This window comes from Euphorbia lathyris, chromosome 2, assembly GCF_963576675.1.
Source record: "Euphorbia lathyris chromosome 2, ddEupLath1.1, whole genome shotgun sequence".
Lineage (NCBI taxonomy): Eukaryota > Viridiplantae > Streptophyta > Magnoliopsida > Malpighiales > Euphorbiaceae > Euphorbia > Euphorbia lathyris.
In genome coordinates, this window is record NC_088911.1 from 4,335,441 (window position 1) to 4,407,529 (window position 72,089).

The 72,089-nt window shown below is 35.6% G+C and overlaps 2 protein-coding genes across 2 annotated transcripts; one reads left to right on the forward strand and one right to left on the reverse strand.

Annotated features, from left to right (window-relative positions):
* Positions 1-21,431: 21,431 nt before the first annotated feature.
* On the forward strand, positions 21,432-34,753 carry LOC136220858 (probable methyltransferase PMT16). Its single transcript, XM_066008685.1, has 6 exons — positions 21,432-22,148; positions 25,949-26,159; positions 27,050-27,350; positions 31,241-31,633; positions 32,733-32,810; positions 34,103-34,753. The coding sequence occupies exons 1-6, from the start codon at positions 21,489-21,491 to the stop codon at positions 34,323-34,325; spliced, it is 1,866 nt and encodes a 621-aa protein (XP_065864757.1). The 5' UTR covers positions 21,432-21,488; the 3' UTR covers positions 34,326-34,753.
* Positions 34,754-36,741: 1,988 nt separating this feature from the next.
* Positions 36,742-43,211, reverse strand: LOC136220859 (plant UBX domain-containing protein 8-like). The gene is made up of 11 exons (XM_066008686.1): positions 43,001-43,211; positions 42,242-42,303; positions 41,685-42,099; positions 41,487-41,564; positions 41,284-41,397; positions 40,866-40,919; positions 40,540-40,737; positions 40,339-40,458; positions 39,723-39,866; positions 39,578-39,634; positions 36,742-37,291 (listed from the first exon to the last, which is right to left on the reverse strand). Exons 1-11 carry the CDS (start codon positions 43,082-43,084, stop codon positions 37,184-37,186), a joined length of 1,434 nt encoding a protein of 477 aa, XP_065864758.1. The 5' UTR covers positions 43,085-43,211; the 3' UTR covers positions 36,742-37,183.
* Between the last annotated feature and the right edge of the window lie 28,878 nt (positions 43,212-72,089).

Sequence of the window (72,089 nt, forward strand, 5' to 3'; positions counted from 1 at the left end):
CAACACACTTTCTGTATGTCGATCTTGGTTGTTTTACTTTTTCGATGTGAGTGCAACACACTTTCTGTATGTAACTTATTTTTTTTCGTAACTGAGTGATTAATTATGGCATAAAACTTATTTTGACCGCCAAACTAAAACTTCAAAGTCAATTATGACCTTAAACTATCAAAATCATCAATTATGTCACTGAACTAAGTAAAAATCATCAATTGAGTCCTTATGTTGTCCTAAAATCAGAAACTGTGACTATTTGACATGAACTATGTAATGATCTTTATGTTGGCTCATTGAAGAGAGTCTGAAACTGTTCAACCGAATAATTTTTTTATTAAGACTCAATTGATGATTTTTGCTTAGGATCAGGACTCAATTGATGATTTTTATTTAGTTCAGGGATCTGATTGATGATTTTGATAGTTTAAGGTCCTAATTGACTTTAAAACTTTAGTTTGGAGACTCAAATGATTATTATGCCATGATTATATTTTACGCAAATTGAGGGAATTATCCAGACATTTCATATAAATTTAGAAAACTATCGGAACATTTTAAAAGTTCAAGGCGGCAATCAAACTTTTCGAACAAATTCAGGGAGTAAATGATGTATTAAGTCTTGGAAACTCGGATCAATTTCGTTTAGGAGTAAAAGTATAAGGTTTGGGCTGGGCTGGGCTTCTGTTTCAGTTGTGTTGAGCTAATAGTTGGGCCTTTGTGGGCCATCACAATGGATTTCTTGCACTTTGCTTATAAAGGAAAATTTATATAGAAATTCACTTTTGAAAAACTATTTATAACTATGTCAAGTTATAACTTTGAATTATATCAAACTAATAAAATTATTATTTTTAAAGAAAAAGTTTAGGGAGCAAATAATGTATTAAATCTATTTAAGGTTTTTGGTTGAATGTGGTGTCGAATCTCGTAATGTATTTATTGACAAGGCTCACAGTTTATCTCTAATAGAAAAAGTTTCATCTCCTAAACTAGTGATTAGATGGTTCGGTTTGAGATGAGTATGATGTAGCAAGTGATGCTCTCACAGTTAAATCTTTTATTTGGAAAGAATAGTTATATGGCGACTCAAAGATAAGCTCGTTATCTATATGTTCTTGTCTAGATGTGGATTCCGATCTTGTGAAGTTAATGATTAAAAACTCTTGGTGATGATGTAATGTTAAAAATAAGAAATTGCGGTTTAAGGACGAGAAAGATCTGAACCCAATATGAAAGAATCTCACATTTGAGGGGAAGGTTATGGTTGAAAGTGTGAGTATTGATATTAGAATCCCGCATTAGAAGAATATGAGATTAGCGAAGAGTATATAAATAGAAAGAACTCATTAACATTAGAGATGGCAAAATGACACACGACCCGATTACACGACACGAACACGACACAGATTTTTAGTGTTAGTGTTGAGCTTAATAGGTAATAGGTCATTTTTGGGTTGACACGAAACTGACACGCAAATTTTTGGGTTGGGTTAGTGTTGATATGTGAACCCGAAAACGACACGAAATGACACGAATATTGAAAATTATTGTTATATTCTCTTGTGTTTTTTATGTCACTTTATTAATAAAGATAATAAAATTATAATTATTAATTGCAAATATTAATTTGAATTTCCTAAATTGTTATAAACACATTACATGACCCTATAACATGATATTATCGAACTTTTCGATAATTAGTGTTAACATACTAATCTAAAATGATATAAAATGTTTAAAAACGGTACCATATCTTCTTATATTTTTAAGAGTTATTATTAATATATATGCATAACAAAATTACATGTAACCCGAAAACACGACACGAAATCGACACTAACCCGAACAGGTTAACACGACTTTGACACGAAAGTTTTTGGGTTGGGTTTGAGTTTACTCTTTTTGACACGAACCCGAAATGACACGACACGAACACTACTCGAACACGATAATTGCCAGGTCTAGTCAAACTCATTAATATATGTAATCCTTCACAATGCTTCTACCTTGCAACACATAATTATGAAATGTTTCATCCAATAGAGTGAATATTAAACTCTTTTAAAATGTAAGGTTTAAAGTTAATAATTCTCGAGAGGAAAGTTGTGTGTGAAAATTAATACTAATGGAACTTTTAAAGGGAACCCGGAGTTTACTAGAACTGGCGATCTTTTGAGAAATTCTAACGATATTTGGTGTGTGATTGTTTTGTTTCTGTAACAATGATATTTTACAATACACTGATGGTTAAGACATGGGGTTTGTACTTTGGTCTACTTTATCCCAACATAACACATATAGACATATTATATAGAAATGAATTTGAGGGTTGTGCTTCATTTTACGGAAGATAATTTTTTAATATAAAATAAATATTTCCTTTGCAATTTAAAAAAAATCAATAATTCGTTATCATAAAAATTTACTAATGAATTAATTAAGTTGTTAGTATACATAATTAAAGGAAATAGGAATAAGGTGTAAAATACTCTCTACATGATTTTACTCCTAACTTTAGTAGACAGAAGCAATTGTATCTCTAACATTTAGCAGCCAAGATAAATTTTACCTCTAACATTAGTAAGTTGGTTCAATTTCAAATATCATTATAAAACACAAATATTTTGTTTTTGATTCTGCACCGGTTACATATTAGTTGTTAAAAAAATCACATTTTTAATAATTTAATAATAGCATTAGAGATTAATATTTTTAAATTCGATAAAATATTTAGATTCTTTTCATCCAATTCGTACAAAATATAGTATAATTTATTTTTTATTTTTTTCACGTATATTAATATATTTGTGATTTGTTACTAGTGAGTGATAAAATGATATAGATATGAAATGTGAATGACAAGATCCATAACCGAGAAAACAATTTGATGAATTATTTATCAAATTTGCCTAACTTGTTAATGTTAGGAGTAAAATTGTTCTTGGCGTCCAACAATGGGGTAAAATTGCACCATTTTAGACGTTAAAGGTAAATTTTCTCCAAGTTATGAACGTTTGGATATTTTTACACCTTGTTTCAAAGAAATAAAAATTCTAAAACTTAGGTGTTACATTTAAGTCAACTATTTGGTCAAATTATGTATTTTCAAAGGTTATCTAATACTTATTTTTTTTTTTTTTTGTAAAAAATAAAGTAAACATAGTCTCTACCAATATTATATCCTCGAATCAACTTAATTGCATATACTCTCCTCTCAAAAATAAACTCTAAATACCAAAGTTTCAAAGAAGGTAAAATTATAATTTACCTTCTTTTAAGATTTAATTTTAGAGAAATTAGTATTATTTAATTGAAATTAGAATTATAGAATTATTTTTAGCACGATTTGACTTGAGGAGTCGAATCAAGTTCGTTTTAAGAGTAAAATTCTTGGGTCAAATACATGAATATCATAACTAAGTACAAAATTACAACTAAGTTATATCACCAAACTTAATTCTTAATATGTCATTATTCTCTATATATTATGATTTTGCAAAATAATTTAAGAAATCTAGACTTCAATTCATAAATCATAAACCCTAGAAAATATATTCTAGACTTCTAATTTATAAATTTTAATCCTTAAAATATATTAAAAGTACTGATTTTATTAGTTTGGCATAATCCAAAATTATGACTTGACATAGTTGTAAATAGTTTTTAAAATATGAATTTCTGTGTAATTTTCCCAATATTTATTCTAAGGTTTGGGCCGGGCTTCTGTTTCTATCACCTTTTGTCTGTTGAGCTAATAGTTGGGCCTTCGTGGGCCATCAGAATGGATTTTCTGCATTCTGCTTATATTGCAATGGGTCAAATACATTAATATCATAATTAAACAAAATTACAACTAAGTCATATCATCAAACTTAATTCTTAATATGTCATTATTCTCTATATATTATGATTTTATACCACAGTTTAAAAGTTCTACACTCCAATTCATAAATCATAAACCCTAAAAAAAAATATTCTAGACTTCTAATTTATAAATTCTAATCCTTAAAATATATTAAAAGTACTGATTTTACTAGCTTGACATAATCTAAAATTATGACTTGACATAGTTGTAAATAGTTGTTAAAAGATGAATTTCTGTGTAATTTTCTCTATTACAATACCATAAAGTGATAAGGCCTAATACACAAATAGCCCATTGAACTTGTCCAAATATTGCAACTGCCCCCTCAAACTTTCAATTGTAACAACTTACCCCTTAAACTTGTCCAAGTGTAAAACATAACCCCAAATTGAGAATTTTTTTTACCTCATACTTGAAGCAACCGTAAAAACGTTTCCCCAGATTCGTATCACGCCAAAGATCTGATTATCACACTCCACGAGCGTTGCAACTTTTGTATTTCACGTGTTTCTTCAATTGCAGTCCATGTCAGCAATTTGGGGTTATGTCTTACAATTAGACAAGTTTGAAGGGTTATGTTTTACAATTGGACAAGTTTGAGGGGTAAGTTGTTACAGTTGAAAGTTCGGGGGGGGGGGGGGGGGGCAGTTGCAACATTTGGACAAGTTCAGGGGGTTATTTGTGTATTAGGCTAAGGGATAATGATCAAATATCACTCTAATGTTATTGAAGAAGTATAGATTTAATCCTAATATTTATAAATAAGATTAATTTTAATCACGTGTTACTAAAAATTTAAGAAAAACGGTTTGACTTTTATTTAACTGTCACATTATAACTTCCAAACAAGTTTATCAGTTTCATACAATTTTGGTGGCTTAACGCACTGAACATTTTATAAACATTGACAAAAAAAATTGTGATTAATATGTATGTTAGTAGTTAACATGTTAACAAGTTTTTTTTGTAACTGTGTCAGTGACACATTAAATATCTTAGACGTAATTGATATTTGAAAAATCTGATGTAATAGTTAAATAAAAATCAAACCATTCATTTCAAATTTTGGTAATGTAGGGTTAAAATTGATCTTGCTTGAAAGTGTTAGAATTAAATTTCGATTATTTCATAAGTTAGGGTTATATTTACACTTCACTCAAAACGTAAGGGTCAAATTTGGCCCTTATGTCTACAATAAAATAAAAATTGGACCAAAAGGATATATTTTACTTTTGTAATACTCAAAATTCGAAATCCAAAATATAAATTTAAGTATTGAACAATTATTTGTATAAAGTTACCCTAATTAAATATTATTTAAGGTTTTTGGTTCGATGTGGTGTCAAATCCTTAATGTATTTATCGATGAGGCTTAGAGTTTATCTCTAATAGAAAAAGTTCCCATCTCCTAAACTAGTGATATTAGAGCAGATGGTTCGGTTTCAGATGAGTATGATGTAGCAGGTGACACTCTCACGGTTGAATGCTTTATATGGAAAGAAGAGTTATATGATGACTCAAAGATTCGTTGTCTATATGTTATTGCATAGATATGGATGTCCGATCTTGTGAAGTTAATGATTAAAAACTCTTGGTGACGTTGCAGTGTTCAAAACAAGAAATTTCGGTTTAAGGAGGAGCGAGATCTGAACCTAACGTGGATGAATCTCACATTTGAGGGGAAAATTGATAGTTGCAAGTGTGAGTATTGATATTAGAATCTCGCATTAGAAGAATATGAGATTAGCGAAGAGTATATAAATAGAAAGAACTCATTGACATACTACCTTGAGATCTTATGTTGAATGTAGTGTCAAACTCATTAATATACGTACTCCTTCATAATGCTTCTATCTCGTAACATATAATCATGAAATGTTATTAGTTATGCATCCAATAGAGCCGGTATTAAACTCTTTTAAAATGCAAGGTTTAAAGTTAGTAATCCTCGAGAGGAAAGTTGGGTCAAATTTAATAATAATGGAACTTCTAAAGGGAACCATAAGTTTACTGAAGATGGTGATCTTTTGAGAAATTCTAACGATATTTGGTGTGATGATTTTGTTGCTATAACCATAATATTTTATAATGCGTTGATGGTCGAGATGTGGAGTTTGTACTTTGGTCTCCATTTATCCTAGAAGAAGGGGAATAAACGGTTATTGTGGAAATGAATTTGAGGGTTGTGCTTAATTTCATAGAAGACAATTTTATAACTCCTTACCCTTTTACTTTGCTTATTTATTATTGTTGTCCTCTTTGGGGTCAAGTTTGGGAGTTAAAGTTTATTCACCCGTTCAGTGAAGGCAATAAAGCAGCTAACTAGATGGTAAACGTAAATCACACATGTGCTTTTTTCGTGGGTTATCATGAGTGTACTGTACCTCCAGATTTGCAAATAGGTGGGGTGGGGATGGAGACTACTCCCTCATCCCCATTCTGGTCCATATTGATGAAATTGAGAAAATGAAAAATTTGTCCCGAGCCCACAGGGATGTGGATGCCTATGAAAACTCTCATTCTCCATTACTCAACTTCTAAATAATATTTTTTTAATGTAATATAAATTTTTTCGTACAATATAATTAGGTTAATATAATCTATAAAACATTAATATATTATACAAAAATTCATCAGTTATAATTAATAATAAGTAATACATTGATCTATCAAACAATCATTTAATAATCCATATAAAATACAAATTTTGTAATGCATGATCTATTAAATATAGACATTATTAGCTCTTGACATATCCAAAGTTGTATCATTTGGTCTCGTGATCTATTGTTTAGTCGCATCACATGTGGCTCCTAAACTATCTAATTAATTATTTTTATATAAAAAAATTTATGTGTCAAATAAACTTTAAAAAGTGTAACTGACGAGTCTAAGTGTCAAAATTTCACCACATATCAGAAGGGTAACAGTTTTGTCAAATCTGTATTTAAATTGTGTAAAATTTCACCAATTGAGATAGTTCAGAGGCCAAATGTGACCAAATAATATTTCAAGAACCAAATGATAAAATTTTGATAGTTCAGAGGCTAAATAACATTTTAAACCTTAAATATAATACAGATTCATATAATTGTTAAAAAAATCCATGTGGAGAAATGGTGGAAGTGAGAATAGGGATCCGGTAGGATGGAAGAAAGAAAGGTTCATGTTCCCGCCTCATTCCCGTCTTTGGAGATTTTTTTATCCTCATCCCCACCGCATGGGAAAGTAAATGAGGATTTTCCATCTTCGGTTGGGTGAATCCCTTACAGGGACGAGAAATCTCTACCTCAGTTATAACTTTGTGTCTCCAGTCAGTGGTGAATACAAGAATGGTCGGTTGAGGGGGGGGGGGGTGATTTTACACGTGCGTACGTAATTTTTTTTTTTTTTTTTGCTTAATCGAACTTACTCAAATTTTTTCCATATATATACGTGTTATGATCTAAGTGGTTAAGAACCAATTTTTAAGTATCAATGTAAAACTTCTCAAAATTAAGCTAGATTGTGATTAAAATTCTTAATATGTAAAAAAAAATTATTTTCAATAAAAAATTTGGATTTAGGGATGACCTAACAGACAAAAAAAAATTAGAAATTTGGATTTAGGAAGGGCATGACACTTCTCGGGTCATTTTGGGGGTGCTAAACCAGAACACATTAATATTTTTAGGAGACAGGGGACCGGAATTGCCCCTGGTCAGGCCAATTTATCAAATACTCAATCACAATTCTAGATCAAATGTCCAATTTATCAAATACATAATCAAATCACAATTTAACACTCTAATCCTTAATTTTTTTATAGAAACAAAAAGACTGAAACTACCACTGGTCATGATGGTTCCGGGCGGTCGGGACCTCTCTCCCTGTATACGCCCCTGCCTCGAGCAGACCTATTTGATATCCGGTTTGAAGATAATAGTGCTCGAGTCTTAATAGAATTATCCGAATCTACCTTATTTTTACACCATGTATAATATTGTAATTTTGTTTTTAATTTTCTCCAAATTTTCATAAGATTCTACAAGATATCTAAACATGTGTTTGAATGAATTTCATGTGAAAGCATAAAGTGAGCAATACCTAACCATCTCCTAGCGAGATTCTTAGTTACCTAAGAGAGAAAAGTATAATTATTTCTTTGACTTTTTTCATGTCTTTTTTTTAAATATATTTGAAAGTATTGATTAATAGTATAATTTTTTTTTTTGGGATAAGATGAAAAAAAAATACTCATATGACAGTTAGAAGTAATTTTCTCTAACGTCTAAAATGATGTAATTTTAACTCTAGTTTAAAAAAATTTAACTCATAATATTGGCAAGTTGAGTCAATTTGAAAAATAATTCATCAAACTCAATCACGAATCTTGTTATCTACAGTTTATGTGTGCGTCATTTTATCACTCACTAGTAACAGATCACAAACACATGTATAGACGTGAAAAAAATTAAAATTAAAAAATTATAATGCATTTTTACGAGTCGGATAAAAAATCTAAATATTTTGTGAAATTTAAAAATATTAGTCTTCAATTCTATTATTAAATTACAAAAAATATGTGAATTTGTTTTATAGTATCTGATATTCAATTGGTGCAGAATAAGAAATAAAATATTTGTGTTTTATAATAATGTCTGAATTGATCCAATATTTTCGATGTTAGAGATAAAATTGATCATAGTTGTTAATGTTAGGAGTATTTTTATACATTATTCCATTTTTTTAACGCCCGATGGATTCATCGTATAAGTTCTAGCTAGCTAATAAAAATAAGGAAAAGACATAAAACCTTATATGAGAAATAGTTTAGAAAATGTGAAAATACCTCTAATGTTGACAGTAAGAAGCAATTTTACCTAATTTTACCCCTAACGTTTAAAATGATATAATTTTACCTTTAATATTTGCAGCCAAAAGTAATTTTACCTCTAAAGTTAGTAAGTTGAGTCAAATTTTAAATATTATTATAAAATATAAATATTTTGCTACTTATTCTGCACCAGTTACATATCGTTTAGTTCTAAAAAAAGTTTTCACAATTTTTGTTGTGATTTAGTAATAGCATTAGATATTAATATTTTTAAATTCGATGAAATATTTAAATTTTTTTGTTTAATTCATACAAAATACAATGTAATTTTTAATTTTACTTTTTTCACGTCTATTCATGTGTTTATAATCTGTTACTAATAAGTAATAAAATGACGTACATGTAACGCGTAGATACTAAAATTTATGATTGTGAAGACAGTTTTATCAATTATTTCTCAAATTGACCCAATTTAGCTATGTTAAGGATAAAATTATACAATTTTAAACGATATGTGTAAAATTACTCCTAACTGTCAACGTTACAGATATTTTTACACCTCATCCTTTTAGTAATTAAAGTCAATTTTGACTATGGGATGTTAGACCAACTACTCCTTTGGATCATATGATAAAAATGGTAAAATGAGTTGTCTATCATGATCCTCCTATATAAACCTAACTAGCTAAATCAACATTTAACCTATCCTAGCTAATCCCAAACTACCCTATATTATATTTAATTTTTTTACTAACCAAGCCAACCATATTCTATTTCTAATCTCACTCACAATAATAACTCAACAATATATGTGTTTGCCCATTTCAATATTTCATATATATTTATATTAATAATAGTAGTAACCTATAATTTATAATTTTCCATAGTGATAACATGTGAATTAATATAAGTAAATGTGTAATCATATCCTAGGTAAATAGGAACATATGGAGTAATAGGAGCCGTCAGATTTAATTAAATACGGATATAATTTTTCCTCTGACACGTGGACTAATAGAGAATTTCCAAGTCTAACTCGGATTATATTCCGCCAGGTTCGTTAGAATCAAGATAATCCAAAACGAGCAGGATATAACTTACCTAAATTATATCCAACTATCTTCTGAACAATCTAAGGACATCGATACCCTATAAATATATCTAAGAATCCCATAATCAATGTACATACGTATATTCTTTGCCATCGCACTTAATTGCTTAGTACTCCATTTATAGTCAACAAATCTAGGCGTCAGAGTGGATTGCATGTCAATGGCCTCGCCCTGATCATATTTATATCTTATCTCATGCACCAGAAATATCACCTCAGTCATCGAAATACTACCTCACAGAATCTCCCGTATCAAATTGGTGTAATGTGCATGAATCAAACTAAAAACAACCACGACTCAACCAAAACATAAATTCAAACCCTAAAACTTCACATCAAAATCACGCAACATTTTTTCAAATCATGTTGGAGATCAACCGACGCATACGAGCGCAACCTTGGATTCCCTAGAGCATGCGAATAGAGAATTTATGGATCGCATTACCAAGCATCTCTTTTATACCATGAGCAATGTCCAACTGGCTATGAACGAGCAAGCCGCATATTGTTCTAACTGCATGATAAACTAGTTGCAGCTAAAAAAGCCATCAAACTGGCACAAAACCAAAATTAAATTGCTTTCTCCACTAGGCGACCCATGAATCACAATCATTCAATAAGGAAAAATATCTATCGGGAATACTTCAAATAGGGTGTATGAGGAAGAGCCCACATTAAAATGTATGTTGTTTAACAAAACATGGTCAACTAATCCCTATCATTCTCATCATCATACTCAGAAAGCAGTTGGAAGGATTTCTTTGGGGAAGATTATCCCCCCCCAACCATCTGCGCTGGAGGAAAGAAGAGCAAAAAAAAAAACTTTCCATCTGTAGGAAGAAACGCGAGGAACGCCCTGGACTTCTCTCCAGCACCACTAGAGCGCAAACGTAGTGCCTAGAGGTCACTTAGCGAATCTGAATCCCTAGATCATCAAAAGAAGACAACTAAAATGTCTGACTCTATCGAGTGGTTCCACTAGGGCATCCTCTGGCAGTGTAAGTAGGTAGGAGCCTAAAGAAAAGGAATCAATGGTGGAGCTCATATGAAGGGAGTTACGAAACACATTGGGAGGTTCAACCTTAAACTCTTTGATTCCGAAGGTAACCGATACAACCTCCCCATTATGCATGTACGTTTAGATGGAGATACTAGGGTAAATTACATACGTGGTGTACAACCTTTACCCATTTTCACACTTTGGTGTACAATCTTTAATTTTTCACACTAAAGTGTACAACCTTCTTGTGACCTCTCACTAAAGTGTATAGCAGGTAAAAATGACTGGTCAACCCTGTTAACCACTTGGTCAACGTCACACCTCATCAATTTTCACTCCTTAAAAATTAAAAGTGTTCCCCACATATTATTAAATTACTTTTATATCCTTAATAAAAAAATTCCAATTCTCTCTCCTAAAATTTATTTTGTCCAACATTATTTCTCTAAAACCTCTTTCCTCTCTGTCTTCTCCATTTTTTTCATTTTTCTGCAACTTCTCTCGCCCTCTCCCTCTCTAAAATCTGGGTTTCTTCAACTCTCTCTTAAATTTGGATTTCTTCAACTCTCTCTTAAATCTGGATTTCTTCAACTCTCTCTCTAAAATCTGTTTTATTTTCTTCATCTCTCTCTATTCCTCCCCATCAGCCCCATCGTATAAATCGTTGACATCCTCCCCGGCGCTTCATCATGATATCCAGTCGGTGCATCCACCATTATGAAATCCCACTGCATATCCAGTCGGCGCATCCACCATTATTAAATTTTATATTCATCATGAGATGAGATGCTCTAAGCGTTGCTGTTGTTGATTCGTCCAATTGCAATTTTGGCACCTTTCAATATTGGTACCATCTCCACCAAATTTACCCATAATTGGAAACCTTCACCAGATAAGTTCACTTCCTCACAAATCTTAGACAATGCTTTCCAAAAAGTACGGGCCTCTTACGGCACGTATAAAATGTTGGCCTGAAACAAATTAACTGTTTAATTAAAATATTGAAGATGGAGATATAAGATGGGAGGTATAGATAGTAGTTACTTACAATGGAGACAAATACACCAAGAAGGACACCACATTACCAGAAAACGAATGAATGAATGTTGAAAAATGAATGAGAAATATCAATGGGAAAGAGAAAGAGAAGATAGATAGAAAATACATACCCAGAAAACCAAAGACAAGAACTGGGAGATGATGTGGTGCCATTTCTGTTTGTGTTTGAGGAGAATGAATGAATGAATGAGGCGAAGGTGATGGTGAAGACGATGGAAGAGGTGAAGGTGAAGACGATAGAAGAGAGGATTAGGAGAGAGAATGAATATTCATATGAAAAATAATGAAAAAATAAAAGAAAATACAATTAAAGGTAAATTAGTCATTCAATATTAGGTGGGACCCACTTTTATTTTTTAGGAGATGAAAAAATGCTGAGGTGGCGCGTTAGCCAGACGTTGACCGGTCATAATTTCCGGCTGTACACTTTAGTGAGAGGTTATCAAAAAGTTTTTGTGTGCAAAATTGAAGGTTGTACACCAAAGTGTGAAATGGTGTCAAGGTTGTACACCACGTATGTAATTTACCCGGAGATACTACTGATAGGGGCGTTTCGTCCCTATCTTTTAGCGTGATTTACGGTTTAATTTTAGAAGAAATAAATAAGTTTAATTACAAAAATAGAGTGTTTTAATAAAATAACAAAATAAAAATAAATTCCTTACTTTCGGTTAATTTTCCTTATTTTTGATTAAATATTAGAAAATAAAACGTCAAGCTAACTCGGCTCTCAAGATTTGTATTTCAGGTACGAGGAAGGAGTGAAAATCTACTCAAATACGCGGGGCGTATCATTATTTACGCGGGGCGTATCGTCATTTACGCGGGGCGTAAAACATGGTGTCAGAAATAATTGCCTTATCCGCAGGCACCATGTGGAAATGACTCAGCATACGTGGGGCGTATGACACCTTACACGGGGCGTATGACACATGTCGGAAATGATTGGCCTAATCCTGAAAGTCAGACTGCATTGTCTCCCGGAGTCAACTCTCCATACGCGGGGCGTATCATCTTTTACGCGGGGCGTATCATCCTTTACGCGGGGCGTACTTCAGCTACGCACGGCGCAAAAGCACCAATTCAAGCAATAAAACTCCAGAGACTCAAACACGCGGGGCGTACAATCCTTTACGCAGGGCGTACTTGAGACAACAAGACAACGAATTGGTCCACATGCAGGAGATTTCTGACGGAATGGGCATTTACGCGGGGCGTAGACCAATTTACGCGGGGCGTATCATTGGATTTCTGCACCAAATAATGTTGCTCCATACTTGTACCTTGTGAAGTTACAATTCTACCCCTAGCTTGATGTATAAATAAGAGTGACTAGCACTCATTTAAAACACACATCTCACCTTCTACCTTCTACCATATACACCTTGTACATAGCTACATTTTGCTTCTTTTAGATAGTTGTTGTGTAGTTTTGTAGTATAGATTCAGTTTATGTAATAAAACTCTCCCACCTCGAGAGCTTGTTCAGTTATTCCGGCATTCCATCAACGTTCCGCTCCATCATTCATCACCAAGCTCGAGAGTTCCACCTCCAAGTCCTAAGAGACGGCCTTGAGTCCGGTTGGCTAGTTCCGAGGGCCGATTCTTCCCTCTTCGCTTGCTAATTAGCTTGATCTCATCCTATGTACTAGGCTTGGCTATATTCTATATTTTTTTCTCCATATTTATAATTCATGATCTGCAATTTTCGTTTCTATATACGTGTTAATGTTTATTGCTTGTTTTGATACTCGTAATTGATTATTGTGTAGGGGAACGCGATTTCCGACGCCATTCGGGCTATCTTTAGGGATTCATATAGGTGTTGCCTTACCGGAAGTGACAAACCGGAAACCGTAGAAATTGACACACCACGGAACTTACGGGCCCTAGTTTCTGATCCCCAGCATTAGACACGCCTTGACTAGGAACCACGTAGTCTAAGTACTTCACGGGTCGGTCGAACTACACGTAGTCGTATTTGCAAGAGTAAATTATCAACCGAATATATTCGGAGTTATTGCATATTATGTTTATAACTTATCGTCATCCATATCATTCCTTGGAGTTTTCCGTTACATAAATCTGTCTCACCAATAGGTTAGGAGTAGTTTGTAGTTGTGTCTCACACCAACTCAAAGTATTCACCGCTTAGATAACGTATAAAACCGAGTCATCTAATACTTGCAGTTATAAATCCCGTGGATTCGATACCCGGTCTTAACCGGATTATTACTTGATACGACGGGGTACACTTGCCCCTAAGTAGTCGTGACGTCTAGTAAAGATAGAGCATTTATAAAGATCACATCCATAGTCATAGCACATTCACCGTAATACACATTTAAGTCGTCGTAAGAAACTCTACCACTAGATCTTACGCTATCAAGTTTTTGGCGCCGTTGCCGGGGATTTATAACTTCTTGCAATATTAGATGACTTCTCTAGTTGTTCGTTGGCCTGCATCAGGACGGCCCCCCTGTATACACTATTATGCTAAAGTTAGTGATCAATCAGAGTAAATAATGTAATACCTATCGTAATAAAAAGAGAAAAGGTAAAGCTTACCTATTTAAGTTTTTTAATAATGTAAAAATACCATCTTACCCATGCTTAGGCGGTAGTGTGGTTTCTGTTATGGACTTCTCTTTCACTAGTGGGTCTTTCGGAGTGGAATGAGCTTTAAACATTGAATTAGGACTTTGTTTGTACTTGATCCGAATCATTTGTTATAATTTTGTAATATGACGCTGCTTTATCCGCCTGAAGTCATGTAAACCAAATGAATTAACAAATATGAAGCAAGACCTATTCCTTCCCATCCCAGAAAAAATTGACCCCCTCTCGCAAATAAGGCCCCACCTACTGATCCCCGGAGCCTTCTCCTTTCGGCTTAATTCCGCGTCCGCGGGTACCTGAAGCCTGATTGTGCTTGGAAAAATGCATTTCATTACAAAAATTCAATGTTTACGCTATGAAATATGCTTAATACATCATAACCTTTCTAATTTAGTCTAACAAATCAATTGATCCCTTGAATTTATAAAGTGTCTCAACTTATTTAAAGTGACGAATTGGTTATCTAAATTTGTTTAAAATGACGTATCGCCATTTTAAACTTACTAATAGTGATTTATTGTTTATCTGAACTTATTAAAATGATACAGTGTGTTTCAATTTATATAACGAGATATTTTATAAATTTGCGGGTCAATTACATTTTATTAGGCAAGTTAAAACACTATTTATATGTTAAGCCATGGAATATTTTAGGTTTAATATTTAGTTAAATGCACCATTGGTCACTGAACTTACATGGTTATCTCAAAATGGTCACTCAACTTCAATTTGTCTCAATAAAATCACTCAGCTTTGAGTTTTGTCTCAATTAGGCCACTCTGACGATTTCAGTGATTAAAAAACACTGAAATGATGACATAAGTGATACGTTAATATGAGACAACTCAGATTTCTAACCGAATTACACATGACATCCACGTATGCACCACATGACTATCACGTGTCAATTATTTTTACGAAAAAATAAATAAAATTTAGTTTTTTTTCATAAAAATACCTGACACAGGGCTGTCACATTTCGTTTCGGTCAGAGATTTGAGTTAACTCATGGTAACCCATGTCATTATTTCGATGCGTTTTAACCACTAAAATCGACGGAGTGACCTAATTGAGATAAAATTCAAAGTTAAATGATTTTATTGAGACAAATTGAAGTTGAGTGACCGTTTTGAGACAATCATGCAACTTCAGTGACCAATGATGCATTTAACCCGTTTAATATTAGATGGTTGAAGTTGACATTTAATTTATTAAGCCAATAAATTTAAATATGAAGAATATGGCCTTAATTAACTATTTCGTTGGCTCAACTAATCACATGACGACCTACATGCACAACACAAATTATACACAACTATTGTATAAAATAATTTATTTTATTTTTCAAGGATAAGATGCCAAATAATAATATGGCCAGCCAATTTTAAAAATGAGAAATGAAACCATTTCCTCTCACGAATTTCATTGTTGCAATTTTACCCCTAATGTTTGTAGCCAAAAACAATTTTATCCCTAACGTTGTTAATTTTGATCAATTTCAGACACTATTATAAAATACAGTCATTTTTTTTCTTTATTTTGCACCAATTGCATATCAATTTGTTCTAAAAAAAGATATAATGTTTTTTGTAATTTAATAATAAAATTGGAGATTAATATTTATAAATTCGATGAATTTTTTGAATTTTTTTTTGTCTAATTCGTACAAAAAGACAATATCTTTTTAATATATTTTTCTTATTTTTTTCACATCCCAACATATGTTTGTGATTTGTTACTGATAAAATAACGCATGTGTGAAGTGTATATGACAAGATTCATGACCGAGAAGACAGTTTGATCAATTATTTCTCAAATTGACCCAATTTATAACCGTTAGAGGTAAAATTGTTCTTGACTTCCAACATTAGGGATAAAATTGCACCATGTTAGACGTTAGGTGTAAAATTGCTCCTGACCCAAAACGTTATGGGTACTTTTGCACCTTAATCCTTCTTTTTATATCAAAAACTTACAAGGCAAAACGACGTCGTTTTGAATGGAACAAAACGACATCGTTTTGGACGGGCATCCGCCCCTATCTAACTATTAAATTCTTAATTCAATATATACAGTTTCCTTAAAATCTTTATATTAAAAAATAATATATACAGCAAAAATGCCTATGCGTAGGTATAGTCTATAATGGAAATAATTTGGTGTATTATCATAATAAAAAGTAACATTTCTTTCTCGAAAATGGAATAAATTAAATGACAACTGGAAAATGCACTAAGAATCTGGTGTCATATGAATTTACTATAAAAAACACACAGCATTTGATCTTCTTTCCTATTATAATTAGGGGGAATTTTGGATGCAACGTCATAATTGTTTTAATATAAAGTTTTCTTTATGAATTATAAGGCATAATGCTTATTTAATCCTAAATTAAAATTTTAAAGTCAATTAGGAACTTCAACTATCAAAACCGTCAATTAAATCTATGATCAATTTAGTTTCCATTTTCTTCTAAAATTATAAACTGTGATTATTTAACATGGACGGTAATGATTTCTATATTGGCTCAAAATGGATTTGGAAGTTTAAATAATGACTCAATTGATGATTTTTACTTAGTACAAAGACCTTATTGATAATTTTTACTTAATTTAAGGATCTAACTGATACTTTTATTAGTTTAAAATCCTGTTGGATGATTTTTACAGTTTAAAGTAATAATTAGATTTCAAACTTTAATCTTAGTTTGGAAAGGGAAATCTGTGTTATGCCTAAACAGTAGGATTTATGTGAAAAATACTGTATGCCTAAATAGTATTATCATATTAAAAATTATCATCCTTTTTTTTCTTTTGAGAAAAATGATTGTATTTTTATTACCGGATAGAATAAGTACAGAGTAAATTACATCAATGGTATCTGAACTTTACCCTAATTCATATTTTGGTACCTAGATTACATTTTGTCTCAAAAATATATCTAGAGTAACGATGACCGGACAATTTAGTATATTTTACCGGTCAATGGCCGGTAAATGCGACTTTGATGAGTAAATTACACTAATGGTACCTGAACTTTACCTTAATTCATATTTTGGTACCTAGATTTCATTGTTTTCAAAAAATACATCTCAAGTAAAGATGACTCAATATTTTAGTACATTTGACCGATCAGTTATTGATCAATGCGAATTTGATCATTTTAAATTAAAAATTGAGACATATCGTACACTCAATTGACATAAAATTACAATATTGTATTGTAATTTTATGTTAATTGAGTGTATGGTGAGTCCTAATGTTTAGTTCACATTACCCGGTCACTAACCGATCAAATGAACTAACTTTTTCAGCCACCTTTACTTGTGTTATGTTTTTAGGATAAAATAAAATCCAAGTACCGGAGTGTGAATTATGGTAAAGTTTAGGTACCATTGATGTAATTAACTCATGAAACTCGCGTTGACCGGTCATTAACCGGTAAAATATACTAAATTGTCCGGTCATCGTTACTTTAGGTATATTTTTGGGACAAAAAGTAATCTAGGTACCAAAGTGTAAATCATGTAAAATTCAGGTACCATTGGTGTAATTTACCCAATAAGTACAACAAGCAAAATATAAAGAATAAAACTTCAAACAAGTAAAGACTAAAGTCAATACAAGATCCACTAAGGGATGAAAAAGACTACAAAGACCAAATAAAACCATAAAATGTATAAAAAAATCAAACAACAATATACCATATACTTTTCGTAAATCGAATCTATAGAAAAGCATTTGCAATCCAAATTTCATCCTTTAAGCCATTCCGAACATTTGGATCTATGGTTCTCTAGACATTTTTTTTACCCTCTAAACCGTGTTTAGGCTGTTTGGATAGTGATGAAAATTTTAAAAATATATTTTTTAAATATTATTTTGACCTTTTTGCTTTATTATAATTTTTTTTAACATTGTCGTATGATTGTTGATGAATTGTGTTTATTATTTTCAGATACTTTTATTTAATTGCATTCTCTACTTCCATGAAATGATTGAAGACTTTAAGGACATTGTTTCATATTTTTCGGTTAACTATATTACTTATAAATATTATTTTTTACTTGTTTCAATAATATTATTGTTGAAATATTTTTTAACACGTTTTTAAGGATATATGTTAAAAATATAAATTTTTCTATATTAAATCATTTTACATTATTATTTTTAGATAGTATAATACATATTTTAATTGTATTTATAGAAAAAAAAAACAAAAATACAGATTAATCTCCAATTAATTCACGTTTATTCTCCAAGGATTTTGTATGTTTCTGTCTGTTAACCAGCTAAACCAATACCAGGCTTGAACTAAGGTGTCGTTTGATAAAACTGAAAATTAAGTGCTGAAAAAATAAGTACTGAATTTTAAGTGTTGAATATTATAAGTGCTGAAATTATTAAATGATATAAGTGTTTAATAAATATTAAAAATAAATGCTGAATATTAAAATATTAGTTGATAATTTTTAACTTAAAATTTTAAATTAAATATTTTGACTTAACAAAATAAGTGATATGTAGTTTAATTGAATAATTTAAGTGGTTAATAAAAAATCATATTATTAAACACATTTAAACTAAATAAATACTTAATCTATTAATTTAAGTGATTTTTATTATTATGAAACAGTTCTAACTTGGATTGCTGGACAATTAGATTGTGCTAAAAAATTTGGACTAGCTCAATAGTAATATTGAGCTTAAATTTACAATTAAATATACTTGTTCTAACATTTTATTATTTAATTATAACCTTATTCAATTACAATATTGTTTTAATGTGTTTTTCATGGAATTGAGATGGTTAAATGGGAGTAAATTACACTAATGGTACCTAAACTTTATCCTAATTCACACTTTGGTACATAGATTACATTTTGTCTCAAAAATATACCTGGAGTAACGATGACCGAACAATTTAGTATATTTTACCGGTCAATGGCCGGTAAATGCGACTTTGATGAGTAAATTACACTGATGGTACCTGAACTTTACCTTAATTCACATTTTGGTATCTAGATTTCATTGTGTCCAAAAAATACACCTCAAGTAAAGATGACTCAATATTTTAGTACATTTGACCGATCAGTTATTGATCAATGCGAATTTGATCATTTTAAATTAAAAATTGAGACACATCGTACACTCAATTGACATAAAATTATAATATTGTATTGTAATTTTATGTTAATTGAGTGTATGGTGAGTCCCAATGTTTAGTTCACATTACCCGGTCACTAACCGATCAAATGAACTAAATTTTTCAGTCACCTTGTGTTATGTTTTTAGGATAAAATAAAATCCAGGTACCGGAGTGTGAATTATGGTAAATTTCAGGTACCATTGATGTAATTAACTCATGAAACTCGCGTTGACCGATCATTAACCGGTAAAATATACTAAATTGTCCAGTCATCGTTACTTCAGGTATATTTTTGGGACAAAAAGTAATATAGGTACCAAAGTGTAAACCACGTTAATTTCAGGTACCATTGGTGTAATTTACCCGGTTAAATGGTTGGTCACTAAATTTAAGTGGCAAAATGATAAAATGGACCAACTTCAGGGACTAAGGAGGGGTTTGCTCAAAAAAATTAACATAAAATTTACAAAAAAAAATATTTAAAATTATTACTTTTTAAATATATAATAATTAGATTTTTTACCGAGCTGAAACAAGTTCTAACTCAACTTGTTAACGTCTATAACTGATTCCAAATTCGAGAGCCTAATGGAGTTTTTTTTTTACGAAACTCAACTCGAATAGTTTACTAGCTATCTTACTGTGAAAAACATATAAGATATGTTTGGTAAAGAGTTTTTGAGGATAAAATTAAGAGTTTGAACCATTTTAAAGGTTTTGATTAGTTAAATGATGAATAGAGGTTTAAAAGAGCTTATTTAATCCAAAAATCTAATTTTAAAAAAACTCATTTTACGAGTTTTTTCAATGAGCTTATTGCTTCATCTTTTTAGATGATATTTTTATCCCTAATTATTACCTTTTAACTCTAAATAAATGCTTTATTATATTTTTATTTGTTATTTATCCAAACAATTATTAAAAATCAGTTAAATTTTATCAAATAAATTTATATAATCAGTTAGTCAACTCGACTAATTAAAAAGTAATAACCGCTACCCTAATTTCAAATGTAATTCTTCATGTGTTTTTAATCATGATATTACAAGTAATTGTGGTTTTAAGGCTTAATACATCATTTGCACCCTGAACTTATCCAAAAAACTTAATTGGGCCCTTGAACTTTTAAAGTATTCCGATAGCCTCTTGAATTTGCATAAAATATTCAGTTAGCCCCTGAACTTGCGTAAATGTAATCAATTGATCACTCGGTCGTAAAAAAGTAAGTTAAATGCGAAAAATGTATTTCACGCATCTTAGAATGTTATTACATAATTAAAAAATAAATTAAAAATGAAGTTATTGTTTGCTTAACAATACAACTTGTATTATCTAATATTAGAATCGTATACTCCGATTTTGGTCGTTTTACTTTTTTTAAGACTCGTGGAATATATTTTCCGCATTTAACTTACTTTTTTACGACCGAGTGATCAATTGATTACATTTTACGCAAGTTCAGGGGGCTAATTGAATATTTTATGCAAGTTCAAAGGTTATCAGAACACTTTAAAAATTCAGGAGACTAATCAAGCTTTTTGGACAAGTTCAGGAAACAAATGATGTATTAAGCCGTGATTTTAATAAGGAGATTAACCTTCCCAGTTGTAATTAATTAGAGATTTATGAAATCGAAGAGGATTCAATGAATAAAAATCAAAAAGATTAGGGACGTGTATGATGTTTTTTTCCCGAATAAATTCATACACGCATTATATATCCTTTTTCCTGTCTTAAACCCAAGTCACGAGACAAGCGCGTAGGCGCGTGAAATCACGTTTCTTCTTCTTCCTCTTTATCTATATATACCTACAAAACTCCAAACGCCTCTCTCTCTCTCAATTTCAATCTCAAGCTTCGATTATCCATTTCAATGGCGATTACGTCGTCGTTTTCAATCTTAGTAAAACCTAAGAAACTCAACATCTACAAAATCACCGCCACAACAATTCTCTGCACTCTCTTTTACTTAATCGGATTCTACCACGATTCCCGCGGCGGAATTCCGAGCATCAATTCATCTTCATCTTCTTCCCTCATCCTCACCTGCGCGCCGCCTCTCCGCAACATCACTCTCGATTTCTCACCGCATCACTTCTCTCCCGATCCTCCGGTCGCCGTGGCGCGTCCGCCTTTCCTCCCGCCTTGCGATTCGAAGTACTACGAGTACACGCCGTGCGAGGACGTTCAGCGTTCTCTCAAATTCGATAGGGATAGATTGATTTACAGGGAGAGGCATTGCCCGGAGAAAGATGAGCTAATGAAGTGCCGTGTCCCTGCGCCGTATGGCTATAGAGTGCCGTTCCGGTGGCCGGCGAGTAGAGAATTCGTGTGGTATGCTAATGTGCCGCATAAGGAGTTGACGGTGGAGAAGAAGAATCAGAATTGGGTGCGGTTTGAAGGTGACCGGTTCAGATTCCCCGGCGGCGGAACTATGTTTCCTCGCGGCGCTGATGCTTATATTGACGATATCGGAAAATTAATTAATCTGGAAGATGGCTCTATCAGAACCGCCATTGATACTGGTTGCGGGGTAAGTAAAAAGTTTTTTCCCTCTCTTTTTCTGTTGCTTTCATTTATATCAAACCGGCCGGTTCATCTGTTGAACCGGCTTTATGAACCGGCCGGAAAGCCTGGTTTTATAGTTTAATCAAGAACCAAATCAATGACTGCATTGAAATTAAGGGTGACCAAGTTGACGGATAACCCAACCGAAAATATAGTTTAGTTGGATTCTATTTTTTTTCAAAATATAATTTGGTTATGTCGTAGGAATGTAAATGGGATGGGGTTTTTCTATCAAGCTACGGAAATCTCCAATTAGAATTCATGTAGGATGGGGATGGAATTGTTTTGTCCCCCGCAAGCTATCCCTGTCCGTCGGTATCACGTGCCTGTCCCAATATATCCCCCTGGATCCCCACAAGCACGGGGATTCTTGTGTAGGATGGGGCGAGACAAAAAATTCTCCGTTTAGGTTTCGGAGACAGAGAATTCCTATTACATTAGAGAGCGGAGGTGAGGTATAATCCTGTTACGCCCACTTACATCCCTAGTTATGTGTTTGAAAAAAATCGGTATAACCAAAATCGAACCAAACTAATTTATAATATAAAAATATTTAAATTAAATAAGTGTTTACATTAATTTTAGTGAATTTAATAATTGTATTTTATTAATCACTTCAATAAAATTTTAAATTAAATATTATCCATATATATTTTTAAATTCAATATTTATCAAATAGTAATTATTAAAAAATATTTATCAAACAATTTTATTATTAAATTTTTTTAATTTTTTTAATATTTAATACTTATTTTTTCACCATCCAATTTTCAATCACCATGTTCACCAACCCTCCAATTGAAATAGTTCATATTTGTTATTTTTAATTAATTAATTTTTCAAAGAAGGCAGGTACAGATGCTGAAATTCATAATTTTCCTATTTTGATGATTCTATTTTTACAATAAAAAAATATTTAATTACATTGATTTTTGAAAAAATCACATGGATTCTGGAATTGAATTCCTGTTTTAGACTAATGATCACATTTACCATGGGTATTAATTTCTGACCTACTGATTTTTTTATTAATGTCTTTCTGATTTTTTTAAATAAATAATTTATTTATTTATTTTTAAATAAATAATTTATTAATACTGCGTTACTGGGTTGGAAATGATCACACTTACCATGAGTATAGTCGTAATTTCTGACCTGCTGATTTTCTATTAATGACTTTCTGATTTTTTTTTTAAATAAATAATTTATTAATACTGCATACTGGGTTAGAATTTCTATAAAAATTAAGTATATAATTACAAAAAAAAAAAAGAAAAAAAAATGGAAAAAATAAATATAACTCATATGATCAGACAGTAACGTTGAATTTTTTTTTCAGAAGAACAGGTTTTGCTTTTCAACATTAAACCAACAATAAATAGTTTCTGAGAACAGGTTGTAAATTATAAATGGATGTACAGACTAGAAATAAGTATTAAGAATAATATATATAGGTCAACTATTTTGGGTAGTTTATAATTCGGTTGTTGAAAGTGACATTTTAGTTTTTATTTTATTTTTAGATAATGGTTTTTGTACCCCAACGTTTAAAGAGTAGTGTAAATTTAGCTATAACGTATCATTAATTCTTCGAATTTTTTATTTTGAGACCATCAACGGTCGTTTTGAGGCGTTGAGTGCCCACTGGTGTTAAAAAGTGTAAAATTCAATAGTCATACCATTAAGAATTGAAGTTCGGTAGTCACAATGTTAAAATGGGTAAAGTCAATGGCCATGAGTGTAATTTACCCTAAATTTAACCTTCATGTTTTAAAAAAATATCAATTTTAGCTCTACGCATTACCGAAATTTTGAAAATATTGGTTTAACTATTATTTAACTCTCACATCATACTTTCCAGACAAGTTTGTCAATATTTAGTTGATTATTTGTAATTATATTAGTAACAAACTAAACATTTTAGATACATTGATAAAATAAAAATTGATTAAAGTGGCAGATTTAGTCGTTAGTATTTTAACAAGTTTTTTTTTTATAACCGTGTCAATGAAAAATTAAATATCTTACACGTAATTGTTATTTGGAAGGTCTAATATGATAGTTGAATAACAGTTAAATCGGAGTTTTCAAATTTTTGGTAATATAAACTAAAATTGATCTTATTTAAAAACGTTAAAGATAATTTTGGATTATTTTATACATTAGTGTCAAATATGCAGTTCAGTTAGGGCCAATTGACCCTTATCTCTGTTTTTTAAAGAAATCCAAAATTTGATAAGTTATTTTTTAAATTACAACTTGAATTGGATTATTACAGAAATATAAAATTTATTCATATGGGATGGGATTTATTATTTATTTTAATGTAGTATTCCCTCTGTTATGAGGACCAATAATGTACTATTAGTTATACTATTAAAATAATTAATTTGTTTTTAATTGTCTTTTTCAAAACTCTATATTTTATACCATTTTTTTTTAATTATTATAACTTAATTATAAGGTTGTTTGTATTATTAAACTTGTCTATTGGTGTAAAAAAAGTAAATTTTTAAAAAAGTGTTAAAATTGTATAAATAATACAAAAGGTTATATAAAATTGAATAAATTAATAAGATTTAAATTTCATATGATAAAACTTAATTACATATATAAAACTCTATTTTTTTTTTTACCATTTTTTTTTCTCTGAAAAAAATGGTCATTGCATCGCATCATATGTATAATATTTAATTTATTAGATCCAAACCTATGAATTAAAACGGCAATGCTTCTTAATTAGTTTATATAATTTGTAAGTTATTGACAAAATCAATATTATTTATTTAATTGTATGCTTTCAAATCAAATTGACGTTAAATATTGTTAATAGTAACCAAATAACGTAACGATTATAACATATGATATATGTATATATAAATAAGTTTTGTTTGCTTAATTAATTATCCATCTCCACATTATCATAATTATAATAAGGTGTTTGGTGATCATCATACTTTTGCATCTACCAATTCTCTTTTTTTTTTTCTTTTTTTTGAAAACATCTACCAATTCTCTTTATTTGCAAGCCACTTTGCTTGTTCTATTTTTTTTTTTTCAATTTAATAAGGATTCAATAGATAATGTTAGGCTTAATACATATGTTGCGGTGTTGAACGGTGTCTTGAACTTTTAAAATTTTTAAATGATTATTTAATATTGTCTAATTGCATTCGGTAATCTTCTATTTCTCAATAAAATTGGTTGAATACAAAAAAAAAAAAAAACACACCTCGTCACATGTTAAAATGAAAATGTTGGTTAAGAACTTTTGAAAGTTCACGATGTAATTGAAATTTTAGGGTTATTAAATACAATTGGACAAAAATAAAGAGTTGTTGAATATAACTGGACATTGATTCTAATGAAATTGTAAGATGGTCCTATAATGGGAAATTTTACTATACGGATTAAATGCAATATTGATTATTGAACTTTTATAATTATTTTAAAATGGTCAGTAAATTTCAATTTGTCTTAATAAAATCATTTAATTTTAAATTTTGTCTCAATTAAGTTACAACAGTGACTTCAAAAGCAAAAAAACAATGAAAAAATGATATGACTGTCACATCAACAATAGTCAACTTTCACATAGCTGATGGAAATGATACGTGACTATATCAAGTTAACACACGCCATTTCGATCAGCTAGGTGGAAGCTATGTGTTATCTAGGAGGTGTTTGGTAATCATGACGTTTATGCATAAACCAATTCTTATATAATAAGGATTAATTGTTGAATTTTTCAAATGAAATGATTAGGTAGCAAGCTTTGGGGCATATCTTATAGCAAGGAACATAGTAACAATGTCATTTGCACCAAGAGACACACATGAAGGACAAGTACAATTTGCACTTGAAAGAGGAGTTCCTGCTTTAATTGGTGTCTTTGCTTCCATTAGATTACCTTATCCTTCTCGAGCTTTTGACTTGGCTCATTGTTCTCGCTGCCTTATTCCCTGGGGGGCATATGGTAACTTCTCTTTCTCATTTCATCTTATTTTTGCTAAATACTTGAATTTGGCCTACAAAATCAATTAGCCCTTAATCTTTTAAGATGTCGCATTAATTCCGTGAATTTGCTTAATGTGACTTATTGATCTTTTAGACGTACTTAAAGTGATTTATTACGTTTCTGAACTTATTTAAGTGAGTTATTGATCCCCTAAACTTATATCGTGTTTTATTAGCCCATAAACTTGCTTAAAGTATCATGATTAAGTCCACAAATCTATAAAAACAGCATAAAAATGTACACAATAAAAAGTTAATTTGTTTTAAAGGTTTAAAATCATGAATACAACCTTTACTTTTGAAGTTTTGAATTTTTTTACGGATTTAGACAAATTGCAATGTAGGTCACTTTAAACAAGTTAAGAGGACAAATAGATCACTGTAAGCGAATTCAAGGGGCAAACAGGTCATTTTAAACAAATTCAGATGACCAATAAGTTATTTTAAACAAGTTGAGAGGATTAATGAGACACTTGTTAAGTTCAGGGAGTCAATCAATCTTTTTGGACAAGTTGAGAGGGCGATGTATTAAGCCATTGATTTGATTTTTTATTTTAGGCTTAAATCACTATTTGATCCTTTACCACATATCAGGGCGGCTTTTGTCAACTCTCCAGTGATATTTTACCAATTGGGATAATTTAGAAGCCAAATATAACCAAATAACACGCCGGGACAAAACAAAATTTTGAATAGTTCATGAACTAAATAACATAACATTTTAAGCTTTTTTTTTTTTTTTTGGTATTCACATCATTATTTTCTTAATCATTTAATGATTTTTTAAATAAATTATTGATATATTTTATTTTAATATAATTGATTTTTTTTTTTTTTTAATTTGGGCAGATGGACAATACTTGATAGAGGTAGATAGAGTTCTTCGACCAGGGGGATACTGGGTTCTGTCTGGACCTCCAATAAACTGGGAAAAACACTGGAAAGGTTGGGGAAGAACAGAAGAAGATCTTAAAGCAGAACAGGATAAGATTGAGACAGTTGCTAAGAGTTTATGTTGGAAAAAGTTGAAACAAAAAGATGATGTTGCTGTCTGGCAAAAACCTAGTAACCATATCCATTGTCAAGCTAACAGGAAGATTTTCAAGCAGCCTCTCTTTTGCAGTCAGTCACAAGATCCTGATAGAGCATGGTATGTCTTTTTCCCAATTTAATAGTATGTTTTTATTTTGAATTAAAGGTCAAAATGGTGTCGGTTTATCATGGAACCAATTGAATTAAAAGTTAAAGTTAATAATTAAGGCGCGCAATCATAACATGATATGATATCAGAGTCTCTTGGACACAAATGGTCCTAGCAACCTCATTTATTGATGAATTAAAAATACATGGTGAGATGAGTTTGTGTTGTACACGCTACAAGCACATGAGACATTTGCGTTTAGAGGTGTGTCAGAGATTAATATAAAGTTGGCAAATTTTGAGATCGTCTCAATTGGGTTCAAGTTCGAGTTTGGGATCGGCTCGATCATTAACGAGCCTCACTCTGATCCTGAGCTTTTTTTATTCGGCTCAAAAACCCGCGATTATTTCATTAATTTTTAATTTTATACTTGTATCATTTCAGTTTAATATAAATTGTATGTTAAATTTGGTGTTTCGTTGAAATTAAATAACAAAATATTAAAATAGATAAATTTGAACACATTTGAATCCATCCGTTCGCGGGCTTTTTTTGAGCTGAACCTCTTTTTGATCCTCTCAAGATCGAGCCGAGTCTAAACTTGCCGATCTCAAGCCTAGCCCACCTAGGTTCAGTCTCGGTTCGGCTCATAGTCATGGCTTAAACTCATTCATTCACAATCTTTTCTATCTTCTGTATCAAAAAATTTAATTGAGCTTGACACTTTTTTTTTCTTTTTGTCTTCAGACCTATCATTATTTAGTTACATTTGGTGTTTTGATTTATTCAAAATATTTATCTTTGTCCATTGATATATTATTTGGTAACATTTGTGTTCTTACATTTCATCTATTTTACTACATATAAAAACACAAAAACTAACGTCTTAGATAAATTAGGAGCAAAATAGTACTTTTAACCCAAAAATATAATTATAAAATTTTGTAAAATATAAATATATATGAAATAAGATGAGACTTTTTTTTAAAAAAAAAAAATCTAACTCTATATTCTTTGTCATTGTGTTCAAGAAATGGATAAAGAGAAATTCTTCAGTTATCAGTGTAACACTTTAGTAGTGATACCTAAACCAATCACTTAATAAAGACATTTTGTTTTAGGTCTAGCTTCACAACCACCAATTCACCCTTTACTTTAAAGTTGATCATGAGAAATTCTTGAATCAAATCTAATAACGAAATAGAAAGATTTAGAATTTGATTAAATTACTGACTTTTTTTTTTTTTTTTAAGACCGGGCCAAATTGTACTCTTGATTTTCATTAGGTATAATTCTAAAGATTTCTTTTTATAGTTCAGAGTTTAGTATTAAATCGACCAACAAAACCTGTTGTGGAAAAAAAAAATACTGTAAAAAAATTTGATAGGTATTTCACAATACACGATAAAAGTTCTAAAAATAAAAAATATATATATATATATTATGTTAGGGTAAACTACACCAATGGTATCTGAACTTTACATAGTTTACACTTTGGTACCTAGATTATATTTTGTCCCAAAAATATACCTGAAGTAACGATGACCGGACAATTTAGTACTCCCTCCGGTCCACAATAGAAGTTTTTCTAGAGAGTTTTTTTTGTTCCACAATACATGACATTTTGCTTAAAACTGTGTACATTAATTTACTTTTACCAAATATACCCCTATTTAAGTTGACTTTTTATCTTAGGAATACATAAAGTTACTAGTGGATGCAATTATTATAAGGGTAGCAAAGTCTTTTACTTAAAATTAATTGCACTTCTTAATTAGTGTGCATTCGAGTTTCATGAGTTAATTATATTAATGATACCCGAATTTTACCATAATTCGCACTTCGGTACCTGGATTTATTTTATCCTAAAAATATAACACAAGTAAAGGTGACTGAAAGGTTTAGTTCATTTGATCGGTTAGTGACCGGGTAACATGAACTAAACATTGGGACTCACCATACACTCAATTAACATAAAATTATAATACTGTCATTTATAAATGACAGTATTATAATTTTATGTTAATTGAGTGTATGATTGGTTTCAATTTTTAATTTAAAACGGCCAAACTCGGGTTGATCAATCACTGATCGGTCAAATATACTAAAATATTGAGTCATCTTTACTTGAAGTGTATTTTTTGGACAAAATGAAATCTAGGTACCAAAATGTGAATTCGGATAAAGTTCAGGTACCATCAGTGTAATTTACTCATCAAAATCGGATTTGACCGGCCATTAACCGGTAAAATATACTTAATTGTCCGGTCATCGTTACTTTGGGTATATTTTTGAGACAAAATGTAATCTAGGTACCAAAGTGTGAATTAGGGTAAAGTTCAGGTACCATTGGTGTAATTTACTCTATTATGTTATATTGGAAGTTATGACTATTTTTGTTCAATATAATAATAATATCAGTTTCTCGATAACTTGTGAAAGCTATTTTTTCCAAAAGCTATAAAATTGTAGCTTTATTTTTCAGCTTTTAAGAAAAATAGTTTTGATTTTAACAAACGATGCCTTTAGCTCGGGGAAGCTGTTTTTAGTGTCTTGGAAAGTAATGCCAAATTGGTCTTAACCTAACTAAAAACTTGAATAAAAAGATTCAGAATTTGATAAACCATTAACTTTCTTTGGTACCAAATCGAATAATCTAGTCGACTTTCATTAGGCACAACTCTAGAAACTGTTAAATCCCCGAATTGAAGCCAAACCTACCTCACCTCTACTCAAGAACGGATCCAATGTGGGGTGTACGGGGGCTTAAACACCATTGGCCGACCGAAAAACACCCGAAAATTCTATAAAAACGGTATCTTTTGCTCTAATTCTTTCTATAAAATCATCTAAAAAAAACATCAATTGAGTACCCATAAATTACCAGATAACATCGTGAATCTCGGATCCAGTGTTGTCACTATTTTACCTATCTTTTTCATACTTTTAAGCAAGTGGGTAGTTAACAAAAGACATGGTTTGTTAGAACTCATAATTTTTTTTTCTTGGTTTTAGGTACACCAAAATGAATACTTGTTTAACACCGTTAAGAAATTTAGATTTTTTTTTTCTTGGTTAGAACTCATTATTAACAAACACTTATATATTCTACTTAATTAATTTAGAATTAGAATCTGTCTCCCAGAAGTATCCTCAAAATGTCCCCGTTAAAAAAAAAAAAAGACGACACTTATTTTAGAGTGTCGGATGCGTGTTCCCGAATATATCCAGAGTATCGGATTGGCCGAAATGTCCGACACTCGTGCATTAACCTCTTAAATTTTTTAGTGCGTCCTAGGATACAACTCTAGAAACTGTTAAATCCCCCAATCGAAGCAAAGTCGATCTCACTCCTACAGGGCACGTACGGGACCTGAACATCACTAGTCACTGAAAGACATTAAAAAACTCTATAAAAACAGTGTACGGAGCTCGAATTCTTTCTATAAAAGCACCTAAAAAATTTCAATTGAGCACCCATAGATTACTGGATAGCACCGTGAATCCCGGATTCACCTTTGACCCTATTTACCTATCTTTTTCATACATGTGGTTATTATACACATTTAGGTCCCCAAACTAAAATTTCAAAGTCATATCCTAAAATCAGAAACTATGACTATTTGATATAAACTGTAATAATCACTGTGTTGGTTCAAAATGAGTTTAGGAAATACTGTCTGAAACTATTCAACCGAATGATTTTCGATAAGGCCTCAATTAATGATTTTTGTTTAAAATTAGGACTCAATTGATGATTTTTTTTTTTGTTAATTCAGGGATCTGTTTGATGATTTTGATAGTTTAAGGTCCAATTGATTGTGAAGTGTTAGTTTAGGGAGCCAAATAGGCATTATACTAGAAAAACTTTACAATTTGTGTATTTTTCTTTATTTTAGGTACACCAAAATGGAGAGTTGTTTAACACCATTACCAGAAGTGTCAAATCTAAGAGACACATCAGGTGGAGAATTACAAAAATGGCCCCAAAGATTGACTTCAATCCCTCCAAGAATTACCAGTGGAACTGTCAATGGAATTACTGCTGAAATTTTCACTGAAAACAGTAAATTATGGGAGAAAAGGGTAAATTACTACAAGGGTATTGATCAACAACTAGGTGAAAAAGGGCATTATCGTAATTTACTTGATATGAATGCATATTTGGGAGGTTTTGCAGCTGCTCTTGTTGATGATCCTGTTTGGGTTATGAATGTTGTTCCTGTTGAAGCTCATGTTGATACTTTGGGGGTTGTTTATCAACGTGGCTTAATCGGAACCTATCAAAATTGGTACGTATTTTTTTTTCTTTTTTTCGATATGTTTACGGGTCGTTGGTCCGTCTAGCCCGTCCAACCCGTTCTTTATGGATTGGTTTGGATTAGATCTGTTTATGGGTTGTGTTCGGGCCGACTTTAATAAGTTTTTACCTAAAAAATCTCCGTTCAGGCCTAGTCTAACCCACTATTAATTTAGGCTGGAATCGGGTTTAAAAATTAAATTTCAAAATCAACCTGAATAAACCCATCTAAAAAATGTATATTTTTAAGAGGATTAGTATTTATACTTCAAATAAATGATTAATAATTAATATTAATAGGACGGGTTGGACACTCGTTCTATTTTTATGGGATAAGGTGCAAAAATAACAGCTATTAATATGAAGTAGACCTTTAACTAAAAGCTCGATCTGATAGTTAAAGGTCCACTTCATATTAACAGCTGACACCCGTAATGTTGACAGTCAGAAGCAATTTTATCACTTGCGTCTAAAATTGTGTTATGTTAGTAAGTTTGATCAATTTCAGACACAATTATAAAAAATTAAAAAGAATTTACGTCTATTTATATAGTTGTTGTCGGTTACTAATTAGTGATAAAATGACTCACATGTGAAGTGTAGTTCACATGATTCATGGTTGAGAAAACAGTTTGATGAAATATTTCTCAAATTAATTCAATTTACCAATATCAAAGTAAAATTGTACCATTTTAAATGTTATGTGTAAACTTGTTTCTCACTGTCAATGTTAGAGGTATTTTTTCATATTAATATTATAATAGTTTTACCCAAATTTATTTGGTATGTCAAGTGTTATTGTCATTCTAATATCATATGCAATAATGTTTGGTGAAGTGCAAGTAGAAGAATATAATTATATACTAATTGTCAAGCATATGAAACATATTACATAATTGGCACCATATGAAAAAGGGTTACGTGGTGTTTTTGTTTTTTTCCAATGGAATTGACCTGTAGATTCTTATCCAAATGAATAATGTTTATTTAAATTTAAAATAAAATTAAATATTTGGATAATGTTTAATTACATTTAAAATTAAATTAAATAATTATTTATCAATTTGGTCCCTCTTTTTTTTTGTTTGCAGGTGTGAAGCTATGTCTACTTATCCAAGGACTTATGATTTTATTCATGCTGATTCTGTTTTTACCCTCTACAAGGACAGGTAAAATCATTTGGTCCCTCTTTTTTGTTTTTAGGTATCGTTTTCGTCCTTTCATCTAAGTCGAATCAATCTAAAATAATACGTATTAATTAACTACCAATCATGTATTGACACATCACGTTTTATTTTGGATTGATTTTATCCTAAATGATAAGTTGAAAAGTGAAATTGATAATTAAACTTGATTTTGGAACTAAATTCGTTTTATTAGCCAACTTCAAGAGCTATATTGATTCTTACATCGTTTAAATTTATTGGCGTTTATTCAAGCGTCATCATATTAACACTAATGCACAAAATCTCATCAGATTTGCTGGTTTTAGAACATGTTAGATGTGATAGAGGGTAAATTACATTCATGATTCCTGAACTTTACATTTTCTCTATTAATATAATAGTTTTTTTAATATTGATCACGTCAAAATTATATAATCTCAAAATGAAAAAATTCAAGAATTAAATTTGTTATGAACCATATTTCATATGAAACCGCCATTTTTTATTTTCCAAATAACAATATTTGGTCATTCTCTCTAAACAAACGGATTTTTCTCTCTAACCAAACAATACCTGACCTCAAAATAAAATAAAAAATTCAGAATTAAAATTGTTTAGAATATCATTTCTATCAGTTCTACAACGGAGAGTTATTTAGAGTGATCGTATTAATTAACATGTGATGTTCAGGATCATAATATTCGGTTTTGAAATTCAAGACTATAATGAAAGTAAGTGCAAAATTCCTGCTAGAAATGGATAGAATTTTAAAACGACTAATCTATATTGTCAATTCAACTCTTGATTCAAAAAGACTGACAGTTTAATCTAAACACCAAGTTCGAATATCAATTTTGCCTTTCAATTTTGTATTTGGGATCAAATCAGCCTAAAATAACACTTGTCAAATAACTACCAAATATATACCAACACATTATTTTGGACAAGTTAAGAGTCAAATTGGCCTTTGAAGTTGACAGACAGATTCAGTTTAGCCCAAATCGAAACCCTGAAGTTGCCAATATTTGATAAATTAGCCCAAAAACCATCAATGAATACCTAAAAATTTGTCAAATTTGAGCTGATTTATAAAAAAAAATTGCAAACTTTAAATCCGCGTTGATACCTAAACTTCGACTTTGACCTGTCTGCCAACTTTATGAGCTAAAAATTCACTCTTAATTCTATTTCGAGCTGAATTGATCTTATTAACCAAACTTATTTATGGTTTATTCGCGTGTCAAACCTAATGCACGGAATCTCATCAAAACTTAAAACATTGCATTTTTTTACAGATGTGAAATGGAAGATATTCTGATAGAAATGGACAGAATATTAAGACCAGAAGGAAGTGTGATAATAAGAGATGATGTAGATGTATTATTGAAAGTGAAGAACATTGCACAAGTTATGCAATGGGATGTTAGAATTGCTGACCATGAAAAAAGTCCTCATATGAGAGAGAAGATTCTTTTTGCTGTTAAGCAATATTGGACTGCACCATTATCATCAAAATAGAAGATTCTCAAAAAGATTCCTGGAAAATTCTTCTGAGTACTACCAATTTCACCACAGTTTTTTTGGGGTTTTTTTTACACCAAAGAGGGTTCTTGAATCCGGAAGAAAATTTGTTGTTCCCATTTTCTTACCTATTTTCCGGTCAATTTTTAACATATGTCATAATTATGCTGCTTTAATTGAAATTAAAGTAAGATAATTATGTTACGTGTTAAAAATTGAATGAGAAACGGATAAAGGGATAGAGAAATTAAGACAGTAGATTTTGTTCGCCTGAGCAGAAAGCTTTCTATAAGTTGTTCATGTTCCTTGATTTTTTTGTATAGTAAATGACAATAGTGTAGTATAATTATTTGGTCAAGACAATTTTATATTTTTTATAGAGTGAATTAATTAAAAATGTGTTTTTTTACTCTATTTTCTCCTCATGTTTGTCTTTTCATATTAAAAAAGATTGTTTTTTTAGGTGTTTGGTTAGAAAATTACTGTTTGTTTTTTATACATAAAAATTAGTTTTTTTTTTCGAATACAAACCAATCGGGCGTATGATCCTCTAATTTTGTACTGATTGGGGGTTTAATAGATGACTCTCAAATTGAATTTTAAATATCAAATCTCGAACAAATGACTCAAATATAATCAAAATTTGATATATAACATTTGTGAAGTTTTTTAAAATTTGACATTGATATATGTTAACTTTTTGTTTTTTTATTTGGACATATTAAGATCCCAATATTTAATTAAGCTAATGATGATAAAAGAAGATAGCTTGGAATATAGACTCAGTTAACGAAATGTTATTCATTTAACAAACATTAGAAATTTGTATTTTTATATGTTCGGAAAGCAATTTTTAATATGTAATGTCTACAAAAATTTGTAAAACCTTTATTTCGAACGGTAAAAAAATATAATTTCAAATAAAGGTTATTTTTAATTAGATGATTACAACTAATTTGTAATCATCTAATTTGTTTGTAAGCAACAGCGTGATGCCATAAAAAAAATGATAATATAATAAGTTCAAATAAAATATCAATAGAATGCACTAAAATTTGAAAATCAAGAGCCTCAAGACAAAATGTTAAAATAAATTGTTTGTTATGATTGAAAATCCAACTGCTTATCGAGGCTGTAATCAAGCCGACTTTTGACCCGCTCATACTTAACGCATTAGAAAATTGACAAGCTCAAATATCTCATTAACCATGTTCATTTTAAATTTCTTTAACACAAAACTACATTATTATACATTTTCCCTTTACAAAAATATTATTATTAAAGAGAAAATCGAACCAAGTTTGCACACGAGCGTGTTCATGAACATTACAATCGAGTTTGTTCATGAACCTATAACTAAGACTACTCGCAAGTTTTCGATCCAAGTTTCGCCGTGCTCAAGTTCGGCTCTTTTATAAATTAAGCCGAACACAGTCGAGCTTTTATCGAGAGCGACTCGACTCATTTACAGCCCTGACTACTAATAGCTATTTTGAAAGGAAAACCATCTAATACCGACTAGGAACAACAAATAACTAACGGACATTAAAAAGTGAGCTACAACTAAACTAAACAAGCACTAAACATATCAATGGATACAAATCATATGTATTGTAACTTGTAGCCTAATGATGTCCATACATATATAAGCAGCACTAGTCAAACAACAATTACATCATTTAGTTCGCAAGTAGAATGTTGAGCTTGTAGAGTTGTAATCGAGCCGAGCTGAATTTAGGCTTACTCATGCAGCCATGCTCGACTCATCATAAAATTGACGAACTCAAGCTCAACATTCTATTCGCGAGTTTTGCTTGCGAACAACTCATTAACTATGTTCATTAATTTCACTCGCAAACAACTAATTAATTATGTTCAATAACAACAAAGCCTTAGTCCCGAAATGATTCGGGATCGGCTAACATGAATCATCATATAAAACCGTGAAATCAAGTCGTGTCAGCGATATAAATTCTCTCCTTCCACTTCGTCTTATGACATGAACCAAGTTATGTTCATTTTAAATTTTTTAACACAAAACTGCCTACCTACAAAACTACATTGTTCTACATTTCCTCCTATGTAGAAATATTATTCTCAAAAAAAGAAAAATCGAACCAAGCTTGCACAACGAGTGTGTTCATGAATATTATAATCGAACTTGTTCATAAACCTATAACCGAGCCTGTTCGCAAGTTTTCGAGTTAAATTTCACCGTGCTCAAACTCAGCTCGTTTATAAATCAAGCCTAACACAGTTGAGCTTTTATCAAACCGAATGCCGAGAGGTTCATGAGCAGCTCAGCTCATTTACAATCCTAACTGCTAATAGCTATTTTGAATTGAAAGGAAAATCAGCTAATACCGACTAGCAACAACAAACAACTAATAGACATTAAAAAGTGTGCTACAACTGAACTAAACAAGCACTAAGCATATCAATGGATGCAAATCATATGTATTGTAACTTGTAGCCTGATCATGTTCATACACATATAAGCAGCACTAGTCAACTATGTTGTACATAAACCCTTTTCCATTAGGGTTTCCACATTTTGTATGCGTTTCAGTTTCTTTTCCGTTTCCATCACCCTTTCCTAACTATATTGTTTCAGAAATAACGTTTTTCGGAGTCTATTAACATAGCTAGTCAAACAACAATTACATCATTTAGTTTGGAGTAGTGTTGCTCCAAAAACAAGTCCTACCAAACAAAAGTATGCCATCTTAGATTGGGGTTTTTTCGTCTATATCATCTCCATTTAGTAAGGGAAGGCTTACCCCTAATACACCCTTGTGGTGAACCCCTCCCCAGACTCTCGTTTAGCGGGGACGCGTAATGCACCGGACCGCCCTTTATATCATCTCCAGAAATAAGGCTTCCTGTTTGTTGGTAAGACCAACTTCATTCAAACTTAATGAGCCGTCACTTGTAGAAAAGGTACATCTAGGGTATGGCCTTACCTGTTCAACAACCACCAAATAAGAACATGAAAATCACTTCATTATGCCATCTTAACATAATAAATCTTTGTTATCGACCTCGCAATTACTTTCTCCTAATAAGTTCGGGTATCCATCCGTAAATTAATATTTGTTAAGATATGTCTAGAACTCTATTTAGTAGTTGTAAATGAATTGAACCGTTCATGACGTTCAGCTCGATAAAAGCTTGCCTATGGTCGGCTTGATTTATAAACGAGCCGAGCTTGAGCATGATTTTAAGGCTCTATTCGTAAACGAGCCGAGCTTGAACACAGAAAAACTCAGGCTCGAAAGCTTGGTAGTTCATGAACAAACTCAATTATAAAGTTCATGAACAGGTTTGTGAGCAAACTCAATTAGATTATTTTATTTTTTTAATATTATTTCTTAGATGATGGAGGGACAAACTTGGAATTTTGTCAAAGTTTAGGATTTTGAGATCATTGATGAATTAAACTATTTATGTGTTTTTTTTATGTATTTCATTTTCTAAACATGATATTATTTCATTTGTTATTAGGTGAGCTCATTTGCGAACATAATAAATGAGGAATAAATGAATTGTTCGCGAGCAACTTGTTCATTTATTCACGAGCTTTTCTCGTGAGCTTCCTTATAGACATAAGGCCTAATGCTTCTCCAGCCCCCTTAACTTGTCCAAATTGGTTATTTTATCCCTTCAACTCATCGAATGTTCCATTTACCTCCTTAACTCCATAAAAATGGTATTTCTCACCCCCTTAACTTGTCCAAATTGGTCATTTTACCCCTCCCCAACTCATCGAATGTTCTATTTACCCCTTAACTCCATAAAAGTGGTATTTCCCACCCCTTATGATCCTATATACCCTTAACTCTATAAAAGAGGTATTTCTTAGTGCAAAATTAATAGGACTTATTCAAATGAGTTTGAAAATATATTTTTTTAAATATCAAGTTTTTTATTTTGTTTTAATTTGATAATTATATTGATCCTTCATGTGTTTATTATAATAATAATATTGTATTACAATAATTAGATAATCAAAATTTAACTAGGCAAAAAATTGAAAAGAGAATAAATGAATAAAAGATACAAATAGCAAGAACATTAATATAAACAAGCAGTAGTGCTCACCTGGACATTCACCGTTAGATCCAAACTTATTAAATTTAAGTCTTAGGATGATTTGCATCTCCACCACATGATCCTAATAAGTTTGGATCTAACGGTGAATGATCAAATTCATTATATGTAGGGATAAGGTACCAAAATAGGCCTATGGTTTTTGGGAAAGTATTAATTTAGGTTCCACATACAAAATAGCACCAATATAGGTTTAACGTTTAAAAAAATGTATCAATTTAGGCCTCGATAACGGATTGTAAGGGGTGAGAAATACCACTCTATGAGTTGAGGGGGTAAATGGACAAGTTGAGAGGGTGAAAAATACCACTTTTATAGAGTTAAGGGGGTAAATAGGACATTCAATGAGTTGGTGGGGTAAAATGACCAATTTGGACAAGTTAAGGGGGCTGGAGGAGCATTAGGCCTAAACATAATTAATAAACTGTTCACGAGCAAAGTTCATAAACACAATTAACGAGTTGTTAAGTTTATGAACAGAATTAATAAGCTGCTCGCGAGCAAAATAAACGAACATCTCATGAACAAATAATTTTCTTAATGAGCCGAGCTTGAACCGAACTTCTCATTAATTTTCTGCCGAGATCAGCATGAGTAGGCCAAAGCTTGGCTCGTTTACAACTCTAATTTAGTTTAGTTTTCCCAATTAGAATAGGAATGGAGAACTTTCTCTTCAAGTAAATCCTAATAGGAAACAATTATACTTCCAAAACTATTTGAGCACAGGTTGTTTGGAGTTAGTACTCTTGGAATATATATTCCATATGTATGTATGAGCTTTGGGTGCAATCAGGTTTCACAGGATTTGAAAGTAAGGAACTTGGTAAAGGATGAGATTTCCTTACTCAATCAATCTATCGATTACTTACTAATGAATTATGTACTCCTACTCGTCCGTAGATGTATGCAAAATTAGTCGAACTACGAAAATTTCGTGTTCTTGTGATTCCTAGGGTAATTTCCTATTCTATTCCACGTATCAATCTTATTATTACAGTAAGCTATCCAATTCCTAACAAGACTCAATACTCCAACTAATGGTGCATCGCCTTCTAAGGTTACAGATTTTTCTTTCGTTTTCCAGCTAATGGTCATTTGAAGGTCTCAAGCAATTTTTTTTTAAAAAAGTCAACGCTTACCAGCTTGTAAGTTTGAGGCTCCACTACTCTGCCAGCATCAATAAAGTCAAAAAGGGACTTCACAGGAAAAGAAAGGAGTAATCAGTCAACACAAGATATGAAACAATATGAACCTGCAGAAAGGTGAAACTTTATGGAAGATTACCTTAAGCTTGTCCGACTTGAGAAAACGGCGACTGCAGCGGTTTCCATCTGGAAGACGAACAAGAAGAGTAACTGCATTCTCATCACCCATTGCTGGTTCTTGAGGAACTGAAACTTCTTTGGAGGTAAACAATCTTTCTAATTCCTGTCATTAGACAATAGAAATCATTATAAAGCAGATACAATCGACAACAGACAGGTAAAAATTCTACACTCAAATTGGACAGAACATGACAGACTAAACAGAGGATTATTTGGTCATTCACTAGCCTTTATATTAGTTGATTAAGCAAATCAGATTTTATAAGCTCGTAAAAATATTTGAGAGGAAAATGAGGTTATTAGGAGTTGTGACAGTGTCTCTCATAAAGATATTGAGGGAAAAGATGAAGTTATTTGGAGTTCTGACAGTGTCTTTCACAAAGATACAGAAGGATAAAATGGGTTTATTAGAAGGTATTACTGCATCTTCATATAACATCTCGAACAAAAAAAGAATAGCAACACAATTCAGATAAAACCATACAAGAAGACATAAAGATGGAAGCTAATACTAGTAGCCAGGCTGAATTCCCGGAAATTGAGGAAATAAAATAAATGCTACATGTGCCCGCTACCTTTTCATCAAGCATCTTCTTTGGAGCTTCTCCTTTCTTGCAGTCAGAAGTTTCAGGCTTCTTTGAGGCACTCTTTTCCTTTTCCCTTTCAGCCAATAGAGATGCTACGTACTCGTTATCCTGCAAATATAAACCATTGTGTTAGAGACAGTAATTCCAATAGTGATACAACTTGATGGGGAAAAAACAAAAAGATATTGCCTGCTGTTCTCGCAGTAACCGCTGATTCGTAAGTGAAGGAGATCGGTGATTGGATACTTGCTGTGGACGGGGACCTTGATCTGAAGTGCTTTTAAGATGAGGAGAATGTTGAAGAGAAGTCCCTACATGATTTTCACCAAAAAGGGCTGTCTCAAGAAGAATTGCTTCATCAAGCTCCGTGGGTGAAATGCTACCCCACTTTATGCCAATAGGACAGAAACCAATAGATCAACAAACAAATTCAAGGGTGGTTCTATTGCTTTTATATTTTGTCTTGCTCTTATAGAATGATGCAACTAAAGTTATTTTATAGACTTGTGACTCACCAGTGACTCTTCTTGCAAATCTTCAGCCCCCCCTTGAGATGATGAGCTTCCTGGCTAATATTTCAAGGAGAAAGGGCTTTAATCTCCAGTATTAAATAAAATAACAAACTCATGCATAAAGGAAATCGAGCAGCTCAAATTATGTTTTACATGCTCTCTTGTTTTTCTTCCAGCTCTATGAAATTCTAATGTTTTGATTTTATTAAGCACCATCGAAATAAAGTAGCATTAGAACTGAGACAGGATAACTTGAAGGGTTAACTTTCAAAGTGGTGAAACTTCAAGGACAATAACCAAATGAGAGAATTTATTTTACATACAAAAGAAGCAAGCAACATCACCAGTTCCCATTATGTGACAAAATATCTGCTGCAATTATATTGTATGACTGTGACTCGCAATACGATACATCACATACCTGAAATCTGCCATCTTTTGATTTCTCAGCCCTTCCTGCTAAATTGCGAACCATCAATTTTCTTTGGTCTTCTACTGCCATATGCTCACGTAATGCATTTTCTTGTTCTGCTGTCTGAAGACAATTTAAGTTAAAAAGAACAATAACTAAGACAAAAGAAGAGAAAATTTGAATTATTTTTCTTTTTTTAAAAAGAGGTAAACCTTGAGGGACAGTGATATTGCATGAACAAGTTCATCATCTTCCTGGTGTAGCTGCCTTTGTGGAATACTAGATGAATCCTGTGTCAATGTGTGCTTTAAGCAATAACAAAGAAAAAACAAGAAATAAACCAAGAAGATGACAGTAGGTTTGGTATGAATTAGAAAAGTATATTGCTTCTGTTGACAGCCCATCTTTACCTCTTGCTTTGAAGCTTCAATGGCATGTTGAATTATCTGCTCTTCAATATCACTTTGGTCTTCATGAGTCCTCAAGACATCTTCATCAAATTGACGATGATGAGATGATGAATTTCTGTCTGCTTCCTCAACAGGCCTTGGTCCTGAATGATAAGGCTGCCCATAACCATAGTTGAGCTCTCCTGGCTGCACATATGGTGGTGGACGTGGATCATGACTACTTGAAACAGAAGCACCAATTTGGTTGAAGAGATTTCTCCTATAACTGGGATCAAGTAATAATGAAGGCTTGAAACTTCTAGCAGCAGAAAGAAGTGGCAATATCCCACGTGGACGAGATTGTCTCTGAGAACTTGTATCAGAAAAGTCATATCGAGGAGACGCAGTTGCACCAGATCGAGGAGAGACAGTTGGACTGTATTAGAAAGCACAGATGTAGTATTAAATGAGCAACAAAATTCTCACTAATAGGCAAAAGAGTTCGAAAAATGCAAGGTTGCATGACAATATATAATTTCTTAAAAACTAAACTGTTCTTTCACAATAGAACGCCATACAATTGTCTATCATCTTCAATGAAATGTGAATTTATAGCTCCATCAAGATTGCCTCCATATTCCTGATTACCAAACAAAATAAACCATAGACGTTAGAGAAGTCAGGGAACATAAGAAGAAGGGCACATACAATTGACCCCCCCCCCCCCCCCCCCCCCCCCCCCCCCACACACAGACACAACGACTGAAGAAAAGTATAACGACAATTATAACAACCAAAAACCTTATATCACCTTTAGCAGAATGCTCTCACCACATCCAAAATACAGTTTTAGCCATAGAATGGCACAGCAAAATACAGTTATTTTACAAGAACTTCAGGCAAAATTACATGAAAAAATTTAGAATACTCCTGGAGAGTATGGTACTCCTTAGAAATACATTAACTCTTTTACAAACTACATCATGCTAAATGATAACCAAGAATGCGGTTCCTTAACTAAAGTTTATCAGATACGCTTCAAACTTTCTTTCCAAATCTACTCGTCTATATTCAAATTCTAGTTTACAAATGAGGATAAATTACTCTATCAGGTTGCAAACAACATTATAACTTCCTTTAAACAACAGTAATCAGGAGAAGCAGAAAAGACCTAAAGTACAAAGAGCACAGTAATTCAGATCTCGAGAATAGTAACAGAACTCTAAACAATTCAATGAATGGAAACGCTCAACAAATGCCGAGTTAATAAGCAGATTATACTGGAAATGTAAAGAAACATAAAATGAAAGGAAGAAGAAAAATCGAGATAAATGCACCTCCAGTTTCCGAACGGCGACTGATTCAGACGCGCCGGTGATTCTCATGAATGTATCGATTGCTTCTCGAGTTGGTGTGGCCATTTTCCGCGGATTTGGAGAGTGAAAAAGGAGAGCTCGAGCTCTAGGATTCCGATTTGATTAGGGTGAGTTACGGCGGTCGGTTTGTTGTGTTGTGATCAGTGGAATGAAGTAGAGTGACTGAAATTCTTGCTTCTTGCGCGCCTTTATTCAACTTTATCGCCTAATAGGCGTGGAGGCAGGACTTGTTTTTATTCTTCATGTGCCACGTGTTTATTTCACTTTTTTTTTTTTTTTTGGTAGAAATTTCACTTTAATTATTACAAGCTTGTGCTAAAATTTTGGCATTACGTCCGATCCAAATTAAAATTTGGAAATTAATTAAACCTAAACTATTAAAATCTTTAAATTAAATAAAAATATTCTATTCTAAAATCAGAAATTTATATAATTTTTTTGAATTGGAAGTAAATGTATATTAGCTCAAAAAACTCAAATCTCTACACAGTTGAGGCCAAACCGAAGCAGGGACAGTCATTATTCAAAACTAGTGGCGTAGTTAAACCAGAAGCCCATTTGGCAAGTGCATGGGCTACTTGGTTGCCTTCTCGCCGGATAAAATTGAAATTGCAAACAATGAAAGATGAAACTAATTGGGTAATATCCTGATATAGGAAATTGAGAGCTGATAATGGTAGCTCTCCACTTTTGAGGTTGTCAATGATTCCTTTGGCATCCGACTCGATGACTATGTGAGAGAAGCCTCTGTCCCGTGCAATGGTTAGACTTTCCCAAATGGCGGATAGTTCCGCTGCCTCAACTGATAAGCATGTCAGGAGAGGGATTCCTGCGGACAACAGTACCTGGTCGAGCCCGTCACGAGCAATAACCCCAGCTCTCGCGGAGAGGCCATTATCCCCCCATGCGGCGTTACAATTAAATTTCGTGATGCCTTCGGGAGGAGGACACCAAACCTTTTGAGAGCTAGAAGGTGTATTGCTAGTTTCCGGTTGCTCATTTTGCCGTGCTTGTGTCCATACAGTGAGGAAATCCTTTGCTTTGGCAATCAATATATCATTTGGGATGAGTCTTCTTCCATGTATCAAGAGATTTCTTCTGAACCATATCCACCAGAGCAACACCACACCTAGTTTTCCTTCTTCCGCGCTTGAGTTCCGTAAACAATTCGCCAGCCACGAGCCGCTATCAGCTGCACCAATGCGATCCCATCGAGTAGATAAGCATGTCATCTTCCAAATATTCGTTGTTACCTGACAGGAAACAAAAACGTGATGCTGATCTTCGTCCCTAACAACACACAACGCGCAAGTCGACTCTGCCATTACGCCTCTATATCGAAGGGCTAATGCACAAGGGAGTAAGTTCTTTGCAAACTTCCAGGAAAAGTGCTTCAATTTCGGCGGCAATTCCATTTTCCAAATTATCCACCATAGATCGGAGGCGCCCGCGGAAGTGGATGGTAGAGTAGTTCGCTCTCGTCGTCTTTTCTCAATCAACTGATAACAACTTTTGACTGTGAATCGTCCATGAGCCGTAAGTCCCCAATAGCTCACGTCCGCTCGCCTTGTGCTGCTTAATCAAATTTTCTCAATCTCCATTCTATCTGTAGACATAAACAGAGCGTTAATTAAATCCGAGTTCCAACTCGTACCTGATAAATCGATCAGCTCCCGGACGAACACAGGACGAACTGAACTTGTGCAAATCAGCGGCTTTCTTAAATTGAGAGATGGTATCCAGTTGTCCGACCATATTTTAATGGTTTTACCGTCGCCCACCCTCCACATCAGTCCATCCTTAATGGCTTGACGCGCTTCTCCAAAGTTGCGCCAGATATAACTTGGGTTTCGACATGGGGCCATTTCTAGCAATTCCGAGCTTGGGTAGTACTTTGCTTTGAGAACTTGAGCGCAAAGTGAGTTGGGATGTTTCAATAAACGCCAGAGCTGTTTGGCTAAGAGAGCTTTGTTAAAAGAACGAAGCCACCGGAATCCAAGTCCTCCCTCCCTCTTGGCTGTGCACACAGTATCCCATGCAAGCCAGTAAATTGGGCGTTTAGTATTAGAGCCACCCCACCAGTATCTGCTTACCATCCCTTGGATTTGCTTGCATAAACTGTCAAGCAGGCTGAAACATAACATTATATATATTGGAATTGACTGGATAACGGATTTAATCAGGACCTCCTTTCTATTGGTCCCGTGTAATGTAATAGGATTAGTTCCAGGGGGGTTAGGAACTAATGTAACTTTTTCGCTTAGTTATGCTGACTTAATTTAATTCTTTAAATAACTTCACTCAATTTTGGTCAGCAAGGCTGAGCGTGATGTAGGACAGCTTTAGTCAGAGGCTGACTAGAACTGTTTCACTTATGAGTTGGGAAATAACACTTAAGGTCAGCTTCCAACTCAGCACTCTGATTACTCAGCGTCGGCTTATACAGATTATATACTGAGTAATTTAAGCAAGCAACACATACATATATATCAAGAGAAGGGTTAGAGATTACTCAGCAGTCTTATCCTGGTTCGGCCTCACCGCCTACATCCAGTCCCCAGAATCCTTCCGAGCTTTCTCAATCCACTACTGAGCTCTTTACAGGTAGAGCACAAACCGTTTACAAAGCAATTGAGTATGCAAGAGTACCGTCCTCTATTCGTCTACTCAATCCTACTGAGTGATATAACCGAACACTCAGATTTTCTCTACCGCTGAGTACTAAAACTGAGTACTCAGCTTCACTCTCTCAACCTTTACAATTGATACAAAATTTGTTCTCTCAAACAAATAACACTTTAGATGAATACAAATTCACTCTAGACTTTTACACATAGATTGGATTTGGGTGTAAGAACTTGCTTTTTCTATTTAGACAGCTTCTATTTCGGATTTTCACTCTTGTGAAGATTTCTTTTCTGTCTGTACTTTCTTGTGTTTCGGTTTAAGATCCAAGTGATGAACTTGTCCTTTTATAGTAAAATCTGGGGCTCCAATGATTTAAATTCGGACATATCCGTTGAATTCAAACGGTCTTCTTGCGTCATTCATTGATCAGCATACATATTTGCAGGCCAATCCTGTCGTCTGAATTTAGTAGGTGTGAGGCTTGTCGGTTTCGTCTTCTAGCATCAGGTTTCGTCTTCTAGCGCTAGGTTTGTCTTCTTGCCAAACGCCAGTTGATCCATGCGTCTCGAGAAGGTCTCTTGGTGTAATTTCGAGGCTTCTGAATCGATGCAGACCTATGTCGGGCGTTTGTCTCTTAGTCAACGGATCATTGGTGCTGTCCTGACAAATACTCAGCTTGACTTAATTGACGTTGCCTTTAAGATCTCCTTTGACGGGGCTGAGTTATGTTCTACTCAGCTTCTTCGGTCAGCTTCGTCTTCAAGCGTTTGTTCTAAAGAAGACTTTTCTTCTATGATGCTGAGTTGTGTTCTACTCAGCTTCTGTGGCTCATGTTGACTTCATTCTGTCTTTTTTATTTCTGTTCTCATTTATTAATATACTCAACATTGAACAAACATATTAGTACAATTAAATCAAAGCACTTAAATTTAATTATCTTAATCATGGGATTAACTTAAATAATTTTGTCAAATCAAAATCATGTGGAAAGGTGTTTCAACACTTTCCCCCTGCAGACATAAACCTTTCCTCCCAGCCTTTTAACCTTCCCTGGATTCTCTCTTTTATGCTAGCAAACACCGCTTTCTTGCTCCGCCCAATGAGTGTAGGCAGCCCAAGATATTTTGGGAAAGCACCCGTGATTCGTACATTAAGAGCATTTGAGATTAGAGTTTGCCTGCCTGTAGGAACCCCATGACTAAAGAAGATCTCGGATTTATCAAAATTGATGATCTGACCCGGGCAGGCTTCATACTCACCTAGTACATTCTTTAATTTGTCAACCTCCGCTTCCGTAGCTCTCCCAAAAATAAGGGAGTCATCTGCAAAAAAACAAGTGAGAAATACTTGGGCTATCTTGAGTTACTTTTAGACCATGCAGTTCTCCAGTATTATCAGCTTTTTGTATATTAGCGGATAGTGCTTCTGCACAAATCAGAAATAGATACGGGGATATGGGGTCTCCTTGTCTAAGCCCTCTAGCCGGTTTCAGGAAGCCATTGGGCTGTCCATTGACAAGAAAAGACATGGATACAGTAGAGACACACATCATAATAAGGTTCACAAAGCTTGGGGGAAATTTCAAGTGAAGCAACATTTTTTCCAGGAAACCCCATTCGACCCTATCATAAGCCTTGATCATATCCAGTTTTAATGCAAAATTCCCCCGTTTCCTTTTAATCCTGGTTTTCATACTGTGGAAAGCCTCAAAGGCTAAAATGGCATTATCAGTAATCAAACGTCCCAAAACAAAAGCAGATTGTGTGTCAGCAATAATACTGGGTAGGACGTGTTGAAACACCTTTCCACATGATTTTGATTTGACAAAATTATTTAAGTTAATCTCATGATTAAGACAATTAAATTTAAGTGCTTTGATTTAATTGTACTAATGTGTTTGTTCAATGTTGAGTATAATTATAAATGAGAACAGAAATAAAAACTAAGACAGAACGAAGTCAGCATGAGCCATAGAAGCTGAGTAGAACACAACTCAGCATAATAGAAGAAAAGTCTTCTTCAGAACAAATGCCTAAAGACGAAGCTGACCGAAGAAGCTGAGTAGAAAGTAACTCAGCATCGTCAAAGATAAAGATCGAAGGCAACGTCTATAAAGTCAAGTTGAGTGTTCATCAGGACAACACTAATGATCTATTAACTAGAAGACAAAGTCCGACAGAGTCGGCGCAAATTCAGAAGCTTTGGAATTATGCAAAGAGACCTTTTCGAGATGCATGGGTCAACTGGCATTTGGCTAAATGACGAAACTGGCGCTAGAAGACGAACCTGGTGGAAGAAGACAAGCCTGACGCCTGCTAATTTCAGACGACAGGATTGGCCTGCAAATCTGTATGCTGACCACTGAATGACGCAAAAAGACCGTTTGAATTCAACGAATATGTCCGAATTCAAATGATTGAAGCATCAGATTTCAATATAAAAGGACAAGTTCATCTCTTGGATCCTTTGCTGAAATACAAAAAGAAAAAAATACATACAAGCACATACAAACAAGAAAAGCAAATACTTACACCCAAATCCTATCTCTGTGTAAAAGTCTAGATTGAATTTGTATTCATCTAAAGTGTTCTTCATCTAGAAAGTGTTGGTCCCTTATAACGTGACAAGTTAGTTCCAAGAGGGGGGGATAGGAACTATTTAAAAAAAATGTCCGTTGAGGCTGACTTCTTTTCTTATGAAAAGGTTTACACAGCGTCATTAAGTAGATTCAAGACACAAGCTTAGTCAACTTGTGACTAAGTCTGCTTCTCTACTTGAGTCAGGAAATAGCACTTAAAGTCTATTCCTGAACTCAGCTTCTTAGTAAACTTAACTCAGCGTGAGTTCTTTACTTAGTCAGTTTTATAGCAAGCAATATATGTTAAAGGAGTTTAAGGGTTAGAAAGATGTTACTCAGCAGACTTATCCTGGTTCGGCCTCTCCGCCTACGTCCAGTCCCCGGAACTCGTTTCGAGCTTTTTGAATTCTCTACTGAGCTCTTTAAAGGTAGAGCACGAAACCTTTTACAGATAGAAGCTGAGTATAACAAGAGTACCTTCCTCTATACCTCTACTCACTCTATATCTACGCTGAGTACTATAACCGAGTACTCAGCCTCTCCTTTCTATTCTTCTAGAAATGATAAAGTGTTTGTCCTAAACAACGATTGCTAAGACACTTTAGATGATTGGAAATCACTCTAGACTTTTACACAAAGATTAAGAATTGGTGTAAGGTATTTGCTTTGCTTTTCTCACAGAAACTTCAAGTATGAATTTGGTCAGCGTTTCGACTGATTGAAGATCTGCATCGATTGAAGCAAATGGATGGCCTTTATATAGTGACACTTGAGGCACCTGGTTATTTCGAATTTCGAAATAACCGTTGGAGGGAAACGGCTTCCTATCGTTGTCACTCTGGGCGTGCTCAACGTCATTGGCCAATAGGATTCTTGCATCTTCTGTCTTCGTCAGTCTTCGGCAAAATGTTTTGACATTTAAGGAAAAGTCCACGAGACAGCTTCCTGCTCCTTCTGAACTTTTCCCAAAGTAGAAATACTTTGTCTAGAAGTTGAACATTGTATGCCGCTGTCCAGACTGCATTGTCGTCCAACTCGGCAGCTTCCACTTGAAGCTTTTGCCTCGAAGGCTTCTCGATCCTTCTCTTGCTGAGTCGTAGTTTTACTTGATACGGTTTCGTTTTGAACTCTTAAGCCGAATGGTCTTGATGTGTTGATTTGGGCTTGACTTCCACTTTATGGGCCTTTGGGCTTTTTAATCTTAATGTCTTATAAACAATTAAACTCAACATTGAACAAACACATTAGTGTAATAAATCAAAGCATTTAAATTTAATGTGTTAGAAATTTTTATCGTCACTTAAATAATTTTGTCAAATCAAAATCATGTGGAAAGGTATTTCAACAAAAAGAACAAATTTGTATCAATTGTAAAGATTGAGAGAGTGGTGCTGAGTACTCGGTTTTAGTACTCAGCGGTAGAGAAAATCTGAGTGTTTGGTTATAGCGCTCAGTAGGGTTGAGTAGATGAATAGAGGACGGTACTCTTGCATACTCAATTGCTTGTAAACGATTTGTGATGTATCTTTAAAGAGCTCAGTAGTGGATTAAAAAAGCCCGGAAGGATTCTGGGGACTGGACGTAGGCGGTGAGGCCGAACCAGGATAAGACTGCTGAGTAATTTCTAACCCTTCTCTTGATATATATATGTATGTGTTGCTTGTTTAAATTACTCAGTATATAATCTGTATAAGCCGACGCTGAGTAATCAGAGTGCTGAGTTGGAAGCTGACCTTAAGTGTTAATTCCCAACTCACAAGTAAAACAGTTCGAGTCAGCCTCTAACTAAAGCTGTCTTGCATCGCGCTCAGCCTTACTGACCTAAACTGAATGAAGTTGTTTAAAGAATTAAATTAAGTCAGCAATTAAGCGAAAAAGTTACATTAAGTTTCAGAAATAGGTCAGCTCATGGAACATATTCTATTTAACTCAGTTTTACGCGGAAGGTTTAAATATCAGAGAGCGCTGAGTAAGCTTTGTTCAATGAGTTTTTCTTAAGTGGACATATAAGAAGTGGTCAACACATTTGATCAACACAGCAGACATATCATTAATCAATATAGACAGTGTAGCACAGTTGATTTAATGAAGATGTTGTTGGTCCCTGGTAATTAGTTCCAATGGGGGGTTAGGAACTAATATAACTTTTTCGCGTTTTAATTAAGCTGACTGGAAGTAATTTTGAGAGTTTATTAACTCGGCTTTTGGTCAACTTGGTGAGATATGTTTGAAGACAGCTTTAGTCAGATGTTGACTAAAGTTGTTTTCTTGTGAGTTGAGAATTGACACTCTTGGAGGTCAGCTTCTAACTCAGCACCACTTATTTTCTCAAGGTCAGCTTAGGCAATTTATATGCTGAGTAAATATAGCAAACAACACATACAATATAAGAGAGAGTTCAGAGATTACTCAGTATCACTTATCCTGGTTCGGCCTCTCTGCCTACGTCCAGTCCCCAGAGTCCTCCGGGCTTTTTGAATCCAATACTGAGCTCTTTAACGGTAGAGCACAAACCAATTACAAGGCAGTTAAATATGCAAGAGTACCTTCCTCTATTCGTCTACTCAACTCCTACTAAGTGCTACAACCCAGCACCTAGATTTCTCTACCACTGAATGCTTACAACCAAGCACTCAGCTTAACACTCTCAATATTCCTATTGATCACAAACTTGTTCTTTTTATGCTAAATAACACTTTAAATGATTATACAACAATCAATCTAGCATTTACACAGAGAATGAAAAGTTGGTGTAAGATCTTTTTGTATTTGAGTGCTTTCAAGATTTTCTCTCTTTGTATTTTTCTCTTGATGCTTTTTTCCTAAACCAAGGTTCTTCATTGTCCTTTTATAGAAGGAAATTGCAGATTTGGATCTTGAATTGTTGTTACCGTTAACACCAAAATGGCTCTTTTGGGGAACAATTTCTGGCCAGCTTCAGACTGCTCCGCCATTCCCTTTTTCTGTTTTCTTCAGGCGTCAGATTTGTCTTCTTGCGTCTGGCTTGTCTGTTTGTGCCAGTTGTCTTTTACCAATAATCCAATGACCCATGACTCTTGGAATTAGTCTTTTATGTGTCTTTGAGGTTCCAATTATTGGTGCAGAAGATTTGCAGACTTTGTCCTTTAGTGAACGGATCCTTCATGCTGTCCTGACAGTCATTCAGCTTTCTTCGTAATCTTCGGATGTTCAACTTCTAAGCTGAGTTCATTCTTGGTCAGCTCCGCTCTGTGTAACCGCTTCTGAAGAAATCTTTAACTTTAGTCAGCTTCGTTTTGCTTCTAAGTTCTACTCCACTCCGCTTACATTCTGTCATGCTGAGTTCCGTTCTACTCAGCTTTGCTTGTGCTGACTTTTGTCCTGTCTTTACTTTATATATATTTTTGCACTCAATATTGAACAAACACATTAGTACAATTAAATCAAAGCATTTAAATTTAATTGCCTCTTAATCATGGATGATTTTGTCGAATCAAAATCTTGTGGAAAGGTGTTTCAACAGATGCGTTTTAACAAGTTATAACAATCACTTAAGTAGGCATCGCATAAGAGTAGATAGTATGAAAGAGATGCATATACTTTGTTTGAATTTTAAAGTCAGCACAACAAAGTTCACAAAAAGAATACAGATATGAAGGTTCAAAAAGCTAGCTATTCTAGTCAGTGCAAGTGAAGCTATTTCTTTTTGTAATTAGTTTGAACAGCATGTTCTGTAGTAGCTTTGCCTTTACTCTTGACTGTCTGCTGACTAACTGAAGCTTCTTCAGTTCGCTGAGTTCTTGGGGCTTGTTCTTTCTCCCCCCGTTTTGCCAGCATCGTTTTTGGCAATGAAAGTATCTTCAATGGCAGCTTTAGTTAGGCGTTTAGAGAATGCCTTCCGCTTGTGTGTGCTTGTATTTATGCCATCAAAGATGGGAACACCATCATCCAAAATAGGGCGAGGAATCCTGACATCAACAGCACTCAGCATACTCAGAACATATGCTTGACCCTTTACAATCTAGTGTATGTTGTCCCTGAGCATTGCAAAAGCTTGATCAAACATCTTTAGCAAGGATGAATCAAAATACTCACGCTAAGCATTGGTGTGTCGCACATGGTTGAAAGTTACACGAGAGTACTTCAGTATCTCGTTTGTTTTGAGCTGGTCAGTGTCCATCTCTTGCTTGTTTAAGTTCAGCAGACGCACAACCTCGCTAATTTGCTCAATGGAGCATTGGGAGGAGGTGGAAAGTTGGTGATTTGTTTTCTCCTGCTCAGAATGAAGCTGATTGAATAGATGATGAACTTCGGCAGAAGTTGCATACATTGAGTTCACAGCTGATAATTGATGGATTTCACCCTGTAAAGTGTTTATGTGATTTACCATGGTCAGCTGGAGTTCGACCAACTTTGTTAAAGAGTTCTGCCTGGGCTGTTGAGATTGTAGGGATGTCATGACACTCAAAAGATCCTTCAGACCTTTGATCTCAGTAAGAAGCTGAGTGACAGATGAAAGTGGAGTTGTCTCAACATTAGTAGACCCAGCGGCATTGGTACTGGTTTGATGGAGGTCCTGGATAAGAGCTTGAGCTGAGTCAATGATTCTTCGACCAGACTCAGAGGCATTCAGATAGCTTAAGGATCCATCATTTGTTGACCCAGATACCGGAGGAGGAGTAGAACCGAATGAAGGCGGTGTTTGGTTCTGCTCATCATTAGAAGGCCCAGCATTATCAGCGGCTGGCCTAGAATGAGGATTGTCAGTAGAAACTGACTGGATTTGATTCTGCACATTGATTTGTGGAAGTGGAGGATCGGCAGAAAGTGTTGCTTGCTCAGGGTCAGGCTGAAGCTGACTAGGTGTTGGAAGTTGAGGAAGTTCAGTGTTCACCTGAGCAGGTAATTCCTTAGCTTGCTTAACATGTTGAGGAGCGGAATCTTCGAGCACTTGCTCGGCATTACTTTGGTTGGCGGAAGCATTTAAGTCGGCATGTTCCTTCGGCTGAGAAACAGAGGCTTGATTTTCTTGTTGCTCTGGTTGAGACTCGGGAGGGATTGAGAAGAACCGAAGATGTACATCGGTAAGGTCAGAGATCTCATCCCTTAGTGGTGAGTCACCCATTAGGTCAATGACGGGTGCTCGAAATGCCTTCTTCTTCCTCAATCTCTTTAGCTTTGGAGGAGTAGGGTCACAAGGAATGGACTCAATGGAGTCAGTGGGTGAAGCTTCCCTTTGAACAGCGGGAGCATTTGCTGTGTGCTCAGTTTCTTCTTCGTCAACCAACTCAGTGTTGATTGGTTCAAGGTGCTCATCATCAGTTGTTTCTTCAGTGTCATCTTGACCACTTTCTTCTTCTTCAGACTCATCATCCAGTTCTTCTTCCTCAAACTGTTCCTCCAATTCTTCCTCGACAAACTGACCACCCAGTTGGTCTTGTTCTTCCTGATCATCTATCTGTTGCTCAGCGTCAACGTCTTGACTTTGTACATAGTGTGAGTTAGGAGGAACGACGACATCAGTTGGTAGTGCATCGATAGGTCTTAACTCAAAATTGAGCTGCTTCTTCCTCTTCCTTAATGGTTGGTCATCAACCTCTATTTCTTCTGTCTCATGCTCAGCTTGCCTAGGTCTTTTCTCAGCTGACCTAGATCCACCATGTCCTTGTTGAATCTGAGGCTTAGTTCCTCCACATACAAATTTAACCTTCTTTGGGGCAGAAGCAACATCTTTAGAGGTGCTCTGGACAACCTTCCTCTTTCTTTGAGTCCATCCCTTTCGAGTCACCGCCCCCCCTCAACGTTCTGGACAGCTTCCCCTTTTCCTTTCTTCGGCATAATAGGTTGATCATATGCTAAACCGAATAGGGCACCAGCTGTAATCTCGATTCCCCGAGTGCTGATTTCCGCAACCATGTCCACATTGTGATCCTTGAGGATTCGGGTGATAAAAGAGCCTAACCTAAGGGTTCCTGTACTTCGTAGAAACCCACCGATTATGAATACGGGCATGTTTATCGGTGTGTAGGTCAGCATGTTCCATATAAAACACTGCTCAAAATTGGTTGCTGAGTTGGTGCAGTTGATTTTAGGGAAAAGGAAATTGGTCAGTATGTAATGGGCCATCTTTTGATGCTGACCCATGGAAGTGCTCGAGATTTCACCTACATGACCCTCAGGTTTACAGAAGGTCTGAACATAGTTGGTTTTCTCATGGTCACCAGATTTACGAAGTATAGCTCCTTCGTTTTTCAGCTTGAACAGTGAGGCAAGATATGCAGGGTTGATGAAGATGTCCTTTCCTCGAACATGAGAAGCTAGGTAGTTCCGGTCATCATCGACGATCTTTAGGTTGGCGTAGAATTCTCTTACCAACTCAAGGTAAGTAGCATCACGAACTGAGAACAGCTCGGTCCAACCATTATTCTTGATCCACTCACAAAAGGGTTGCTCAGCGTCCACGAATCCCCTTGAAAACCATCGTGAGTGATCAATCTTCCACCCCTTCACACTCTCGAAAACCTGAGAGTAGGTGCGTTCCACAACTTTCTTGCCCTTGTCCTTTTGCTGTTGTTTTCCCTTTGAAGAGGGGGCTTGGACAGCTTGAGCTTTCTTGCTCGGTGTTGTGACCTTGGCGTGGTCACGCTGGGTAGGAGATTTGGGGTTTGCATCGGAGCGGTTGTTGGGTAAACCAGCACCGGAGATATTTAGAGAACCGTTCGTCATATTCTCAGAGAAGTTTTGGGAAGTTTGGGAATTTTTAGAGAGAGAGTATGAATGCCAAAGATTTCTAAGCATAAAGAAATAAAAGTGGGAATTCATCCACTATTTATAGAGATGTTGAGTTAATCCAAGGCGTTGGGTTGTCTGTTTTACCTCGAGATTCTCAATCGACAAAGATTCTGGCATTTATGACACATACGACGCGTGTATTTTCTAATCATAGCCTATATGTCATCCTAGGTGGCTATTTAATTCGCGTGCTTTGCATTAAAGTTTGCAACGGCTCTTCACTCAGTGTTAAGAATTTCAAGCGTTTAAATTTCTGAGTAGTCAGTGTTATGCAAAGGAATAATTCTTATGCTTAGTTGCTCAGCTTAAGATAAACACACATCATGTAATAGCATAAATCATTCAGCATGGTAATTCACTCAGCATGCATACTATACTTGAAATTTATTGAAGAGGATTAAACATACCAATGGCTTCTCTAAGTATGTTGAATTGCTCACGAGCCAGTGGCTTTGTGAAGATATCAGCAAGCTGCTCATCCATTGGGACATAGGTCAGCTTGATCTCTCCCTTGAGTACGTGATCTCTGATGAAGTGATGTCTTATGCTGACATGCTTCATCCTGCTGTGCTGGATTGGGTTCTTTGATAAGTCAATGGCACTTTTGTTGTCACATTTGACTTCAATTGTTTTGGTCCGAACGCCATAATCTTCAAGCTGTTGCTTAATCCATAGGACTTGAGCAACACAGCTTCTAGCAGCAACGTACTCAGCTTCAGTGGTTGACATGGCTACTGACGCCTGCTTCTTGCTGAACCAGGACACAAGACAGCTCCCAAGGAAGTGGCATCCTCCTGAGGTGCTTTTTCGTTCAAGCTTATCTCGTCCGTAGTCAGCGTCAGTGTATCCAATGAGTGTGAAGTCATGAGTATTGGGATACCACAAACCTGCATTCACTGAGCCTTGCAAATATCTAAGGATTCTTTTTACAGCTATGTAATGAGATTCCTTAGGGTTAGATTGATATCTAGCACAATAACATACCGAGAACTGAATGTCCGGCCTACTAGCAGTTAAGTAAAGTAGAGAACCAATCATACCTCGGTACAATCTGCTGTCTACTGACTTACCATTCTCATCGGCGTAGAGGACAGTGTCAGTGCCCATTGGGGTAGATATTGACTTACAATTCTCAAGTTCATACTTCTTCAATATCTCCTTAGCATACTTAGTTTGACTGATGAAGATGCCATTTTTCCCTTGTTTGATTTGAAGTCCAAGGAAGAAATTGAGTTCTCCCATCATTGACATTTCAAACTCAGTCTGCATCTGCTTACTAAATTCCTTGCACATTGACTCGTTAGTGGCACCAAAAATAATGTCATCAACATATATTTGAGCCAGCAGGGTATCTTTACCCTTCCTCTTAATGAATAAGGTTGTATCAGCTTTACCTCTGACATAATTTCTAGTCAGCAGGAAACTGGTCAGTCTCTCATACCAAGCACGTGGTGCTTGCTTGAGGCCATACAGAGCCTTTTTGAGCTTATAAACGTGGTTTGGAAATTTAGGATCCTCAAACCCTGGAGGCTGATTAACATAAACTTACTCATTTATAACTCCATTAAGGAATGCACTCTTAACATCCATTTGAAACAGTTTAAAGTTCATATAGCTTGCATATGCACATAAAATTCTAATAGCCTCTAGCCTTGCCACTGGGGCAAAGGTGTCACCGTAGTCAATACCTTCTTGCTGACTGTAGCCCTGAGCTACAAGTCTTGCTTTGTTTCTGACCACGTTCCCTTGTTCATCCAGTTTGTTGCGGAAGACCCATCTTGTTCCTATGGTCTTCTGGCTTCTTGGTTTTGGCACTAGATCCCATACTTCATTTCGTCTGAACTGATCAAGTTCTTCTTGCATTGCATTCATTCAGAATTCATCATACTCAGCTTCAGTGAAATTATTTGGCTCCTGGATAGAGACGAATGCTACGTTGCTGAGGTATCTCCTGAGTTGATTCCTCGTCATCAGGGTATTCTCAGCGGCATCAAGAATGGCACTCTCTGAGTGACCTCTTAGTATCCTAATCTCCTTTGGTAGATTGATGTCTTGCGCTGGTTGTGTTTCAACAATCTCTGTAGGTGTAGATTGGTCAGTGAAAGTAATTTGAGTTTCACTTTTACCTTTGGTCAGCCCTTGAGGAAATGACTCAGCGGCAGTTTCTTGGTCAGCGGGTGCTGAGTGTGGATCATCCTCGGTCAGCGGCTGGTATCTTCATGCAGGGTTAGTTTCATCGAACTCAACATGTACTGACTCTTCTAAGACTTGAGTTCGTTTATTAAAAACTCTGTATGCTTTGCTGTTTGTTGAGTAGCCTAAAAAGATAGCCTCGTCAGCTTTTGAGTCAAACTTAGCTAGGCTGTCTTTAGTATTTAAGATAAAGCATTTACAACCAAAGGCACGAAAGTATCCAATGTTGGGCTTTCGTCCTTTCCAAAGTTCGTAGGGGGTTTTCTTTAGTATAGGTCTAACTAGAGCCCTATTAAGAATATAGCACGTTGTGTTGACAGCTTCTCCCCAAAAGTAATTTGGAGGCCTATGCTCACTCAGCATTGTCCTGGCTATTTCAACCAAGGTTCTGTTTTTCCTTTCAACAACCCCATTTTGTTGAGGCGTTCTATGAGCAGAGAAATTATGGTCAATGCCGTTGGTTTCACAGAATTCAACAAACTGTTGGTTCTTGAATTCTCCACCATTATCACTTCGGATGTGAGCTAACTTAAGGTCTTTATCATTTTCAAGTTTTCTTACTAAATTTGAAAACGTCTCAAAGGTTTCATACTTGCTACTCAGCAAGATGATCCAAGTGTACCGAGAAAGTCATCTACAATGACCAATGAAAATCTTCTTCCACCCAAGCTCAGTGGCTGGACTGGACCGAAGAGATCCAAGTGTAGTAACTCTAATGAACGCTTAGTTGAGACAATGTTTTTACTATAAAAAGATTGTTTGGTTTGTTTTCCAGCTTGGCAAGCGTGGCATAATTGATCTTTTTCGAACTTAAGTTCTAGCAGTCCCTCAACCAATTGCTTTCTTGCTAATTTGGCCAGGAGGTCCATGCTTACATGACCAAGTCTCATGTGCCATAGCCAGGAATTTTCTTCCTTTGACACTAAGCATACAGTTTTTAAAAACTTCTTTTCTAAGTTCAGCATAAAGACATTATCAATACGAGGGGCAGTTAAAATTAACTCATTTGTTTTACCCTCGAATATTTTACATCTAGTGTCATCAAATATAACTTTTCTCCCATTGTCACATAGCTGAGCTACGCTGAGTAAGTTATATTTGAGTCCGCTGACTAGGGAGACTGACTCAATAGTAGGATTACCACCAATGGTTCCTAACCTTACTATCTTACCCTTCTTGTTGTCTCCAAAACTTACACTTCCTCCTCGTTTACGCACAAACGTGATGAACTGAGTTTCATCACCAGTCATATGCCTCGAGCATGCGTTGTCAATGTACCACATCTTTGACTTCTCAGCACACCTCAGGCTTACCTGCAATATAGCTAGTTGCTTTTAGGTACCCAATTCTTTTTGGGTCCTTGCTTGTTAGGTTCAACAGGTAAAGCATCATATTTCATTTTATGATGACATACTTGGACAGTGTGTCCATTCTTTCCATAGAAGTCACAGCTGACCTTCCGTTTAGGATGTCTCACTGACTGGTCAGCACCCCAGTGCTGAGCGTGCCAGCACGCCTTTGTGGTGTGTCCTTTCTTCCCACAGAAGTCACACTGGACATTCCGCTGAGGATTCCATCTCTGCTGACTAGTACTTTGGTACTCAGTGTTCAGAGGGATATTTCTTTTATTCGGAACCTTAAGTTGGTTCTGAATTGATGTGACATCCTTTCTCAGTTTCTTAGAATCTGATTGGACCTCAGAGACAAACTTTTGCATAATTTCTACATTACTATGCAAAATTGAAGTGTCCTGGAGAATATATCGAAGGTCACTCAGTTTGACCTCCTCAACCTCGTCACATCGCCTGCTGAGTGCTCTAACCTTTTTATTACACTTTTTGACAAGTGTGTAGAGGTCACTCAGGGCATTAACCATTTCATTTCTGAGCAGGGGTAGTGACATTACCTCAGTTGAGTGTTTCTCATCGTCAGATGCAATGGAGGGGTCAACATGCTCAGAAACACATGGCTCAGCAAGTTCGTCAGCCATGAAACAAATCTTTGCTGACTCAGTGGCATCAGCTTCTGATGATGAAGACTCATCACTGTCGATCCAAGTTGCCACCATTGCCTTCTTGTTGTTCTTTCTTTCTTTCCTTAGCGTAGGACAGCTTGACTTGATATGGCCAGTTTGATAACATTCAAAGCATGTAATGGGCTTTGAGCTGTCCTTCTTGTACTTGTTGTCGCTGGACTCAGCTTTGTACTTATCAAACTTCTTGTAAGGCTTCTTAGAATATTTGTCATTCTTTCCGAACAGCCTCTTCATCTTTCTAGTGAACATAGCCATTTCTTCATCGTCTGTTGAGCTCCCATCAGTGGAGTCAGCTTTCATGACGAGAGACTTTTGCTTCTTGTCTTCAGACTTCTCCTTCACCTCGAAGTTCTTCATTAATATCTCGTGGGTCAGCAGCGAGCCAATGAGTTCATCATACTTGTAGGTGGTTAAGTCGTGAGCTTCCTCAACAGCAGTTTTCTTTGCTTGCCAGCTTTTAGGAAGATTCCTAAGAATCTTCTTGACCTGCTCTTCCTCAGTGAAGATCTTTCCAAGTCTCTTGAGCTCGTTGATGATGTTTGTGAACCTTGCGTTCATGTCAGAGATTCCTTCATCATCATTCATTTCAAACAGTTCGTATAACCTCATGTGCTGGTTGACCTTGGATTCCTTCACCTTGTTGGTTCCTTCATTGGTGACCTCCAGCTTCTTCCAAATCTCCTGCGCTGACTCACAACCTAAAATCTTGTTGTATTCTGCAGCATCTAAAGCACAGTGAAGCATGTTTATAGCCGAATCATGATTTTGTAGCTTCTTGAGATCATCCTCTGTCCATTTAGTCTCAGCTTTGACAACCGTTTGGCCATCAATAGTTTCAACAGGAACAAATGGGCCTTGGACTATAGATAGCCATGCACTCATATTTGTTGCCTGAATGAAATTTTTCATTCTATTCTTCCAAAAGGTATAGTTAGACCCGAAGAATAGAGGAGGCCAAGTTATGGACAGACCCTCCGGCAAAATCTGAGTTGTCAGATTTCCTGGGAGAAATCGAGTGCTGTTCTCAGCCATAGTGGGGATCAGCTCAAGGTAGTTAAACCTTGCACAGTGAGCTTTTAAGCTCTGATACCACTTGTTGGTCCCTTATAACGTGACAAGTTAGTTCCAATGGGGGGGGGTAGGAACTATTTAAAAAAATTGTCCGTTGAGGCTGACTTCTTTTCTTATGAAAAGGTTTACACAGCGTCATTAAGTAAATTCAAGACACAAGCTTAGTCAACTTGTGACTAAGTCTGCTTCTCTACTTGAGTCAGGAAAAAGCACTTAGAGTCTATTCCTGAACTCAGCTTCTTAGTAAACTTAACTCAGCGTGAGTTCTTTACTTAGTCAGTTTTATAGCAAGCAATATATGTTAAAGGAGTTTAAGGGTTAGAAAGATGTTACTCAGCAGACTTATCCTGATTCGGCCTCTCCGCCTACGTCCAGTCCCCGGAACTCGTTCCGAGCTTTTTGAATTCTCTACTGAGCTCTTTAAAGGTAGAGCACGAAACCTTTTACAGATAGAAGCTGAGTATAACAAGAGTACCTTCCTCTATACCTCTACTCACTCCTATATCTACGCTGAGTACTATAACCGAGTACTCAACCTCTCCTTTCTATTCTTCTAGAAATGATAAAGTGTTTGTCCTAAACAATGATTGCTAAGACACTTTAGATGATTGAAAATCACTCTAGACTTTTACACAACGATTAAGAATTGGTGTAAGGTATTTGCTTTGCTTTTCTCACAGAAACTTCAAGTATGAATTTGGTCAGCGTTTCGACTGATTGAAGATCTGCATCGATTGAAGCAAATGGATGGCCTTTATATAGTGACACTTGAGGCACCTGGTTATTTCGAATTTCGAAATAACCGTTGGATGGAAACGGCTTCCTGTCGTTGTCACTCTGGGCGTGCTGAGCGTCGTTGGCCAATAGGATTCTTGCATCTTCTGTCTTCGTCAGTCTTCGGCAGAATGTTTCGACATTTAAGGAAAAGTCTACGAGACAGCTTCCTGCTCCTTCTGAACTTTTCCCAAAGTAGAAATACTTTGTCTAGAAGTTGAACATTGTCTGCCGCTGTCCAGACTGCATTGTCGTCGAACTCAGCAGCTTCCACTTGAAGCTTTTGCCTCGAAGGCTTCTCGATCCTTCTCTTGCTGAGTCGTCGTTTTACTTGATACGGCTTCGTTTTGAACTCTTGAGCCGAATGGTCTTGATGTGTTGATTTGGGCTTGACTTCCACTTTATGGGCCTTTGGGCTTTTTAATCTTAATGTCTTATAAACAATTAAACTCAACATTGAACAAACACATTAGTGTAATAAATCAAAGCATTTAAATTTAATGTGTTAAAATATTTTTATCATCACTTAAATAATTTTGTCAAATCAAAATCATGTGGAAAAGTGTTTCAAAAGAAAGAACAAATTTGTATCAATTGTAAAGATTGAGAGAGTCGTGCTGAGTACTCGGTTTTAGTACTCAACGGTAGAGAAAATCTGAGTGTTTGGTTATAGCGCTCAGTAGGGTTGAGTAGACGAATAGAGGACGGTACTCTTGCATACTCAATTGCTTGTAAACAGTTTGTGCTCTACCTTTAAAGTGCTCAGTAGTGGATTGAAAAAGCCCGGAAGAATTCTGGGGACTGGACGTAGGCGGTGAGGCCGAACCAGGATAAGACTGCTGAGTAATTTATAACCTTTCTCTTGATATATATATATATATATATATATATATATATATATATATATATATGTATATGTTGCTTGTTTAAATTACTCAGTATATAATCTGTATAAGCCGACGCTGAGTAATCAGAGTGCTGAGTTGGAAGCTGACCTTAAGTGTTAATTCCCAACTCACAAGTAAAACAGTTCGAGTCAGCCTCTGACTAAAGCTGTCTTGCATCGCGCTCAGCCTTGCTGACCTAAACTGAGTGAAGTTGTTTAAAGAATTAAATTAAGTCAACAATTAAGCGAAAAAGTTACATTAGTTCCTAACCCCCCCTTGGAACTAATCCTATTACATTACACAGGACCAACAAGTGGTATCAGAGCGCAGTAGCTCACTACTCAAAGATAAAACTATCTTGAGCTGATCCCTATAAATGGCTGAGAACAACACTCGTTTCCTTCCAGGAAATCAAACAACACAGATATTCCCTGAGGAATTATCTATTAGTCGGCCTCCCTTGTTCTTCAGATCAAATTATACATTTTGGAAGAATAGGATGAAATTTGTTATTTAGGCAACAAACACGAGTGCATGGCATGCAATAGTCCAAGGCCCGTTTGTTCCCTACAAAATGGTAAACAACGAGAAAGTTGTTAGGAGTGAAACTGAGTGGTCGAGGATGACCTTAGAAAATTGCAAAATAATGCTTCGGCTATCAATATGCTTCACCGTGCGTTAGATGCTGCAGAGTACAACAAAATTTCAGGTTGTGAGTCAGCACAAGAAATATGGAGGAAGCTGGAAGTGATCTATGAAGGTACCAGCAAGGTCAAGGAATCAAAGGTGAATCAACACATGAGACTATACGAGCTATTCAAGATGAATGACAATGAAGACATCTCTGAAATGAATGCAAGATTCACCAATATTATAAATGAGCTGAAGAGACTCGGCAAGAACTTCACAGAAGAAGAACAGGTGAAGAAAATCTTAAGGAGTCTCCCCAAGAGCTGGCAAGGTAAGAAGACAGCTGTGGAAGAAGCTCAGGACCTGACCACATATAAATATGATGAGCTCATAGGATCTCTGCTGACCCACGAGATCTCAATGAAGAACTTTAAAGCTAAGGAAAAGTCAGAGGACAAGAAGCAAAAATCTCTTGTCATGAAAGCTGACTCAACAGAAGCTGACTCATCAGATGATGAGGAGATGGCCATGTTTACAAGAAAAATGAAGAAGCTGTTCAGAAAGAATGACAAGAACAGCAAAAGGTCATTCAGACGAAGCGATAAATATAAAGCTGAGTCCAGCGACAGCAGACACAAGAAGGACAGCTCAAAGCCTGTCACTTGCTTTGAATGCCATCAAACTGGGCACATTAAATCAAGTTGTCCCACTCTGAAGAAAGAAAATAAAGGTAGCAGAAAAGCTACGGTGGCAACATGGAGCGATAGTGATGAGTCAACCTCATCATAAGCTGATGCCACTGAGTCAGCAAACATATGTTTCATGGCTGACGAATCTGCTAACCAATGCCGATCCGAGCAAGCTGACCTCTCAGATGAATCTAATCAAGAGGAACACTCCAATGAGCTAACATCTCTTCTCTTGCTTAGAAATGAAATGGTTAACGCCCTGAGTGATCTATATACACTGGCCAAAAAGTGTAACAAGAAAATAAAGGCACTCAACAAGCGATGTGATGAGATTGAAGAGGTCAAACTGAGTGACCTCTGACATCTGCTCCAGGACAACACCAGGCAATATGAAAATCTAAAAATCATGCATTGGTTTGTCTCGGAAGTCCAATCAGATTCCAAGAAACTGAGAAAGGACATCACATCTATACAGAACCAACTGAGTACATCGGCTAAGAAAAGGTTCTACCCACATGCTGAGTATCATGGTACTGGTCAGCCTAGACAGTACACTCAGCAGAACAGTCAGTGTGACTATTGTGGAAAGAGAGGACACACAATAAACGTGTGTTGGTATGCTCAGCACCATCGTGCTGACCAAAAAAGGAAATACCCTTAAAGGGTAGTTTTTTGTGACTATTGTGGTAAAGATGGCCAAACCATAAATGTATGCCGTCACAAAATAAAATATGATGTGTCACCTACTAACCAACAAGGACCCAAAAAGAATTGGGTACCTAAAGATGAATAGTTCAAATTGCAGGTTAGCATGAGGTGCGCGGAGAAGTCAAAGCTTTGGTATATTGACAGCGCATGCTCGAGGCATATGACTGGTGATGAAACTCAGTTCATCACACTTGTGCATAAACGAGGTGGAAGTGTAAGCTTCGGAGACAACAAAAAGGGCAAGATAGTAGGATCAGGTACTATCGGAGGAAACCCTACTATTGAGTCAGTCTCCCTAGTCAGGGGTCTCAAATATAACCTATTGAGCGTGACTCAGCTGTGTGACAGCGGTAGAAAGGTTGTATTTGATGCCACTGAGTGTCGGATACTCGAGGGAAAAACAAATGATTTGATTTTAACTGCCCCTCGTGTTGACAATGTGTTCATGTTGAGTTTAGAAAAGAAGTTTTCGAAAAACATATGCTTAGTGTCAAAGGAAGACAATTCATGGCTATGGCATAGGAGACTTGGTCATGTAAGCATGGACCTCCTTGCCAAATTAGCAAGAAAGCAATTAGTTGAGGGTTTGCCCAAACTTAGATTTGAGAAAGATCAATTATGCAATGCTTGTCAGCAAGGTAAACAAACTAAAAAGTCTTTTCAAAGTAAAAATATTGTCTCAACCAAACGGCCATTGGAATTACTACATTTGGATCTTTTCGGACTTGTCCAGCCACTCAGCTTGGGCGGTAAGAGATTTTCCTTGGTCATTGTAGATGATTTCTCTCGGTATACATGGGTAATCTTGCTGAGTAGCAAGGATGAAGCCTTTGAGATGTTTTCAACACTGATAAGAAAACTTGAAAATGACAAAGATTTAAAATTAGCTCACATCCGTAGTGATAATGGCGGAGAATTAAAAAACCAACAGTTTGATGAATTCTGTGAAGTCAGCGGCATTGACCATAATTTTTCTGCTCCTAGGACTCCTCAACAAAATGGGGTAGTTGAAAGGAAGAACAGAACACTAGTCGAAATAGCGAGGACAATGCTGAGTGGGAATAGGCTTCCAAAGTATTTCTCGGGTGAAGCTGTCAACACAGCGTGCTATATACTCAATAGGGCTTTAGTTAGACCTATTCTTAAGAAAACCCCCTACGAACTTTGGAAAGGACGAAAACCCAACATTGGATATTTTCACGCCTTTGGTTGTAAATGTTTTATAATCAATACGAAAGACAACCTAGCCAAGTTTGATTCTAAAGCTGACGAAACGATCTTTCTAGGGTACTCAACTAACAGTAAAGCATATAGGGTGTTCAATAAATGAACTCAAGTCGTAGAAGAGTCTGTCCATATCGAGTTCGATGAAACTGACCCTGCATGTAAGTCAAGTTAGTCTGCCGAAGATGACCCATGCTCAGCTTCCGCTGACCAAAATGGAGCCGCTGAGTCATTACCACACGGGCTGACCAAAGGTAAAAACGAACCTGAAGTTACCTTTACTGACCAATCTAAAACTGCAGAGATTGTTGAAACACCTGCTCCTGACAACTCAACACTACCCAAAGAGGTCAAAATTCCAAGAGGACATTCGGAGAAGTCCATTCTTGATGCTGCTAAGAACAATCTGATGATAAGAAATCAACTCAGGAGATATCTTAGCAATGTTGTGTTCGTCTCAGTCCATGAACCAAAGAATTTCACCGAAGCTGAGCACGACGAATTCTGGATCAACGCTATGCAATAAGAGTTTGATCAGTTCAAGAGAAATGAGGTATGGGATTTAGTGCCAAAACCTAGGAATCAAAAGACCATAGGAACTAAATGGGTCTTCCGAAATAAGCTAGATGAGCAAGGTAATGTAGTCAGGAACAAAGCCCGACTTGTAGCTCAAGGCTATAGTCAGCAATAAGGCATTGACTATGGTGAGACCTTTGCTCCCGTTGCTAGGTTAGAGGCTATAAGAATATTATGTGCGTATGCTAGTTTCATGAACTTTAAATTATTCCAAATGGATGTCAATAGTGAATTTCTTAATGGATTTATAAACGAAGAGGTATATGTTAGTCAGCCTCCTGGGTTTGAAGATCCAAAATTTCCAAACCACGTTTATAAACTCAAGAAGGCCCTGTACGGCCTGAAGCAAGCACCGCGTGCTTGGTACGAAAGGTTGACTAGTTTCCTGCTGATCAGGAACTATGTCAGAGGTAAAGCTGACACAACCTTATTCATTAAGAAAAAGGGTAAAGATACCCTGCTGGCACAAATTTACGTAGATGATATTATCTTTGGTGCTACTAATGAAAATATGTGCAAGGAATTTAGTAAACAGATGCAAACTGAGTTCGAGATCTCAATGATGGGCGAACTCAACTTCTTCCTTGGACTTCAAATTAAGCAAAGGAAGAACGACATCTTCATTAGTCAGTCTAAGTATGCCAAAGAAATATTGAAGAAGTTCGATATGGAAGAATGTAAGCCCATATCTACCCCAATGGGTACTGACACTGTGCTTTGCGCTGACGAGAAAGGTAAGTCAGTAGACAGCAAGTTATATCGAGGTATGATTGGCTCTCTACTTTATCTAACTGTTAGTAGGCCTGACATTCAGTACTCAGTATGTTATTACGCAAGATATCAAGCTGGCCCCAGGGAATCTCACTATATAGCTGTCAAAAGAATTTTTAGATATTTGTAGAGCTCAGTTAATGTAGGTTTATGGTATCCAAATACAAATGACTTCACACTCATTGGATACACTGACGTTGACTATGGACGAGATAAGCTAGAGCGTAAGAGTACTTCAGGAGGGTGTCACTTCCTTGGAAGCTGTCTAGTGTCTTGGTTCAGTAAGAAGCAATCATCAGTGGCCCTGTCAACAACTGAAGCCGAGTAGATTACTGCTGGAGGCTGTGTGGCCCAGGTCCTATGGATTAAGCAACAGCTAGAGGATTATGGAGTACAAACTGAAACAATCAAAGTCAAATGCGACAACAAGAGTGCTATTGACTTATCTAAAAATCCAATCCAACACAGCAGGATGAAGCATGTCAGCATTCGACATCACTTCATTAGAGATCATGTACTCAAAGGTGAGATCAAGCTGACCTATGTTCCAACAGATGAACAACTTGCGGATATCTTCACGAAGCCTTTGGCTTGTGAGAAATTTAACATACTAAGGGAAGCTATTGGTATGTCTAATCCTCTTCAATAGTTTTCTGTGCTTAAATGAATGTTGAGTGATTTTTACATGCTGAGTAATTAAGTGCTTAATTTGTAACTACTGCATGCTGAGTGATTAGTGCATGATATGCTGAGCTAATATGAGTAAGATAAAATCACGCTATGCTGAGTAGACACACATATTGAGTGATTACTATGAGCTAAATTTCTAAGCATAACAAAAATCCCCTCTACGTAAAACTGTGTACTCAGAACTTCCAAAAACTTTTAGTATTCTAGATACTGAGTAATGCCAGTTGCACAATAAATGCTAGCACGCGCATTAAAGTAGCCACCTAGGATGACGTAAGCTTAATAAATAAGAAAACACATGCGCCGAATGTGTCATAAATGCCAGGGATAACGGTCGATTGATCAACTCGAGGTGAAACCGCCATTCCGACCTATCAGATTAATCCAAAACTACTATAAATAGTGGATGATTTCCCACTAAACTCTCATTACACTTGAAATCTTTGGCATTTGATATCTCCCTCTTGAATCCCAAATACTCTAAACTCTCTCAAAGAATCCTCAAGAACATCATGTCTGACGATTCCCAGAACAACTCCGGCCGGGATTACGACGATAATAATTCCGACCTAAACCCCCCGTCTCCTGCTGAGCAGGACTATGAAGAGACTTCCACTGAGTCTCAAGGATAAGGTCCGCATGACCAATCCCAGGTCAGCATTCCTAGCAAAAACCCCAAAGCTGACCAAGCAACTCCTTCAAAAAGGAAAAAGGAGAAAAAGAACAAGCAACCCCAAGAAAGGGTTTTCCTCCCAGTCTTCAAAAGCGTGCAAAAATGTAAAGTCTTTCGTTGCCGTTGGTTTTCCAAGGGATTTATAGAAGCTGAGAAGCCTTTCTACGAATGGATCTCCAAAAACGGGTGGACCGAGCTCTTCAAACTCCCCGGCACCACTTACCCGCAGTTCGTAAGAGAATTCTATCAGAATCTAAGAGTTGTCGAAGATGATGTTGACCACTTAGTCACCAGAGTCAAAAACACGGACATCACCATCACACCATCCTACCTCGCTAAATTGTTAAATCTGACGGCTAAAGGCTCAGAACTCACGACCACGAACGACTACACACGCATTGACTACCCAGTTGAGTTCTGTAAACCCAAGAACCATAAAGGCGAAATCGACAGTACTTGCATGGGTCAGCCTCAGAAAATGGCCCATTATATCCTGACCAACTTCCTATTCCCCAAGGTCAACTCCTCCTCATCAGCTTCTAACTTTGAGCAGTGCTTCATCTGGCACATACTGAACTATAAGCCCCTCAACATACCTGTATTTCTTATCGGTGCTTTCCAATGCAGTATCGGGACACTCAGGATGGGTTCTCTCATCACCAGAATACTCCAGGATCATAAGGTCAGTATAGTAGAGGAGATTGAAATTTCTGGTACGAAAATCACTGCTGCCGTTCTGTTCGGCTTAGCCTACAACCAACCCATTAAGCCCAAGAAAGGAAAGCGGGCTGCGGTTGAAGAAGATCCCACTGATGAAAATGAAGAAGGGGATAATATGGTTGAAGCAGCACAGGATGCGCTGACCAAGAAAGGAAAGAAAGTGATGGGTGACAAGGAACCCTTTGACCGCACTAGGCAGGACAAAAAGCGGAAAGCTGACCAATCCGCCAAAGATATTAGCACAGCTCTGAGGAAGATTCGGATAATCTCTAGTGCGAAGAAAGCTGCTGCTGAACAAGCTCAAGAGGAACCTAAGTCAGCGGAGAAACAGAAAAGGCAAGTTGAGCCTGAGGAAGAAAGTGAGGATACACCTGACCAGCCCCTGAAAAGAAAGAAAACCTCTAGGCTGAAGCTGATAAAAGCTGACCCACTCGACTTCATGATTACTAAGGAATCACACTTTGTGCGGAGTCAAGAGATTGATCTGGAGAAAACTCCTTGTGATCCAGAGGAAGAACTGGGTGATACTGAGGGATAGCCTCAAGCTGATAAGTTGGGTGATGCTGAGCAAAGTAAACAAGTTGATATCGACCAAGCTGAGCATCTTGCCAAGTCACCAGTGAAGGAAAAGGTTGTGGAAGGACTTGATACTGACCTCAACTTCTCTTCTGAGTCCCTTGAGTCTATTCATGCTGATCCTTCTCCACCAACCAAATCTTCTAAGGACAGTATGGATAAGCGCTTCAAATGCAAGGCTCAAAAGCCCAATCTTATCGATCTGTTGGATGATTCCCCACTCAGAGATCCAATCACTGACCTGACCGACCTTCAGTTTTAGTTCTTCACCAACGTCGTTGAACCGACTCCAGATCAAATTAAGGAAAAATAAGCCTCTGTTTCTCGAGCTGAGGAACAAGCCGACCCAACAGTTCCTAAGGGTCCACTCTCTATCGACATTTTTGCTCAACCTTCCACTGAGCAAGTGCTCGAAGTCCCTACTTCTCAACACAACGAGCTAGCAAAGGAAACTCCTGCTCAAGTCAGTTCTGAATTGCCTCAACCTCCTAAATCTACTCAACTTCAGACTGTCGCTGAGCAGGTAAATATCTCTACTGATCCACCTCTTCCTACTCCATCAAAGCAGAATAAAAACCAGTCAGCTCCTGCTGCTGACCTGGTTAAAAGTGCAGTTGCTGACCAAGCTGGCACCTCCACTTCTCAGCATCAAACACCTCCTCCATCTGGTGCTGACAAGATTCCGGCCTCTGAACCACATACTGATGAATCCTATGCCTACCTCCATGCTTCTGAGTCTGGCCGAAAGATTATTGACTCAGCTCAAGCTCTACTTCAAGATATTCATCAATCTCAGGCCGATGTTGCTGGGTCTGTTCATGTTGAGCCAACACAAATCAACTCTTTCGCCCAGCTTCTGACCGAAATTAAGGGTCTTAAAGAACTAATGAGCGTCATGACATCCTTCGTTTCTCAACAACCCAAGCAAGAGTCAGTAGTGAAGCTGGCTGAACTCCAGCTGATGATGGTGAACCATATGAACTCCATCCAAGGTCAACTCAATACCTTATCAGCTGTGAACTCAACATATGCCACCTCTGCTGAGGTTAATCAACACTTCTCCCAGCTGACCTCTGAACTGACCGGAGCTCGTGAACTAATCTCCTCCTCTTCCCAGTGTTCCATCGAACAGATTGGCGAAGCCATTCAACTACTCAACCTAAGTAAAGAGGAAATGGACACTGACCAAGTGAAGACCAATGAAATTCTATAGTGCACTCAGTCTACACTTGCACAAGTCCGGCATACGAATACTCAACGTCAAGCATACGACACTGCCCTGCTCAGGATGTATCATCAATCCTATGCCCAGATGACAGAATCGATAACTTGGATCGAGAAGTCTCAAGAGTATCTGCTAAGTATGCTCAGTGCGAATATTAAGATCCTTGCTGCAAGTATGGCCGATGGTATGGAGGTTTTCAAAGGTCTAAGGGAGAGTACGAGTCAACTCCAACTGTACTCATCAAAACCGACTCGTGCTGTTCAACAAGGAATTTTCTATGCTCCTTCTCCTCCATCTCATGATGCTGGAAAAATGGGGGAGAAAGAACGAACTCAGCAGAAACAGGGGGAGATATCCAAGCCAGCTGTCGGAACTCAGCAGAAGCCTGGTTCAACTTCTGCTGACCCGAGCACCCGAACTCAGCAACAACGCACTGCCCAAACCAAACCTAAGTCGAATCAAGTTCAAGCCAACATTAGAAAATAGTGCTAGCAATAGTCTATAGTGCTTGTTTAAATTACCCAGTATATAATCTGTATAAGCCGATGCTGAGTAATCAGAGTGCTGAGTTGGAAGTTGACCTTAAGTGTTAATTCCCAACTCACAAGTAAAACAGTTCGAGTCAGCCTCTGACTAAAGCTGTCTTGCATCGCGCTCAGCCTTGCTGACCTAAACTGAATGAAGTTGTTTAAAGAATTAAATTAAGTCAGCAATTAAGCGAAAAAGTTACATTAGTTCCTAACCCCCCCTTGGAACTAATCCTATTACATTACACGGGACCAACAGGACGAGTTTCAGACTGTTTGCAATCACTGTTGATAGTATTTTATATAGCACATTGCATAATGCGATAGGTCTTAATTCTTTCATTGACGTGGGTTCTTTAACCTTGGGGATTAAAGTGATGAAGGTATGATTAAGTTCAGATGGCATTCTGCATTACCGTAAACAGTTAAGAACTAAGCCTGTTACATCATCACCAATAAAAGACCAATAAGACTAGAAAAATATAGGGGACATACCGTCAGGCCCTGGGGCCTTAGTAGGGTGCATCTGGATTATTGCACGATCCACTTCCTCCCTCCGAAAAGGTGCTAGCAGAGACAACTGCTGCTGATCCGTCAGAATAGAATCCACCGCATTGATATAATTGTCCCCTAATTGCGGGTCGGAGCTGCTGAAAAGCCGAGTAAAGTACTCGATGACAATTGAACTAATTCCTTCATCCCCTCCTCCCAATTTCCATCTGCATTATGTATTTTCCTAAGTCTGTTTGTGCACTTTCTCGCTGAGCATTTGGCGTGAAAATAGCCTGTATTTCAATTTCCCGAGTGTAAACAATCTGTTTTCGCTCGCTGCTGCCATTTAATCTCATCTCTGAGGTTTAATTCTTCGATCTGAGCTCCTATCTCTCGCTCCCTATCGCGCAAATCTGGATTTGATGAATTTTGGATCAATTCAAGCTCGTGTTTTAGCCGTTTCCCCTTGTTTTGGATGCTGTCAAAAGAGTTCCGACTCCAACTGTGTAACGACTGAGTCACGACCTCTATTTTTTGTGGTACTGAACCTGTATTACACGGTCTTCTCCAACATTCCTCAATGACCTCCTTACAGCTAGAATCCCGAAGCCA

Bases quoted from the DNA above. Each gene is read 5' to 3' on its own strand.
- LOC136220858 (XM_066008685.1), top strand. From the start codon at position 21,489: ATGGCGATTACGTCGTCGTTTTCAATCTTAGTAAAACCTAAGAAACTC. The intron at 27,351-31,240 runs GTATGTCTTTTT...TCTTTATTTTAG, and splicing joins CAAGATCCTGATAGAGCATG to GTACACCAAAATGGAGAGTT. The intron at 31,634-32,732 runs GTACGTATTTTT...TTTTGTTTGCAG, and splicing joins ATCGGAACCTATCAAAATTG to GTGTGAAGCTATGTCTACTT.
- LOC136220859 (XM_066008686.1), bottom strand. From the start codon at position 43,084: ATGGCCACACCAACTCGAGAAGCAATCGATACATTCATGAGAATCACC. The intron at 42,304-43,000 runs GTGCATTTATCT...TTTGGTAATCAG, and splicing joins TCGCCGTTCGGAAACTGGAG to GAATATGGAGGCAATCTTGA. The intron at 41,565-41,684 runs GTAAAGATGGGC...ACATTGACACAG, and splicing joins TTGAAGCTTCAAAGCAAGAG to GATTCATCTAGTATTCCACA.